This window comes from Silene latifolia, chromosome Y, assembly GCF_048544455.1.
Source record: "Silene latifolia isolate original U9 population chromosome Y, ASM4854445v1, whole genome shotgun sequence".
NCBI classification, from domain to species: domain Eukaryota; kingdom Viridiplantae; phylum Streptophyta; class Magnoliopsida; order Caryophyllales; family Caryophyllaceae; genus Silene; species Silene latifolia.
In genome coordinates, this window is record NC_133538.1 from 18,436,398 (window position 1) to 18,508,486 (window position 72,089).

The 72,089-nt window shown below is 39.9% G+C and overlaps 3 non-coding genes across 3 annotated transcripts; 2 read left to right on the top strand and 1 right to left on the bottom strand.

Annotated features, from left to right (window-relative positions):
- Positions 1 to 5,197: 5,197 nt before the first annotated feature.
- On the top strand, positions 5,198 to 5,304 carry LOC141635366 (small nucleolar RNA R71). Its single transcript, XR_012540060.1, has one exon. It is a non-coding gene; the product is annotated as a small nucleolar RNA R71 (small nucleolar RNA).
- Positions 5,305 to 17,064: 11,760 nt separating this feature from the next.
- LOC141635923 (small nucleolar RNA R71) lies at positions 17,065 to 17,171 on the top strand. Its single transcript, XR_012540576.1, has one exon. It is a non-coding gene; the product is annotated as a small nucleolar RNA R71 (small nucleolar RNA).
- A 29,301-nt stretch (positions 17,172 to 46,472) lies between these two features.
- LOC141635330 (small nucleolar RNA R71) lies at positions 46,473 to 46,579 on the bottom strand. The gene has a single exon (XR_012540027.1). It is a non-coding gene; the product is annotated as a small nucleolar RNA R71 (small nucleolar RNA).
- Positions 46,580 to 72,089: the final 25,510 nt, after the last annotated feature.

Sequence of the window (72,089 nt, forward strand, 5' to 3'; positions counted from 1 at the left end):
CATGCTTTGTCTAATTCAATTCCGTGCCTCTCGACTTATAGAACGAATGAACAAACTTAATCATTTGAATAAGGCCTTAAACAACGATTAAACGTGACGATGCAAGCATGTGATAGAAGCAATATGAACAATATTATTATTAACTTATTTTATCATGTTTATATATTAAATTTATGCATGGCTTCCCTAGCCCTTAGACTAGGAAATTTAGCTACTCATACTAAAGTGTAAATTGCAAACTAAATTGAGAGAAATGGTGAACATAATTGTATGATTTATATAAACTAATTGATTTAACATGTGGAAGAATTAAACTAAAGTAATCTAAACAAATTATTTAATTATAAACTATGTGTAAACTGAAATAGAAATATAGAGATATAAACTATAAGTAAAAATACCTTAAAAGTAGAGAACTTGTATGGAAGAACAATGAATAACCAAAAGCTTGAAATAACTTAGAACCAAATGTTTGAAGAACTACAAAATTAACTAATTTGTAAACTAATATGAAAACTATTGAGAGAATTATAATGCTTAAGGCTATTGTAAACTAAAACTTGGACGTAAAATTGGATGCCTAAGACCTTGGAACACCTCTCCTATTTATAGGAGAGGAAGAAGAAACCTAAACATTCAAGATGACTGCGGCCCCGATCGGGGTTGCATGGCCCCGATCGGGGTCGTGTGTTTCCGGGTGATTTCTCTAAATTCCTCACTTAATTTCTTGAGGAATCCTAAGTGCGTGATTAATGACCCTTAATGCACCCGGGTAAATGCTCCATCTATCATCTTTAGAGCTCCCAAAAAGCATCCTAAGCATGTTGGAATCTTATGCTTTCCACCTTGACTTGGGTTTGATCATTAGGCTTTGACTTTGGTTGTTGTCAACATTTGCATTATACATATTAATCCATCAATTTCTCCATGCAAAACCCAATCCAATGCTCCATGCTTAGTCCAACACTTGGTCTTGATTAGCTTAGTGAACTTGGTGTATAAAATGATAGGAATAAGCCTCTAAATGCTTAGATTCCTACAAAACCGTAACAAACACAACAATACACCTAGAACACAATATTAGCTCAAATATATACTAATTAAAGTATGACGAACAATAGAAACCGAGCTAAAATGAGGGGTAAAAGTATGTAAATTATGCACTTATCAAACTCCCCCAAGCTAAACCCTTGCTTGTCCTCAAGCAAGAAACCATATCCCATCAAATGCAATATCCCAAACAAGCTAAGCATAATGATTTAAAAATCCGAAACAACATGGGCAAGGGATAAAGCAAAACATGGATGAGATTTACATGACGGCGAAGCATAGAAAACTTTGAATGAACCTTTAAGCTCTTGCATGATCTTTTGACTTATGGACTCTCACGGGGCACTCAACTCCTTTTATGTGAAAGGACAATTTTGTGAATAAACACTCAACTATCCTCGACTTATAATAATGTGCCCGCAATCTAATATGGTAATCAATCAAAACTAGTAAGCCAAAACAATCAAATGCAAGCATGATAAAGAAGCCAAATGGGTAGGAAGAAGGTAATATGTAATGGGTAAGAAGGGGGAACAAATAAATTATGGATTGTGGAGCTAATGTCAAGCTAGCAACAACCAAATGTAAGGATGCTCAATCCCTAATTCTAACCCAATTTTGCAATTCAAATCATAAGAAAACTCTCCAAAATATATGAATAATGTATGAGAGTTTCTCACATCTTTTCTTCTTCTCTTTTTTCCTTTCAATTCATACTTCTTCTTTTATTTTCATGCTTTTTCACATTCATTCATTTTTTTCATTTTCATTTTTTTTTTCTTCACCATTTTTTTTCATCTTTTTCCATTTTTTTCTTTTATTTCTTTTTCAAGAGCATTAAGACCAAGCTCACATGATATTCAAACTTTGAAACAAATCCCAATTGAGCACCCAAACAAGACCAAACAAGCTACTAGCTCAACAAGGTAGGTAAGTTATAATGTAGCTAGGGAAAATTGTTTGTGAAGGGGTTAAGAAGGCAATTATATTTATGTGAATGGCTCCAAAAATGCTATAACAAATGAATGCATGCTTATCAAGAGATGACATGAGAACCATACTTGTGCGTTTTGATAAAACACACATCATAAGGAGACCTACACTCACCTAAGAGAGACCGGATATGGATGCATCGGTCAAAAAGAGGCTCTACCTTACCATTTTGTAGCTTGCCACAAGTCAAGATCAAGCCCATTCGGTTCATTCTTCATCTCCCACCTACTATGTCAAGACATCCCCATGTATCTAATATCCCAACATGAAAGAATAAATCATTAGCAACAAGCTACTATTAGGATAAGCAAAGAGGAAAGTAGGCTACAAGCAAGCACAAAGCAAAAATTTCTCTCAAAAATTTTCAAATTTTCTACACTATATGCAAACTACGCTATATGCAAATGCAATATCTCCCCCCAAGCTAAACATCACATTGTCCTCAATGTGCCAACTAATCAAATCACCCAATCAAACCATAAAAATGGCTCAAATCACAAAACAAGAAGGACTAGAGGTTATGTTTAATGGGATGCAAGATCTAAACTAAAATGCAAAGCAATTAAAACTTACTCGATTTGCCAATCGCCCCCAAGCTAGCATGAATTCGGGGGGATGTAGATGTTTCTTTGTGATCAAAGTGAAAAATAGTGAAGAAAAATGGTAGAGAAAGAGAAGAAGGTACCATCGGGTTTCTATAAGAATGATAAAAACGATTCACTCTTTACCCGCATAAGGAAGAAAGGCCAAAATTTCACAGAACCACGACCCCGATTGGGGCCACCAACCCTGATCGGGGTTGACCTCCTCTTCAGGTTTTGCCTTTTTTCCGCATTGATTAAATTCCCTTATTGTTTCTTAAAAACCACGTCCCCGAACGGGGTTATTGCATGGGGTTGCATGTCAAGTGCACTCCAATTTCTCCTTTCTTCATTTTCACCTAGAAATCACAAAAGAAATATCGTTAAGTCGAGTATTTTTATTACTAATCTACGAAAAACAATAAATTGCAGAAAATTAAAAAATAAAAATAAATAAAAGCAATAAAAAGCTTGGGTTGCCTCCCAAGAAGTGCTGGTTTAACGTCCCGCACGACGTAAGAAGCTATTTGATTCAAGTTTGGTACTTGAGCTTGCCACCAACCAAGCTCCAGTTCATAGCTATCTTTGCATTCCACAACCATTTGAAATTGTTCAAATAAAATTTCCTTTTCCTCTTGGCACTCCTAGCATTGGTGCCTTTAGCATCGTCACCTACAAAATAAACAACACCCATATCGTCCTCTAACGGATCCATTAGTAAGGAGCCAAGTGTAGTAGAGGCGAGAGAAGAGTCCACAGTGCTAAATAAATAACAAGACTCTTGTAACATTGGGCTTCTAATGGTGTTGTTTTTGCTAAAGGAGACCCGGTCATCGCCCACTTCCAACGTCAACCTTCCATTTTTCACATCGATTAACGCACCCGCGGTGCGTAAAAATGGCCTACCCAATATAATTGGGGTTTTTGAGTCCTCGGCCATATCAAGGATGAGAAAGTCAACGGGTATGAAAAACTTACCGACTTTGACGGGAACATCTTCTAAGACACCTAAAGGTCGCTTTAAAGAACGGTCCGCCATTTGCAATGTAATACTTGTGCATTTTTGAGCACCCATGTTAAGTTTTTCACAAAGGGAATAGGGCATGACACTTACACTAGCACTTAGGTCGCAAAGGGCCTTAACAATGGTATATTTGCCTATAGTGCAAGGAATAGAATAGCTACTGGGGTCCTTAAGTTTCAGGGGAGACTTGTTTTGTAAGAGTGCACTACACTCTTCGGTGAAATCAATGGTCTCAACCTCATCGAAGGATCGCTTCTTTGAGAGGATTTCCTTCATAAACTTTGAATAGGAAGGGACTTGGGTAATCAATTCCATAAACGGGACGGTGACTTGTAAATTCTTACAAACTTCCGAAAATTTAGCAAACTTACCTTCCTCCTTGTGCTTTGCTAGACGATGGGGAAATGGTACTTGAACAACTTCTTTTGGAGGAGCATCCTCCACATCTTTCTCACTCACATTGGGAATACTCACCTTCTTCGTAACGGCATCACTCTCCTTAGCATTAGGAGAGACTTTTTCAACAATCACCTTGTCATTATCTTCGGGCAATGGGGCATCTTTGGCATCAAGCTTGCTCTTCCTCTTTAGCATCAACAATCGATGAGGAAATGGCACACGATCCTTAACAAGAGGCTCTTCACTAGCCTTCTTTTTATCATTTCCCCCAAGCTTAGCCTTTTTAACAACCACCTCATCATCCAAAGTCATGGATGGCTCATCATAGTTTGTACCACTTCTCAAGGAAATAGAATTAACAGTTTCATGTGGTTGCTCACCTTGGGGAGGTAGTTGACCATTCTTCCTATGAGAGCTAGAAGCGGCTAGTTGAGCCACTTGTTGTTCCAACATCTTGACCGCGACACTATGAACTTGATCATTTTTTTGAATTTGAGCCAACAATTCCCTTTGCATTTGGATGATCATGCCCTCGAGCTTACCCACTACTTGATTGTTTTGTTGGTCATTTTGTGGTGGATTTTGTTGGTAATTGTTTTGTGGGGGCCTTTGTTGTTGAGGAACATAGGCATTTTGTTGTGGTGGAGGTTGGGGGTTAAGCACATTATTGCTAGTGTAAGACAAGTTTGGATGAAATTTTGAATTCGGGTTATATGTGTTGGAAAATGTACCCGGCGGATATGAACTTTGTCTTAGAGCTTGAAAAGCATTTACCTCTTCCATAGGAGCTCGGCAATGAGCGGCATAGTGGCCCGCACCTCCACATCCATCACAAACGATGATTTGGCTCGTTGAAGACACAACATTGAGTTGTTGAATGGAATCCTTAGCATATCTCTCCGCCAATTGTTGTTGGAGCAAGGCAATTTGAGTTAGCAAAACGGAGTTGTTAGAGGATTCTTCTTTACCTTTGGATGACACAACTCGAGAATTGACATATTGTGCATCATGGATCGCCATAGATTCGATCGTGGAATGAGCAAGATCGGTGTCAATTTGATCAAACCGCCCATTGTTGGCGGAATCAAGAATCCTTCGGGACTCGGCACAACATCCATTGTAGAATGTTATTGCTAGAAACCAATCATCTAGCCCATGATGTGGGCATTGCCTTTGAAGCTCTTTGTACCTCTACCAAGCTTCATATAAGCTCTTAAGAGCTTGTTGACGGAATCCGGTAATTTGGCTCCTCAAAGTTTGAGTTTTCTCCGGTGGAAAAAACTTTTGATAAAAATCAAGAGCCAATGTCTCCCAATTGGTGATTCCCAAGGTGGTGCGGTCAAAGCTATTGATCCAAAGCTTGGCCTTGTCCTTCAAAGAGAAAGGGAAAAGTATTTCCCTTATTTGGGCTTGGGTGACGCCTTGCTTCTTGGATCATGGAGCAATAGTCACAAAAGTTTTGCACATGCAAATTGGGATCCTCCAAAGGACTTCCTCCAAATTGCTTTCTCTCTACAAGGCTAATAAAAGCCGGTTTGATCTCGAAGTCCGGTGCGGTGATTTGAGTGGTTGTGATTCCGGCCGGAAGCATAGCCGCGGTGGGCTTTGAGTGATCGGAAAGTCTCACCATCTTTTTGGTAGTAGATGGTGGTGGTGGTGGTGGAGTTGATGAACAAGAAACCTCCTCCTCTTCGAGAACCTCTAGATCGTCTAAGTAAGACTTTCTAGCACTTTCAACTTGTATGGGAGAAGTGTCTTCTTTCACTTCCTTCCAAAATCGTCGTCTTCTCCTAAATGTTTTCTCGGGCTCGGAATCCGGTGAAAGCAATTCTCCACTACGAGAGGACCTGGGCATAAGACAATAATTTCTAGAGAAGTGATGAGTAACGGTCTTAAGGAACAAGTGTTCCCCAAGACAAAGCAAAACAAGATAAAAATCGAAAATTCAACAAGCAATAAAACCGTTTCCCCGGCAACGGCGCCAAAATTTGATAGGCTTATCGAGTACCTATGCAAAGATAATTACCCTAGACAACAAGTTAATGTAGCAATAGGGGTCGAACACAAGGAAACGGGAATTACTTCGTGAATTGCTATGGGCAGATTTTTATCAAGGTCGATTACGATTTGGTATTGGTTTGGTTGTTTGATGATTAATAGCAATAATGGTGTAAATTATATAATAAAAGAGAGACTAAGGGGTTCGGGTCACACATGCAAAAGTAAACATATGATTATGATAAATTCGGTACTAATAACATTGTCAATTGCTTAGGTTTAAGGATACCCACCTTGCGGCATTAGCATCAACCATCGACCGGGTCCTAGAGAAACTCTCGTCCATGACTAGGTCGTCCTACTATACATGCTTTGTCTAATTAAATTCCGTGCCTCTCGACTTATAGAACGAATGAACAAACTTAATCATTTGAATAAGGCCTTAAACAACGATTAAACGTGACGATGCAAGCATGTGATAGAAGTAGTATGAACAATATTATTATTAACTTATTTTATCATGTTTATATATTAAATTTATGCATGGCTCCCCTAGCCCTTAGACTAGGAAATTTAGCTACTCATACTAAAGTGTAAATTGCAAACTAAATTGAGAGAAATGGTGAACATAATTGTATGGTTTATATAAACTAATCGATTTAACATGTGGAAGAACTAAACTAAAGTAATCTAAACAAATTATTTAATTATAAACTATGTGTAAAATGAAATAGAAATGTAGAGATATAAACTATAAGTAAAAATACCTTAAAAGTAGAGAACTTGTGTGGAAGAACAATGTATAACCAAAAGCTTGAAATAACTTAGAACCAAATGTTTGAAGAACTACAAGATTAACTAATTTGTAAACTAATATGAAAACTATTGAGAGAATTATAATGCTTAAGGCTAATGTAAACTAAAACTTGGACGTAAAATTGGATGCCTAGGACCTTGGAACACCTCTCCTATTTATAGGAGAGGAAGAAGAAATGTAAACATTCAAGATGACTACGGCCCCGATCGGGGTTGCATGGCCCCGATCGGGGTCGTGTGTTTCTGGGTGATTTCTCTTAATTCCTCACTTAATTTCTTGAGGAATCCTAAGTGCGTGATTAATGACCCTTAATGCACCCGGGTAAATGCTCCATCTATCATCTTTAGAGCTCCCAAAAAGCATCCTAAGCATGTTGGAATCTTATGCTTTCCACCTTGACTTGGGTTTGATCATTGGGCTTTGACTTTGGTTGTTGTCAACATTTGCATTATACATATTAATCCATCAAGTTCTCCATGCAAAACCCAATCCAATGCTCCATGCTTAGTCCAACACTTGGTCTTGATTACCTTAGTGAACTTGGTGTATAAAATGATAGGAAAAAGCCTCTAAATGCTTAGATTCCTACAAAACCGTAACAAACACAACAATACACCTAGAACACAAGATTAGATCAAATATATACTAATTAAAGTACGACGAACAATAGAAACCGAGCTAAAATGAGGGGTAAAAGTATGTAAATTATGCACTTATCACTTGATTGATTGATTGATTTACCTTTTAATAGTTTTCAAAATATAACATACTTATATTATATTTGTGTATGTTAAATAATTAACATCTTCATACTAATTAATACCATAAGTGGGGCCTGTTTATTTTAAGGAAACTCATTATATTCCAGTGTTCTCTAAATTTATACTTCAGCCAAAACTGTATAATATTTACATTGAAATCCCTTGTTCAGGTCCATCACACAGTGTTATCGATGAAAAACATTATAGTATAATTAATTTGTATATATTTATTTAATTACATAGAAGTCCCTTGGTTTTTGGAATATATATATAGTATTGATATATATCCGTCCAAAGATGTAGACGGGTCAAATATGTCACCACTTTCATAATAAGAAAACTCCACCATCCCACTTGTTGTTTGTCTTATTATGAAAGTGGTGACATATTTGACTCGTCTACAACTTTAGACGGATAGTGTCCATCTAAAGTGAGATTTTGTGATATTACAAATGTACTCATTACCTTTTCTTTTGTAAGTAAATTTACAATCATCTAATCGGATAGTTTAAATCCAGACCATTAAAAAGTCATGGACCTCTATTTCTTTTTGAGAAATTGAGAGAATCCTTACTCAATTTTGTGATACTTGAACCAATACTTATTTTTAGAGCTGGCAAAAGCTAACCCGACCCGAGTAGCCCGACTTGAAACCCACCCACCCCCTCCCCCGGTGAAACCCGACCAGATAGAACCGACAAATAGGGTGAACCGAAACCGGCCATACCCAAACCCGACCAGAACCGATAACCGATAACATCATTATTTTTTCTAACCCGTGACTCGATATTGACTCAACCTGATGGATGACCCGATAATGAACTAGTTTAATGATGATGTAAATAAGATCAAATTGACATTCATCTTAATTGTTTTCACTTAGAACTACAATTAATGCACCTAAACATTGTTTAAATATAAAATTATCAATCAAAAACTAAATAAATAAGATAAAATATTGATACTGTCGTTTTAGTACTAAAAATAATACCTAAGACTACTAACATAAGTTAGTGGAAGTAGGGTCTGTAACACCCCCATTTATTCCGGAGCCTTTAGCTAGACATTCCCGAGTAAATGAGAGAGTTACCATCTCAGTTTCTCGAGGTAGTGAATAACAAAGTCCAACTCACCAAAGTACTTTAAATTAAAACTTAATGATTACATGTTTATTACAAATTAACCAACTAAACTTAATATAAAATAAATACAACTTGCAGCGGAAATAAAATGATATAATTGTTCTATATGATCTAGACTTCAACTATGGTCCAAATTGAGCTCTCATCCCAATGCTCCCGAGTCAGCTAATCTTTAGTACCTGTCAAATCTGCTCCCCATAAAACGGTTCACCGCAGGTGTTCACGAATACACAGTCAACCGCGAGGTTGAGTAGGAATAAACAAAACAACAATAATAATCCAACCAAAATAGACATCCTTCGTATTCTCATCACTTCATCCGTACAACTCACTTACGTCACTGGCAGTAGCACAACTCCCTTAACACCGTGCTATGCTCAACTGGCAGTAGTACTTGCGTACCATGCTCACCTGGCAGTAGTAATTACTTACTATGCACAACTATCTCTGCCAGTAGTAATTACTTACTCTGCTCATCTGGCAGTAACGATTGCACGCTATGCACAACTGACAGTAACACCCTCCGTGTTATGCTCAACTGAATAATCAACTTTCCAACAATCAAATACTCAATGACAATCCCATCTTACTGCTCAACCAACATCTTAGTGTACAATTACTCTATTACCATTAATAAATCACAATATTAACCTTAACCTCATAAATCGTCACAATTAAACATTCATTCACTGAACAATAAAACCCGAGTTGAGTAGGAAATTCCTACCTGATAAGCGATTCCAATTTAGTAGCTCAAGCAATCCAATAAATAAAGCAATCCGATCCGATTATAATTCTTCACAACCGTCACCTAATCAAAATATTATAATTCAATTCAATTCAATTATTTATTTATTTATTTATTTCCTTTTATTTAATTATTCAAACTAATTATTTGTTATAACTATTAAATATTTACGATATTAAGAACTCGATTACTAAAACCCGAGTCTCCCACAATAACCAATTCAAACCCTATTACAACACAAAACCACCCTTCCCATATACGGTTTAAAACCGTGTCCAAACAACCCCATAAACACCCCCCACAACGACACCACAAGCCACCACGACCACCACCCAGCCTTGACACCACCAGCCTGCAACCCAATGTCCTCCACGACGCCTTAACCACCAGATAAACCACCACCCATTACCCACAAACCCACGCCCTAACACACGACACCAACAGTATTCCCCCTCAACCCGTGTCCCAAAACAAGCCGACCCCGACAACCACACCCAACCTTACCACTTCCAGCTACCACCATTGTTACCTTTGAACCACGGTGGTTCCGGTGGTGGTACCCAATCCCCGGTACAGTCACAAACACGACCACTAAGCCTGTCTTAAAACAGCCACGACAAACTCCTCTACTCTCCCCTGTTTTCCGCCACCACCGACACAAACCGCCATAGAAACACCACCATTATGACCGACCACCTTCCCCCGTCACAACCCCTCTATACCCAGGTCAAGACGAGGGCGATTAAGGGTTCAATTACCCATTCCAATCCCCCACGACCAAACCCGCATTACCCTAAACCCGCCATCTTTAATCGCCCCAAACACCACCCTATCACGGTCAACGATGGTCAAATAAGGTCAGGTCTGAATCTCGGCAGTCCAAGGTTGCTCTAGGTCCAAATCTCGAGTCCTATGGTGGTCTACAGATGTCATACGGTCGTCTTAAAGATGCTTGCATAATTAAGTATAAAACCGATTTAGGATGAGTAATTACCTCGAGTCGATTAATTGGTTTTTGTTAATTCCTTCTTCTTTCGTCTCCTAAAGCTCCTCCTATTAATTTGTGATTTATTTTTCAGATGTAACACAGTATTTATAGTGTAAGATTAGAGAGAATGCGAGGTCAATTAGGAAACTATTATAATTTACCTTATTCTAATTAGTATAGGAATTACCGTTATTATATTGCCATTATATTATTATTATTATTATTATTATTATTATTATTATTATTATTATTATTATTATTATTATTATTATTATTATTATTATTATTATTATTATTATTATTATTATTATTATTATTATTATTATTATTATTATTATTATTATTATTATTATTATTATTATTATTATTATTATTATTACATGTATTAGTCTTACCATAAGTATGATTTTCTCATACAATATTTACTAATTTATTATTGCCATAACTTATTATTATTATTAATATAATTATTATTAACTTTATATATTATTATTTCCATATTATATTATTATTAATTACCGATACAATTCCCGATCACACCTGATACCCGTCGTTGTGAGTACCAAAAATAAGATTTATAATTTCCTATTAAGACTAACCTAGGCTAGTGGTAACAGGGTCGAACCACAAGGAGGCAGACGTAATTTCTAGCTGTCTAATTCTAGTCTAAGGTAACGAGTGTAGGGGTTGAGTTGAATTAGTCTATAACTAAGAGTAAATAAAGATAATAAACTAAAAAGACGGATTAAACAGATAAAGAAGGGGTACTAGGATGGTCGGTTCGTTATAGTTTCGGCGGCAGCATACTAAGTAGGTCTAAATCAATCACATGAGGCGGGAAAACAAGAGGTCCTCTCGGTCCACTCTTAACAGATATCATCTTTCGATCTCGCTATAAGTCCCTAATATCACTAATACTGACTCTCGTCCTGAAAAGTGACTAATAATCTAAACTTTACCTATCTTTCGATCTCAGCACAGTTTAGTCATTTTAATTGGCGATCTAACAACTTTTCCTATCTTTCGATCTAATGGGTCAGTCATAAATTAAGCACCTAACTGGTCGCATGCATTCGATTCGTTAAATACGACATTAAAATCAATTAAAACGAAAGGTAACCTCACGTGGTCAGTCGATCGACCAGGTATGGCGGTCGATCGACTGACACGCGATTTCAGTCCAAAATAATACTACGCCGCCTACGCTATAATTCCCTTACATCCTAGCACAATTAATTTAGCTACTCATGCTAAGGGTGATAACATCAATAAAACTAACAAAATAAACAGAAGAATTCATGCTTAAAGTAGTAGAACAAACAATTAACATAAAGCGGTAGATTGGTTTCGGGAAACTAACTAGCAATTCTCTCCTACGAATGATAATAAAGAGAACTAAATTAAGAGCAGAAGAATACCGAGATTGCAGAGGAAGAATCAGAAACCAAACGAAGATAAAATTGTATAAAACTGTGAACCCTAATTATCTAATGAACAAAACTGAATGTTACTTTGTAAAACTTAGACAAAAGTCGGATCAAAACTGGATGCCTTTATCTGATGTTCTAGGTTACGTTATATAGCAAACATACGTAACAACTTATTATCAAAAACTAAACATAATGGGCTTGCTTTCCTCGATCTTTTAATTCTCGTCTGAGTAGCGGGGTGGTCGATCGACTGAGATTACCGGTCGATCGACTGCTATGCAGTGTACAATAGTTTCTGGAACCCGCATGTTGGTCGATCGACTGAAGGTAGTGGTCGATCGACTGCTTTAGCTGCTACTTGACTTCTATAATCTCGTGGATTTATCTTTTAGGCTTTGAAATACGCACCAAGCTCATTCCTCGAGTCAATACTTCACGTCATATGCAATGCAGGATACTCGGGGATGGATTTAGCTTGATTTCCGTCGAATTCTTCACATTTCTGCAATAAAGCATCATATAAAAGACACGCATCAAACTTCCCCAAACCAAACCCTTGCTTGTCCCCAAGCAAGAATAAGACTCGATCTAATGGAACGAGTTCAATCTCAGAGCGAATTGCAAACTGTAAAGCCTAAACCATTTTAATGCAATAACCAACAATCAACTAGCAAATGAATCATGCAAACGAGTTATGTAGTCATTAAAAACTGCTGAACCGTTGACTATAGAGACTTATCAAAATGGACTCTCGCGGGTCGCTCATATCACTCAAATAAGCACAGGTGAATAATGTAAAGATAGAAAGAATTCATTTGTAGTGACACTCACCTAACTACGACCTATAAGAACATGCCTGCAATATAATATGAAAGCAATCTCTATGACCGTACATACGCATTCCAACCAACAAGAGACCATGACACATGCCGAGGTATATATGTGGATATGTGAGGTATGGGTAAGAAGAGGCAAAACATTTATGGAAAAGTGGAGGTACAAGTGATCAAGCTAGTACCGAAACGGAACCATATGGCAACATCCAACTTCTTGCTCAAAAACAAATGAAACGGTGCTATAGCAAGCACAAATCTCACAATCTCCAGGTATAAAGGTAATCAACTAACTCCCCATAAGATAAGAATAAAACATGGGAGCAAAAATCGCCAAAAGATAAGGATTTGAATTATGCGAATTTGATTTCTTTTTCTCGAACCTCAATCGATCGACCTATGATGCCAGTCGATCGACCGCTTCAACAGTACAAAACCTCTTTTTCTTTCTTTTTTTTTCGAATAATTTCTTTTTCACTTCTTTTCTTTTCTTTTCAACTTTGTTTCTTTCCTTCCTTTCTTTTCATTCTCCCAACTAAATCTCAATAAGAGCATTTACTACCAAAAACTAAGTAACAATCCCAAGGACTAGACTACTAGCTTGACAAAGGCAGGCTAAATGTAGGATGTAGTAAATAGGACAAAAAGGATATTTTTGGCAGTGTGGAGTTTATGGGTAAAACGAAAAAGGGAAACCTCTACCACATGTGTCAACAAACCGCGAACCGAATGCATACAGGTATTAAGTAGATCAAGTTCATATTTATGCACATTTATGTGACATGTCTCATAAGGAGTAACTACTCACAATCCTAGATAAACTGGTCATAGATGACACCAGTTATAGGCTCTAAATCTCAGAAATATGATGTAGTTTGCCAAAAATCAAAGTCAAGTCTAAAGTTCAGCAAGAAATTTAACGAAAACTCGTAGACTATGCATATATGACTCTACTAATAACATGTCAGTTAGCAAGGCTTAGGCAAAAACAGATGCAAATGCAATGTCATCCTTGAAATACTGCCGTTCCGACTCGACCTACATGCTAAAATGAACGTGCATTTTTTTGAATTTTTCTGAAATTTTTCAATTTTTTTTTTTTGATTTTGGTGTATATGAAATGAAATAAACAAATGCAAACAAAATGTAAACGTGAATGCAAGCAAATGATATGCGACGCAAAACCCTTCCCCAAACCAAATCGCACAATGTCCCCATTGTGCAAAATCATATAATGAAGAAAAATGGAAAACGGGAATTTGCGAGAAAATTAATTAAATAAGACATGAAGTAAAGACTTGGGAACTCACAAGACTTTAAGCGCAGCAAAGGAAACCTCCCCAAACCAGCGTGAGCTAGAAGGTTTCAGTAGCCAGCAGTGCTACCAATAAGTACCTGAAAGATAAACAAAGCCACGCATAAGACTGAGAAGAACAATTTTGAAGCAGTAAATATGTGCACAAATGAGAAAATTAGAAGAAATAAATAATTTGACGGAAAGTAAAGTGGAGTAGAAAACTCCCTTAAGTCCGCTTATCGACCAAACACAACAGGGGAGAGGTCGTGAACAGGTACAACAGCGTCCTCGGTCGATCGACTAAGAACGGCAGTCGATCGACCAATGTGTCAGGAACAGTAGCTCCTGGAAAGTGCAACTCAGTCGATCGACCAATGTAGCCAGTCGATCGACTGAAAATACTGCTGTACTCCTTATTTCTTCGTATTTGCTCAATAATTTGAGCTAATAAGGTTGAAAAACCTGCAAGTGCACAGTAATACGCGCCCAAAATTGCGCAAAACCCAAAATAAAGTCTAAAACGCATAAAATCCTAAGCAAGCAAAATAGAATGCGAAGTTTCGCGCACAGAAAAGCAATAAAAAGTGTTTAACAAAAGCAAATAAAAAGTTTTGGAAAACATGTGATCAACTAGTAGTTGATCAAGAACGGCCATGGAATGGCCCACTTTGTTGGCTTCTGGCTACTAGAGGTAGCCTCAACGGTGCTTATCTTCTCAGCTGCACCCTTCTTAGCTTCCACGTCCGTACGGCTCAACGGATCAACACTTTCATCATCTCCCTAGTTGATGACCTCTTCTTGCTCATCAAAGTCCAAGTCGGACTTCCGTGCCTTGACCGGTTCGTCATCAACTTCCTCATCAGTGGCATAGCTAAGGCAACCAAGACCTCCTCGTGAAATGATTGGCTTCTTTTCAGCTAGAGTGACTTGCAGCTCTTCCTTCCCCAAACCAGCTCCTGCAATATCAGAAATAGATAAATCTTCCTCCAATTTGCTCCCAATCTGGGGCGGAGGGGTTACAACAGGAATAGAGATAGGTAAATCAGGAAGCACAAAGTACGATTTCTTGTCAGAAACCGTGTTACAAGTCACATGCCACATGGGGTCCTTTTTCTTAGACGGCTGGGCAAAGACAATAGAATGCTTCCCCACTTTAAAAGTCAAGGTTCCTAGACCGACATCTATGACTGCACCAGTAGTGTGCAGAAATGACCTACCCAAAATAATGGGAATGTGGGCATCCTCAGGCATGTCAAGTACAACGAAGTCGACGGGGAAGAAAAACTTCCCTATTTGGACATGGATGTCCTCTAAGACTCCTATTGGCTGGACCGCAGAACGGTCAGCCATCTGTACTGTCATATCTGTCACTGCGAACCTAGTCAATTTGAGCTTCCTAGCTAGACTCAAAGGCATGACGCTTATACTAGCTCCTAAGTCACATAATGCCTTCTCAATAGAGAAGGTACCTATATTGCAAGGAACAGAAAAGCTACCCGGGTCCTCTAGCTTATGGGGTGCAGTATGAGACAAATAAGAGCACGACTCTTTGGTTAATGCGACGGTATGCACATTTTCAAGTGACTTTTTCTTAGACAAGAGTTGTTTCATGAATTTAGTGTAGGCAAGCACTTGATTGACCAACTCAAGAAAAGGAACTTGTACATTCAAACTACAAATAACCTTTTCAAATTTATTGAAAGATACCTGTTCCTTTGTCGGCACTAGTCTCTCTAGATATGGGGCTGAGAGAAGTACCTTAGCCCTCTCTTCTAAGTCTCGCATGCCGGCATCCGTGGACTTAGGCTGAAAGTCCACCACCTTCTCTCTATTGAAGCTTGAACCCTCCTCAGACCGTCTCAAATGTGAGCCATTGACCGACATTGGGTCGAACTTCGGAATCGGGACGGACCCATCAGCACTCGAGTCTTGCCCCAATACTTTCGGAGTTGTCGAACCCCGGAACAAATGGTCTCTTAAATTATCGGGCATTGAAGGACGAAATTTCTCAATATCGCCAGGGTCTCAGTCGATCGACCACCTTGCTCAGTCGATCGACTGAGATGTACAGTTCCAGAAGCTCCTGTAACCCGCATATCAGTCGATCGACCGGGTATGTCAGTCGATCGACTGATATACCTGGTAGACACCTTGTTCTTGTTATTTTTCATTAAAGCTTTCTTTTGACTCGGTTCCGCCTCATTCTTTTCAGGGGCATCCTCGACCATAGCAGCCCCTCTCCGGTAGACCCACTCCTCAAAGTAATGGCATTCGGGGTCTCTTTCTCGGTCGGTTTAAGTGGGTAAGTGTCCGGAGCTCGAGTGGTACTCTTACTAGCCAATTGAGCAATTTGGCTCTCTAGTAGCTTCATCCCGGCCTCTCTAGCTTGGGACTCCTTCAGCAAGAAAGTTCTTAAACTCGAAAATTAGAACCATGGGATTGTTGTTGTTGCTGCGGCACATAAGGAGGTTTTTGGTATTGTTGTTGCTTATGATGAGGGGGCACATAAGCTTGCTGCTCTTTCTTTGTTGAGGGTTGAGTCGGATTCAGGACATTGTGGCTACTCCACCTCAAGTTGGGGTGGACATTCGGCTCATAGTACGTGTTTGTCTGCCTATAGTGTTGAAAGGCAACACAAGACTCAAAGGGGACAGAATAATTTTCGAGACATGCCCCTCGGCTCCACATCTTCTACGGCACGAAAGGACCGTCTCAAACAGGCGTTAACATGGTACATCCCACCTTTAGAAGCTCCTCCCAATTCATATTTGTCAAACCTTACAGTGAGAGCTTCTAGTGCAGCAACAGAGGAAGATTCAGCAGCTCTCCTCTGGTTTCTTCTCGAATTCCCATATTCAGCCTTATGAGTGGCCAAATCATCGATGATCTTCCACCCCTTAGTCTCTCCCATGTTCTCACAAATCGGCCATTGGTCGACATCCAAAATAGCCCTCGATCGTCATACACCCATTATAGAACTGATTGCAAAGACTCCATTTTTCGAACCCATGGTGCGGTATGGTTCGCACCAGTTTCTTGAAACGGACCCATGCTTCATGGAAGTTCTCATCAGGCCCTTGTTTAAAGCTCGTGATCTGAGCTCTAATGGCATTCGTCTTTGAGGCAGAGAAGTATTTTTTGTAGAATGCCAGGGCTAAGGAATTCCAGTCGGTGATCCCATGGGCGGCTCGGTCCAGATCTCTATACCACTCTCTTGCAGCGTCACGAAGAGAGAAATGAACATGGTCTCCTTGATCGATCTTGGGTCACACCGGCCGGCGGGGTATAGAGCAAAGAATAATCAATAAAAATCTCCATGTGCTTGGCCGCATCTTCATTTGCAGCTCCCCGACTGTTTCTCTCAACCAAGTTAATATAGGAAGGCTTTGGCTCGAATTTTCTCGCCTCCCGGTAGTTCGAATCCTTTGTAGAGATTCGCACCGTAGGCTCGAGTGACTAGCAATGGTTGCTTCTTCACCATGACTGGGATTTCTGGAGAAGTAACTGTCTCAAATGAAGAAGTAGAGCGGGAGATGTAGGTGGATCTCCTTGAACAGGCGTTCTCGTAGTAGCTTGACAGAGTACTCAGCTCTTCCTCTGTCGGTAATACCCTTTGTGATCGTCTCAACTCGCGCAAGGATTTCTCGATCTCAGGATTTAATGGTACTAGTTCACCACCCTGTGACCTGCGCATAAGAAGAAACTACAAAAGGAAAATAAGAAAAGTTTAAGGAACGGAAGTCCCTTAAACTAAAGAAAGACTAAATAAAAACAACTAAAAATTTAACAATTGCCTCCCCGGCAACGGCGCCAAAATTTGATACCCGTCGTTGTGAGTACCAAAAATAAGATTTATAATTTCCTATTAAGACTAACCTAGGCTAGTGGTAACAGGATCGAACCACAAGGAGGCAGACGTAATTTCTAGCTGTCTAATTCTAGTCTAAGGTAACGAGTGTAGGGGTTGAGTTGAATTGGTCTATAGCTAAGAGTAAATAAAGACAATAAACTAAAAAGACGGATTAAACAGATAAAGAAGGGGTACTAGGATGGTCGGTTCGTTATAGTTTCGGCGGCAGCATACTAAGTAGGTCTAAATCAATCACATGAGGCGGGAAAACAAGAGGTCCTCTCGGTCCACTCTTAACAGATAGCATCTTTCGATCTCGCTATAAGTCCCTAATATCACTAATACTGACTCTCGTCCTGAAAAGTGACTAATAATCTAAACTTTACATATCTTTCGATCTCAGCACAGTTTAGTCATTTTAATTGGCGATCTAACAACTTTCCCTATCTTTCGATCTAATGGGTCAGTCATAAATTAAGCACCTAACTGGTCGCATGCATTCGATTCGTTAAATACGACATTAAAATCAATTAAAACGAAAGGTAACCTCACGTGGTCAGTCGATCGACCAGGTATGGCGGTCGATCGACTGACACGCGATTTCAGTCCAAAATAATACTACGCCGCCTACGCTATAATTCCCCTACATCCTAGAACAATTAATTTAGCTACTCATGCTAAGGGTGATAACATCAATAAAACTAACAAAATAAAAAGAAGAATTCATGCTTAAAGTAGTAGAACAAACAATTAACATAAAGCGGTAGATTGGTTTCGAGAAACTAACTAGCAATTCTCTCCTACGAATGATAATGAAGAGAACTAAATTAAGAGCAGAAGAATACCGAGATTGCAGAGGAAGAATCAGATACCAAATGAAGATAAAATTGTATAAAACTCCGAACCCTAATTATTTGATGAACAAAACTGAATGTTACTGTGTAAAACTTAGACAAAAGTCGGATCAAAACTGGATGCCTTTATCTGATGTTCTAGGTTACGTTATATAGCAAACATACGTAACAACTTATTATCAAAACCTAAACATAATGGGGTTGCTTTCCTCGATCTTTTAATTCTCGTCTGAGTAGCGGGGTGGTCGATCACTGAGATTATCGGTCGATCGACTGCTATGCAGTGTACAATAGTTTCTGGAACCCGCATGTTGGTCGATCGACTGAAGGTAGTGGTCGATCGACTGCTTTAGCTGCTACTTGACTTCTATAATCTCGTGGATTTGTCTTTTGGGCTTTGAAATGCGCCCCAAGCTCATTCCTCGAGTCAATACTTCACGTCATATGCAATGCAGGATACTCGGGGATGGATTTAGCTTGATTTCCGTCGAATTCTTCACATTTCTGCAATAAAGCACAAAAACACGAAAGTAGACGGAAATGGGGGAAAATGTAGCATAAACTAACAAATGAGCTCTGAAATGCGTGTAAAATGGGATGTAAAACATCATATAAAAGACACGCATCAACACCCATACTAAATTAATAAGTTTCGGTCCAATTAACAATGGCACACGGCCTAATGCTCAATTATTAGCTAATCTCAATTCCCGACTTCAATACTTAATTGATTATTTAATTAACGTCTTATTGTAATTATTATTAGAAATGTCTTTAATCAATTATTAATTTACATAAATTACTTTTATAAATTATTATCAAAATACGGAGTATTACAGTCTTCCCCCCTTAAAATGAACTTCGTCCCGAAATTCGCCACAAATATTATCACTACACTCATTGACATCCCCATAACTAAGCACCATCCAACACAATGTATCCGCTTACGATCATCAATCATACCAGTCTTATCACAAGGTATCACAATAATAACTTAAAACACTCGTAGTATCAGATTCCTTCCTCCTAAAAATAAACTTCGTCCTCGAAGTTCGAAAGAGCAAACAACAAGAACCACCAAATTATTGTTGTAATGTCACAAATAAAATAAAGAACACACATTGTAACACAAGTCAATTATTACTTCAAACACAACTCCATGTAATGATTAAATGAATAACAAAATTTTTGATTCTCTTCCAAATACCAAACCACATCATATTGGATATTTGAACTAATCATTACTTAAACTTAAACTTCTTACTTTAACTATCGACGAATACATTGTCAGACTAAATAATAATCTCTAAATAATAACTGTTTAGTTAATCTTTTCTTACTAATGATATCTAACTTAATCATGGATGCAATTATTGTAAACATATATACACACACACACACACACACACACACACACACACACACACACACACACACACAGTATATATATATATATATATATATATATGTATATATATATGTATATGTATATATATATGTATATATATATATGTATATATATGTATATATGTATATGTATATATATATGTATATATATATATGTATATATATGTATATATATATGTATGTATATATATATACATATATGTATATACATATATATGTATATACATATATATGTATATGTATACATATATATGTATATGTATACATATATATGTATATGTATACATATATATGTATATGTATACATATATATGTATATGTATACATATATATGTATATGTATATATATATATGTATATGTATACATATATATGTATATGTATATATATATATGTATATGTATACATATATATGTATATGTATACATATATATGTATATGTATACATATATATGTATATGTATATATATATATATATATATATATATATATATATATATATATATATAGGCTTAGGGCAACACATTCCGCATATCACTAGATATGGTAATCTACTTCACATAATTTACAACATCATACTATCAACGTGCAAAAGATAAGAAACAAAACTTATTTTTTTTTTCAAGGCTAGGAAAACATGCTATAACATCTAAAAATCATTAATTCATAATAACATAATTACTTATTGAGAACATATACTTTTTAGAAAATAAAGAGAGTTAGTAAACCATGAGAAAAATAATCAAGTTAAAAACTCATAAGGTCAATTTATAATGCATTTTACAAACTACTTGGTCGAAACAGAAATTTTACAGCAACTTGCCAGAAACTTAGGTCAAATTGTAAAATTCACTATAAATTGTCAAAATATTTTCTTGTAACGTGGCTTATCAATTTAGAAATATATACGAATATTTTAAACAGTGGAGTTAGAATCATGCCTAATCAATAAGTAGTTTTTAAATAACAAATTTTACAAAAACATGGCGCGGAAACATCACTGTACATGAATATTTTGACCACTGTCCACTTAAATATTTATTACTCCTAAACCGTATATTATTTGAACATGAGACTAGTGGCATATGAAAGCTAACTCACAAGGGTATCACATAAAAATCTCGTATAAGAATATTAAACAGACACTAAATGGCAATCAAATCAATCAAAGTTAAAAATCTTGTGAAATCAACCAAAATCGCATTCTTCACAATTCCAAACAACAATTAATACTTTACATGTTTAATCATATTCACACCTTCTACATACATGCCAACATACTTCCTCATATCAACATGCTTATAAAAATGTTTAAAAGAAATCATATCACATCCCTCCTCCGTAAAACAAGGTTACGCCTCCGTAACCGCAATCATCAACGAAATCAATATTCAAGCAAGGCAACCAAAAACTCCTAAGACAAAATAAACAACATTCATTTTAAATTTCCCCACACAGTAACATCTCTCAAGGTAACCGGTTCGAAACTAGAAGGGCTGGAAGTTTGGTGTGAGGGGGCCCCTAACTCATCCCAAGTCTTAAGTGGGCTCCTAACAATTTCTATCCGGGTTCATTTTATTAGACACATCCTATGTTCATTATTATGTTCATTGGTTAGGCCTGATGATCGTTTTGCTCTGATACCACTTTGTAACACCCCCATTTATTCGGGAGTCTTTAGCTAGACATTCCCAAGTAAATGAGAGAGTTACCATCTCGGTTTCCCGAGGTAGTGAATAACAAAGTCCAACTCACCAAAGTACTTTAAATTAAAACTTAATGATTACATGTTTATTAAAAATTAACCAACTAAACTTAATATAAAATAAATACAACTTGCAGCGGAAATAAAGTGATATAATTGTTCTATGTGATCCAGACTTCAACTATGGTCCAAGTCGAGCTCTCATCCCAATGCTCCCGAGTCAGCTAATCTTTAGTACCTATCAAATCTGCTCCCCATAAAACGGTTCACCGCAGGTGTTCACGAATACACAGTCAATCGCCAGGTTGAGTAGGAATAAACTAAACAACAATAATAATCCAACCAAAATAGACATCCTTCGTATTCTCATCACTTCATCCGTACAACTCACTTACGTCACTGGCAGTAGCACAACCCCCTTAACACCGTGCTATGCTCAACTGGCAGTAGTACTTGCGTACCATGCTCACCTGGCAGTAGTAATTACTTACTATGCACAACTATCTCTGGCAGAAGTAATTACTTACTATGCTCATCTGGCAGTAACGATTGCTCGCTATGCACAACTGGCAGTAACACCTTCCGTGTTATGCTCAACTGAATAATGAACTCTCCAACAATCAAATACTCAATGACAATCCCGTCTTACTGCTCAACCAACATCTTAGCATACAATTACTCTATTTCCATTAATAAATCGCAATATTAACCTTACCTCTTAAATCGTCACAATTAAACATTCATTCACTGAACAATAAAACCCGAGTTGAGTAGGAAATTCCTACCTGATAAGCGATTCCAATTAAGTAGCTCAACCAATCCAATAAATAAAGCAATCCGATCCGATTATAATTCTTCACAACCGTCACCTAATCAAAATATTATAATTCAATTCAATTCAATTATTTATTTATTTCCTTTTATTTAATTATTCAAAGTAACTATTTATTATAACTATTAAATATTTACAATATTAAGAACCCGATTACTAAAATCCGAGTCTCCCACACTAACCAATTAAAACCCGATTACAACATAAAACCACCCTTCCCATATACGGTTTAAAACCGTGTCCAAACAACCCCATAAACACCCCCCCCCACAACGACACGACAAGCCACCACGATCACGACCCAGCCTCGACACCACCAGCCTGCAATCCAATGTCCTCCACCACGCCTTAACCACCAGCTAAACCACCACCCATAACCCACAAACCCACGCCCTAACACACGACACCAACAGTATTCCCCCTCAACCCGTGTCCCAAAATAAGCCGACCCCGACAACCACACCCAACCTTACCACCTCCAGCCACCACCATTGTAACCTTTGACCCACGGTGGTTCCGGTGGTGGTAACCAATCCCCGGTACAGTCACAAACACGACCACAAAGCCTGTCTTAAAACAGCCGCGACAAACTCCTCTGCTCTCCCCTGTTTTCCGCCACCACCGACACAAACCGCCATAAAAACACCACCAACATGACCGACCACCTTCCCCCGTCATAACCCCTCTATACCCAGGTCAAGACGAGGTCGATTAAGGGTTCAATTACCCATTCCAATCCCCCATGACCAAACCCGCATAACCCTAAACCCGCCACCTTTAACCGCCCCAAACACCACCCTATCACGGTCAACAATGGTCAAATAAGGTCCGGTCAGAATCTCGACAGTCCAAGGTTGCTCTAGGTCCAAATCTCGAGTCCTAGGGTGGTCTATAGATGTCATACGGTCGTCTTAAAGATGCTTGCATAATTAAGTATAAAATCGATTTAGGATGAGTAATTACCTCCAGTCGATTAATTGGTTTTTGTTAATTCCTTCTTCTTCCGTCTCCTAAAGCTCCTCCTCTTAATTTGTGATTTTTTTTTCATATTTAACACGGTATTTATAGTGTAAGATTAGAGAGAATGCGAGGTCAATTAGGAAACTATTATAATTTACCTTATTCTAATTAGTATAGGAATTACCATTATTATAATTGCCATTATTATTATTATTATTATTATTATTATTATTATTATTATTATTATTATTATTATTATTATTATTATTATTATTATTATTATTATTATTATTATTATTATTATTATTATTATTATTATTATTATTATTATTATTATTATTATTATTATTATTATTATTATTATTATTATTATTATTATTATTATTATTATTATTATTATTATTATTATTATTATTATTATTATTATTATTATTATTATTATTATTATTATTACATGTATTAGTCTTACCATAAGTATGATTTTCTCATACAATATTTACTAATTTATTATTGCCCTAACTTATTATTATTATTATTATTATTATTATTATTATTATTATTAATATAATTATTATTAGTTTTATATATTATTATTTCCATATTATATTATTATTAATTCCCGATACAATTTCCGATCACACCCATACTAAATTAATAAGTTTCGGTCTAATTAACAATGGCACACGACCCAATGCTCAATTATTAGCTAAGCCCAATTCCCGACTTGAATACTTAATTTATTATTTAATTAACGTCTTATTGTAATTATTATTAGAAATGTCTTTAATCATTTATGAATTTACATAAATTACTTTTATAAATTATTATCAAAATACGGAGTATTACAGGGTCGATACATGTTTTAGGCTTGATTAGGCTTGATTATGCTCCTCTCTTCTTCATACCTGCAAATAATATAAGACAAACCAAAGTAGACTATTCGGAGGACATTTGTAGCTAAATACTACTAAATATGCATAGAAATGCGTGCAAATGAAGTACAAAATGCCTATACAAAATGCACACATCAAACTTCCCCAAACCAAACTTTTGCTTGTCCCCAAGCAAACTAAATGCAACTAACTAATGGAACAGAGTTAAGCTCATAGCTAGCTACAAATCGTCCACCTAAACCAATTTAGTGCAGCAAACTAACACTTATAGCAAAAACTGTCAAATGCAAACGAGTTGTAAGATGTTTATAATAAAGCTGAACCGTCGACCTTGCAAGACCTTTAATGATGGACTCTCACGGGTCACTCTTCTCTCGTGAAGCAAAGGGTAAGCATATATATATATATATATATATATATATATATATATATATATATATATATATATATATATATATATATATATATATATATATATATATATATATATATATATATATGTAAGAGAGAAAGAAATATAGTCGCTCACCTAAACTACGACCCACATAAACATGCTTGCATCTAAAATGATAGACAATTCTAGGTACCGTACACACATTCCAACCAAACAAGGTCCTGTCACAGCCGAGGGCTTACAAATGATATGGGATAGTGAGGTTACAGGTGAGAAAGGCAAAACAAATTATGGAAATGTGGAGGTAAAGCGTCAAGCTAGCTCTCAAACAGAACCAAATAAAACCATCCAAATCTCAGCTGACTAGAAACTAAAGCACAAGTGCCCTTCATTGGCACACATATCACTACCCAAAACACTATCTCCTCGAAAAGATATGAATAAAACAGAGGAGTGAGACCGTCACACGGTAGAAATAAGCACAGACGATCTTTATTTTTCAAAACAACTCAACTTTTTTCTATTTCTTTATTCTTCTTCTTCTTCTTCTTCTTCTTCTTCTTCTTCTTCTTCTTCTTCTTCTTCTTCTTCTTCTTCTTCTTCTTCTTCTTCTTTTTCACGTGATTTTTTCTTTTTTTTCAATCATTTTTTTTCTTTTTTCTTCTTTTCACGTCTCTTTTTTCTCTTTTCTTTTCCTTATTCTTTCCTTTTTCTACCAACTCCGCACAATGAAAATGAGCCAAACTCGCAATAATGACAAAAATACCACAAAAGTCACACTAAACTAGCTTGACTGGTAGACTAAATTTGGATGTAGCTAATGGCTCAAAAAAGCTATATTTGGCTAATAGTGGAGCTAAATGGGTGAAAATTAAAGAAAGAGAAATTGTAAGCACCTCCCTGCATGTGACAACGACCACAAACCCGAATGTATGTAGGCAAAAAGCAATTGAATTTCATAAACGTGCAAAATAATGAAAATGTTATGCAAGGAGTATACTACTCACAATCCTACATGAAATTGGTCATAAATGACACCAGTTTATACGGCTCTAAAACTTAGAATATATGAGTAGGTTGCCAAAATTTCAGGTCAAGTCTATTCGTTAAGCTAAATTAGAACAAAAACTCGTAGGTTATGCAAAAGACTATGCTAAAAGATGCTAATTATGCAAGGCTTAGGTAAATAGACAAAGTGTAGTGCAATTTCCTCATTGAAAACTACCGTTCAGACTTAACCTATATGCTAAAATAAACGTGAAATTTTTGAATTTTTTGAATGAATTTTCTATTTTTTATGGGATTTGCGTGTTTTTTGTTGAATTAAATAGCAGTGCATACCGAATATAAACGTGCAAACAGAAATACAATAAAAATAATATGCAGACACAGATATGGATGCATATACCCTCCCCAAACTGAACTATACAATGCCCTCATTGTACTGAACAGCTAATAGCAGCAACAAATACAGGAAAGGGAAAATGCAAACTGAAGGAGATAAGTAAAGAATAGGAGCTAAGAAACTCACAAGATAGCGCGAAATAGACAGACCTCCCCAAACCAGCCAGCAACAAGGGAGGTCATAACTAGCAGCATCGGATCAGCTAAATTCGCGGAAAGAATACAGATGTACCTGCAATTACGCTAATAACAACCAAAAATACCACCAAAACCAAGTCTAAAATTTTTCGCAGTCTAAAGTCGAGAAAGCTAATTATTAAGCACACAAGAAAAACTGAAATGTTCAAAAATCCAAACAAAAAGTTTTAAACTCCGGGTTTCCTCCCGGTCAGCGCTAGTTTCAGACAGGTTCCAGCTCGACCTTCCTTTCTTCATCCACCAACAAAAATTAATGGCCCACAACTAGGCTTCTAACTGGATGTAGTCGCTTCAACGTCCATCAGCTTTACTTTCGGCCTCCACAGCACATCAACGGAAAACAACGACTCTTTACATCATCATAGACGTCACTATTAGCTTTCTCTCGTGCCTTCTTCTTACGCGGGATAGATCCTTCAAATCCTCCTCCCGGGTCTTCTAACCTGTGAAGACCTGTATAAGAAGAAACACGATGACATTCCTCCAACTTGCTCCCAAACTGGGGCGGAGGCGTTAAATCAACAGCAGTAAATGATTTAACGGAAGGAATAGAAAGAATCTTATCGGAATCAACTAAAGGAATAGCAATACCTCCAGTCGGATAGGATTGGTGTTCATTTACCTTCTTAACGTCATACAAAATAGGCATAAATAACGAATCAACACTGTCCATAGCTAATAAATTCGATCGAAAGCTTTCTTCACCCAAACTGCTCGACCGAACAGCCCATGTGACTATTCTATCGAGGTCTTGTTCCTCACCTATGCTCGATCGAACAGTCTCTGTAACTGTTTGGTCCAGGTCCTCCTCGAATAAACTGTTCGATCGAACAAAAGAATATGTTCGATCGAGCTCTTCCTCAAATAAGTCATTCGATCGAATACTAAAGCTAGCTTGATCGAATTTTTCATACGGAAGAGCATTGAAGTCTTCGTTTGATGCTTCATTTTCGACACTATCATTAATTTCCGAGTCATACATATCAGCATCTTGCTCGACAGCTACTTGAGCCAATTGAGTCTCAAGTCTCTTGATAAAAGCATCTCTAGCTTGCGCAGTTTCTTGCACTTGTAGAGCAAGTGCCTTCACTAAAGACTTCAATTCAGCAATATCTTCCTTGTTGATAGTGGATGGAGGAACCTGCTGTGGCGGAAAAGAAAATGAAGGCCTTTGAAAGCCTTGCTGCTGAATCGGATGTGGCGGCACATAGTAATTTTGCGGCAGAAGTGGAGAATAGTTTCGGTAACTCCCACTTTGAGAACCATAACGACCTTGTCTATACTGCCGATAGGCATAGACTCGGTCATTCTCCGCATAACAAGTAACAGCATCGTGCCCCACAACACCACATCTCTCGCAAAATGCCACCTGCTGCGCCATGGGATGGAACATAGGTGGGAGATCAAAGGTACTCAAGCCTTCCCTTTGATGATCTTCTCCCAATAATCCTGTTTAGCTGGACCTGTAGGGCCTATCAAAACAGCACTAGAGGAAAAAGATAAGAACTGTCTCAAGGAATAAATTCCTTGAGTTTAATGACAGACAAAAATACAACAAGTAAATAAAATAGTTGCCTCCCCGGCAACGGCGCCAAAATTTGATACTGTCGTTTTAGTACGAAAAATAATACCTAAGACTACTAACAGAAGTTAATGGAAGTAGGGTCGATCTCCACAGGGAGGTGGTCACTATCTTCTTTTCAACTTGGTCTGTCTATGGTCACAGATGGGGGTTTTTAATTGTTTGAACTAAACTAAGGGAGATTAAAGTACGAGAAAGGAACAAGAGAGATTAACAATAAAGGAAGAGAACTAGGATTGTCGGGTCATCAATGAATATCGGTTAATTGTAACTAAGGTCACAGATGAGTCAATTGTATTGGTCTAAGGGCAACGAATATCTCCTTCCGGTCTCAATTCGCCCTAAAATACTATTAGCTTAGCTTCCGCCCTCACTAAAGCATCCTATTGTTCACTACGGGTCTCACCCCTTCCAACCTTCCGGTCTAGGTTAAGGTTTACCAAGATTAATTAAACTAAATGCATCGATTCAAGTAGCTAGTTACAGTTACTTGCAGTGATTAACAACATGGACATAATAACAACGAAAGATCTGTAAACTAATTAGCAACTAACAGTAATCATTGAATCTCCTAAATCCTAGTAGGAAATTTAGCTAGACATAACGATAAATAAAGCAAGAGCAAAAGGTAAAGGAATAATCAACATCATAAATTAAGGGGAGAGTAAAGAAAGAGAAAGAGTAAAAGGAGGAATTACAGATTAAGAGATCCAGAAAAGAGAGCAGAACAAAGCAACGTGATATGATTTTTTTGGTTGAATGATAAGGAAAAAGTGATGGAATAAGTCTCCCCTTATTCTAACCTAATTATCTCTTATATATTAGAAGAGATATTTATTATAAGATAAAACTAAATATAAGTTAGTCTCGATATAAAATAAGCTGCGTCCGACTCGATTAGCTCGATCGAACAACATAAAGTTGTTCGATTGAGAGGTTTCCTCAGCGAAAGTTCTCGATCGAATGATAAGGACCTTGATCGAACACATTAAGAGCTCAAGGTGGTCGATCCAAAAGAGTAGCTGGTCATTCAAAATATAAAGAGGTCGATCGAGATGTATATATTACAGAGCTCTCGATCGAGAGCTTCAGCGCGTAATTTCCTGCTTTGTGCACTGAATTTCAAACGGCCGCCATTTCTTCGTTACTTGTCCGAATCAAGCGATTTTCATGGCGTTGGAAAGCTAAGAGGATAAGATTTAACCTTCAATTAGAATCACCTAATTATCATTTGTATAACTTGAGATATGGCTCTTTAAATTATATATTAGTAGTTTGAAGCTCTTCCTTTGCTCGCCTAGCTTCTTTACTTAAATGTGCACCTCAAATTAGTAGTTTCCAAGCTCCAACTCAACCCATATCCTAAATGCATGCATAGTGACATGTTTTAGGCTTGATTATGCTCCTCTCTGGCTCATACCTGCAAATAATATAAGACAAACCAAAGTAGACTATTCGGGGGACATTTGTAGCAAAATACTACTAAATATGCATAGAAATACGTGCAAATGAAGTACAAAATGCCTATACAAAATGCACACATCAAATATATGTTGATTACCTGACTCGATATTGACTTGCTGATGAACCGGCGCGAAGATAACCTTACATGAACTGTAACCGACCCAAACCCCATCACTGACCCGACATAACCACAACCCGATATAATTCGACCCAAGTGTAACACCCTGATAAATCGGGACCCTTCCTTTAGGCAATTCCCAACATATGGAGGTATCACAAGACTTGGTTTCCCAAGTTTTGTAGTGCGAACAAGCGAGTAAAGAAGTTCCAACTCAACGACAAGCAATAGATAAGTTATAGTTAAATGTTTACAAGTGGTGGGATATAATTATCATCCCAATAGTTATACAACCATATCGAAAATAGGAGTTTAATAGTCAAAAACTAAGATAGACCCAAATGATGATAACAAGTGGAGACCGCTCCCAAGCCCTCGAACAAACCATGCTAACCTGTTAACACTGCTCCCCATATGGGCGGAAATTACCATATGGTTCATCACAGACATTCAAACCCAAGTGTTAGCTAATGATATGAATGTTCAATAATAACAAGAGATGCAACTAACTTACTAAGTCAATGAGGTATGTAAACAAAGCAAGTGTCCACCAACTCATCTACACCAACCGTGACCGGGATACGCCCACGACGTCACCAAACCACTAAGGTACTCGGAACACGTCCATGGTACCGGGCCCGAGTTCGACTCGAGTCCTCTGCCAGACAACATGCCTCACCACATGAGTCCCTTTATAACCCAAGTACTAATGTGCACATTCCCTTGGAGTGGGAAGCTCCAAGGGAGACTTGAGCGGAAGACGGTTTCCCAACCGCCTTCGGTCTCCAAAACCATCACCAACATCCTCCAACAATCTCCAATGTCAACAATTCACCAACACAAGAACAATTAACCAAACAAACAAGCCATTAAAATCATACAACAATCAATTTGTGCTCATAACTTCGTTAATTCATTTTCTCTTCTTTTAATTGCTTATTAACATGTTATAGTGCAAGATAATTAATGCTAAAGTCATTCACCATACTCATTCTTCCCAAAATCATTATGAGACCACAATATGTGCCAAACCCTAATTATTCAACATATTTTATAATGCAACTACTATGAGATAAATGCAATTAATGATATTACATGTACAATTAAACACTCATAACATCATAGCTAAGTAGGGAAACCCTACCTTGAGCTTATCTTCACAATTCCACAAGAAAATCCCTAGAAGTGCTCCTCAATGAAGCTTTGTACACATATTAATTACTATAATCAACACTACAATCTATTATAATAAACACACTAACTAAACCCTTTAATTATTCCTCTCAAATTCTTAACCCTAATTAATTATGGTGAAACAACTAAACTAAGTAAAGTTATTAAGACAAGATTAAGAGATTAAAGTCTATGTTAACTTACTACCAAAGGTGGATGAACAATTGGCAAAATTCTTCTCTTGAAAGACTAGCGTTTTGAGAGGATTGAAGGTGGATAATTTTAGAGAGATAATTTGGGATGTAGAGAGTGGTGAATACTTGTTTAGGATGAGGTTTTTGGTGGGGGAAATCTGAAAAGATAGGGTTATGAAAGCGACATCTCATCCAACATTTCCCGTGTAAAGCTTACTCAACCGGCACTCGGTCGAGTAGAAGCCAACTCGATCGAGTGGAGGCTCCACTCGGTTGAGTGGAAGGTCACTCGGTCGAGTGACCGACTTTCCAGGCTGTCCAGCCTACTATTTTGAATCACTCGGTCTCCCACTCGGTCTAGTGGAGCTGCACTCGGCCGAGTGGATTCTCTACTTGGTGTAGTCACACTTAAATAAATACGAGGTATTACACCGAGTGACCCGATTGCCACCTCTAGTCATTTTCCATATCCATGTAGATCATATTAAGAGTATTCGTGTAAGACTAGTAGAATGAGTATTATAATGGAGGTTTTTATTTAAGTTATTACGACTTTGTTTCTAAGAAATAAATAACTCCGTATCAGGGTTAATCTTTTTTTTTTTTTCTTTTTTTTTTTATAAAACGGTTTATGCAAAGATGATATATAACGACAGTTGGATATGTTTTCACGTGCTGGTGTAAAAACTATTCTTGGCCGCTTGACCTTGTTGCAAGCGTGGATTTATGAGATAACTTCTGCCACGCATCACTCCGCTCTTCGGAGGTCCTCGCCTCCAAAACTACTTGTAACACCCCTACTTACTCAGCTAAGGTAACCAAGGGTGTTACCCTCTCAGTTTCCCGAGGTAGTGCATCAAAACTCTAATAACGAAACATTTTATTACAATCAAAGTTTAAGGTCGTTACAAGACAAAGTACATAAAAGGAGATCTCATTACTACAACACCTATATCTCTAACGTAGTGATGTGAATACGAATCACCTGGATGAAATAATTCTCGAAACAAGCAACCAAGACAACCCGGTTCACCAAGCATGGATCGGTTCGAATAATAGTCGAGAAAAATGCATGATAAACCGCCAATGGGAGCAAGGAGAACCGTGTGGAGCAAGGTCCAACCTCGAAAATGGGCTAGTCCAAGGGCATTGAATAAAGCTCACCTAGTTTTTGTCATAGCCTAGTTTTTGCAAAAGTCTTTCCTAGTTTTTGGCTTAGTCTTACCTAGTTCTTCTAGATAGCCTAGAACTCACCACAAAGCATTAAAAGCTAGCCTTGGGCACCAAGGAATTTTGGCCTATATAAGGCTTGTAATCCTCATTTGTTTATCATCCAATTTTGAAGTAAAAACTTGAGAGTATTCTCTAAAACTTGTCTTGTCTTCTTGTGTTGTTACACGAGTGATTTGGCTTAAGAGGTCGAAACGCGATTTCGCACCTTGCTTGAACGAGGGACGTGATCCTAAGTTTAAGTCGGATTGTTTGACGAGTATCAAACAATTCACCCATTGGCGTAGCTATAGGTCTAGCTACGACAAATATCCCATTGTTTTCGAGGTCTTCATTGATCTTGAAACAAATATCCCCTTTATTTCAAAACACAAAAATAACCCTACAAAAATGTCTTCCGCTTCCGCCAAAATTCACATCAAATGTGGTATCAGAGCTTCGGCTCTTGATTTCCATTAATCGAGACGATCCAGGGGTCTTGATTTCTTCACAGAAAAAAAAAAAAAAAAAGGAGTTTCGAAATTTCAAGCAATCAACATCAAAAATGAATTTCGAGGATCCCAACTTTCTCAAGAATCTTCAAAGAGCTTTAAAGAATTTACAAGAAAACGATCCCAAGTGGATGCCGAGACGAGAACGAGCCGCTGAAGAGTTCAAGGTCAGTGAACTACCCGAGTTCACGGGAGGCACGGACCCCGAGGATTATCTCGATTGGGAGAGACAAATCGAACGAGTGTTTGATTTCAAAGGTCTGGATGACGCGAAATGCTGCAAGTACGCTATTCGAAGACTTAGTGGAGGGGCTTCACTATGGTACGAGAGTTTGAAAGCAAGGCGTGCTCGCTACTGGAAAAAGAAATTATCATCTTGGGATTCTCTTAAACACAAATTGCGCAAGAGATATGTTCCAGCAACTTATAGGCTCCCGACTTATCGTAAGATCGCCAATCTTAACCAAGGGAGGCTTCGTGTCTCTGAATACATCGACGAGTTTGATAATCTCACTCTGATGAGAGAATTGGAAAAGAGTGAAGAATTAAAGATGGTTGATGCACAAGGAAAAGCTAAATTGCCAACAATTTATGATGAGATGTTTGATGAGGAGGAACGGTTGGGTGATGTGTTCAATTTCGAAGAAAGAGAAAAGGACGAGATTATAGAGCCATTGAGTGACGATGATCAATTTAAAGATGTGATTGAAGATGACATATTTGCCAACTTGGATGAACCTCATATGGAAGTCGCTTCTTTATTTGATCCAAATCTACCAATTGTCTTTGATGAAGAATTGGAAGAAGCTTATGACAAAACTCTCATGGAAGAAAGTGATCATACAAGTTATGACGATGCAACTCAAGACAATCCTAATCTTGTGCCAATCTCGGACGAGGAATTCAATGATGTTTTCTTCGAGGAACCACCCGCTGGTTTACCACCTATTCGAGGGATTGAACACCAAATCGATCTCCTACCTATAGCTCCCTTACCAAACAAAGCCGCCTATAGATGCAATCCAATGGAGACAAAGGAATTGCAAATCGAGGAATTGATGGAACGAGGTTATGTGCGCGAGAGCATAAGTCCATGTGCTGTCCCTACTCTATTTGCTCCAAAGAAGGATGGGACGTGGCGAATGTGCGTTGATAGTCGAGCCGTGAACAATATAACTATCAAGTGTCGTTTTCCTGCCCCAAGGCTTGACGACATGCTTGATGAGTTACATGGATCCAAAACCTTTTCTAAAATCGACTTCAGGAGTGGTTATCACCAAATGCGAATGAGAGAAAGGGATAAGTGGAAAACCGCGTTCAAGACTAGACATGGGTTGTACGAGTGGACCGCCATGGCATTCGGATTGACCAATGCTCCGAGTACCTTTATGCGACTCATGAACGAGGTACTCAAACCATTCTTGGGAAAATTTGTGTTTGTTTATTTAGATGATATCTTGGTTTACAGTCAATGCAAAGGAGATCGCTTCAAACACCTTCGTAAAGTGTTCGAAACTCTCCGAGGACAAAAGCTATATGGAAAGAAGGAGAAATGTTCATTCTTGGTCGAGAGTGTCATATTTCTCGGCTATGTGGTTTCTAAAGATGGAGTGTCAGTGGACCAATCAAAGATCGAGGCCATTAAGTCATGGCCTACGCTTAAGTCCGTCACACAGGTTCGGTTTTTCCAAGGACTTGCTTCGTTCTATCGAAGATTCATAAAAGATTTCAGCACCACCACAAGTCCCATCACCGAGTGTTTAAAAAAGGGAACATTTGTATGGACCAAGGCTGCTCAAAAGGCTTTCGAGACGATTATTCAAAAACTTTGCAAGGCACTTTTATTGGCACTCCCAGATTTCACTCAACCATTCGAGATGGAATGTGACACAACCGCTGGAATTGGAACCATACTAATGCAAGGAAATCGATCCATCGCTTATTTCTCCGAGAAATTGAATGGAGCCAGGCTCAATTACTCGACGTACGACAAAGAATTTTATGCTATCGTGAGAGCTCTTCAACATTGGAGTCACTACCTTTGGCCGAGTCATTTCATCCTGCACTCGGACCACGAATCACTGAAGCACATCAATGGACAACAAAAGTTAAACCCACGGCATGCTAAGTGGGTGGAGTTCCTACAATCCTTTCACTTTTCATCAAAGTATAAACGTAGCAAGGGGAATGTGGTGGCCGATGCTCTCTCACGACGGTACTCATTATTGAACATGCTCGATGTACGGTTACTTGGATTTGAGGCATTGAAGGATTACTACGAGCATGATCCCGACTTTGGAGAAACCTTCGAGATTTGCAAGTCCGGAACTCATAATGAGTTCATTATTCCAGATGATTTCCTCTTCAAAGGTAATAAACTTTGTGTTCCAAAACTTCCAACTCGGGAACTCCTTATTCGAAAAGCTCATGGAGGTAGACTTGGAGTACATTTCGGGGTAAACAAAACTGTAGATATTCTCAAAGAGCATTTTCATTGGCCCCAACTGCAAAGAGACGTGCAGGATGTGATACGAAGGTGGGAACCGTATCAAGTCAAAGAACCGTATCAATCACCAATTGACAAATACATTGATAAGAAGCTACATGATGGGAACTCTAATTTCTTATTGAAGTCATTTCATGGGAGTTCATGATGATCTTGTTGCTTCGAGCAACCATTATTTGGATTTTGGTAGAATTGTGCATGGAAGGTGGTGGGAAGGAAATCACAAGAAAGTAAAGCACAAGCAAAGATGGCATAAAATAGTTGTGATTGACAATACTCATTTCAAATTCAAATCACCGGAGAGGGATAAGCATGAAGACTACATTGAAAATGATGAGCTGAAGAAGAGATCAACAGGGTGCGTAAACTGCTTCATATTCTTAATCAAGCTCGAATCTAACTTCCAGATTTGTTTTGATCCCGGTGGCATCAAAGATGATTCGACTACGTGTTCGGGCTTGTTCGGGTTTATAATATTCATCTTTGATCCCTAAGATATCGAGGCAAGAATTGAGGACAATTCTTTTCAAAGGGGGAGGAATTGATGTGAATACGAATCACCTGGATGAAATAATTCTCGAAACAAGCAACCAAGACAACCCGGTTCACCAAGCATGGATCGGTTCGAATAATAGTCGAGAAAAATGCATGATAAACCGCCAATGGGAGCAAGGAGAACCGTGTGGAGCAAGGTCCAACCTCGAAAATGGGCTAGTCCAAGGGCATTGAATAAAGCTCACCTAGTTTTTGTCATAGCCTAGTTTTTGCAAAAGTCTTTCCTAGTTTTTGGCTTAGTCTTACCTAGTTCTTCTACATAGCCTAGAACTCACCACAAAGCATTAAAAGCTAGCCTTGGGCACCAAGGAATTTCGGCCTATATAAGGCTTGTAATCCTCATTTGTTTATCATCCAATTTTGAAGTAAAAACTTGAGAGTATTCTCTAAAACTTGTCTTGTCTTCTTGTGTTGTTACACGAGTGATTTGGCTTAAGAGGTCGAAACGCGATTTCGCACCTTGCTTGAACGAGGGACGTGATCCTAAGTTTAAGTCGGATTGTTTGACGAGTATCAAAAAATTCACCCATTGGCGTAGCTATAGGTCTAGCTACGACAAATATCCCATTGTTTTCGAGGTCTTCATTGATCTTGAAACAAATATCCCCTTTATTTCAAAACACAAAAATAACCCTACAAAAATGTCTTCCGCTTCCGCCAAAATTCACATCACGTAGTCTATGCCACCTCGATGGAGATGACTCACCACTCTCAAGTAAGTCCAATGCGCGCTACCATGTCCCACTCACAATCAAAGCCAGACCTGGAATCTAACTACTCCCCATATGATCGGAAATATCATATGGATCAACACACCCAGAAAATAGGGGACAATTTACACAGACACACAAACGTCAGTCTATAATCACCACTGACCACAAGTCTATGACTACACATATGACACACAAAACCCAATGTATCCATCTCCGTCTTATCACAAATCTCGGTGACGGTATCACAACACCGCCACCACCCCTGCCGGACCACGGTCCGAGGTAGCCGCATCGCAACACGGTTTACCTGAGTCTGCATCGCAACACGAACCCGGTATCCTGAACCATTAATGTGCACATCCTCCTTGGGGGTGGGTCCCTCCAAGAAGCGATCTCAGGCGCAAGGTCGGTGTCCCACAAACACCTCTTCACTAACAACACCACTCTACCACCGCCAACAATACAAAAGCAACACTACTAACACGAAACCAACATAACCAATAGAAGATCGACACAAGATACAATAATTATATGTAATTAATGAAAACCGAGTAGGGAAACCCTACCTCATAGCAAGACTTCATGAGTAATATGAAAAACCGCATCCGACTCACTAGTTCGTCATCCCCTACATAAAGACATAATACTACCATAAAGCACTCTATTAATTATGTTAAACCCCTTTCTATCATTCCCTTAATTACCCACAACTAGATTATAAATCTAAATAAACAAAATCCCCAAATCCCCCAAAATATAGGGTTAGATAAACAAGAAAGAGGAAAGGAGTGAAGGTTTGACTTACCATGGAAGTAAATGAAAGGTCGGGGAGGAGGTAGTCGCTCCAAATCTTCAAGCTTGGGTACGGTGCCATGGGAGGGTTAGGAAGGGTTTTGAGAGAAAGGAGAGAGTTTTTTGGTTTTTAGAGAGAAAGAATGAATTAGGGTTTAGGAAAAAGGGAATCTCAATTTATATAACACAAGATCTGACACGCCACACTCGGCCGAGTGACACTTACTCGGCCGAGTATGGTGTGTATTCGGTCGAGTGGGACCTACCAAGTCCACTACAGCTTTCGCTGGTCCACTATATCCTTACTAGGTCTAGCATATATTGTAATACCTTAGATAATTGAGGTGTTGGGTACTCTATCGAGTAGGACTTACTCTGTCGAGTAAGTCACTGACGGATTCTGGAGTATATTCTGCTTTGAATGTACTCGATTGAGTAGAGGCAACTCGATCGAGTAGGCGATACTCGATCGAGTACGTTAGTTACTCGATCGAGTAAGTCAGGTTTTACGGACTTTCCCGCCGGGTTTGATAGTAAAACGTGGAGAGGTATTTAAAGTTTCTATCGACAGTTTTGTCACTTTTACCTTTATTTTCTAAACTTTTCACAAGAAAACAAAATGACGTTCAATTCTATCCTCTTTTTGCTATCAAATCAAGGCTAGGGTTGTCGGATTTCTGAGATCGTTATACCCTTGTGATCGTCATCTTTTGGCTAAGATTTCCTTGTTGTCTTTATATCAGTTTGTTAATTTTGGTTAAACCCTAATTGGGTGATTTGGGGGGTTTTTGGGAGTAATTGTTGTAGTAGATTATAATTATATGATTATTGTTATAAGAGGTGGTTTCGTAGAGGAGGCTTTTTGATCTGCTGCTATTGTTGATTGGTGATTCCATTTCAGGTAGGGTTTCCCTACTCGGTTACTGTATAATTGATTTAAGTGCTGTGGTGGTTGAATCATATGATTATCTCTATGGTTAATTGTATTTCTTGGTATTGGCATGATTATCCATATTGTGGTTTCTGGTTGTAATTGTATATGGTTCGTGAGGTGCGCCCTCGACTGAGTGGAGTCATTTGCAGGAATGGTTTCACGCCCTTGATTCGCCCCTTGTGGTTCCCGTCACAAGGGGGATGTGCACATTAATGGTCATAGGGTTTTTCGCTATGGGAGTTGAGCGGGATTTAGGTGGCAAGGCTGCGGTCCCCACTGGTGGAGTGGAATACCTGTTGCGATGGGTTTTCTGGCAGGTCTACACACTTTAGTGTGTAGATAGGTGATTGGTGTTGAACTGGAGTTGGAGTAATGTGCTTTTATATTTGGATGTTGTTGTTTGCTTATTTTGATTATTTAGTAACTAACCCCGTTTAAATGTTTTGAAAACTGTGGTGATCTATGCGGGGATGGTGAGCAGTTGAGTATCAGGTATTTCAATGGAGTACGCGCGGGATCTATATGGGGATGGAGTCATCACTATTTCTAGTCTTTTAGTCTTCTGCTGATAGTTTATGATAGTTTCATTTCAGTTTTGAACTTTAGTTTTAAACAGTTGTATTTTTATTCTCGGTTTGGTTTTTAAGTTGTACGCACTTTAAACATTTAAACTTGAAGTATGTTTCTTTTTGGTCTCCTTTGATTATTATACCTCAGGCAACCGAGATGGTAACATCTCCATGTGCTGAGGTGGTCTTGGTAAGGCACCTTGGTATATGGGGGATGTTACAAAGTGGTATTAGAGCAACGATTTTGGAACCTGTAACCAATGAACCCAATGAATGTAGGGAGTCAAATTAAAATGAACCCGGGTAGGAGTTGTTAGGAGCTAATGCAAAGGCCTGGAAGACGTCCTAAAGTCGCGATCTTGCCATTGCAACTTTGAACCCGTCACTATGGGGTGCCATGAGAGCGCCATTTGTTTATTGTTGTTATGTAATGCTTGCATTGGATGAAGTGTGTAGTCAAAGTACATGACTTGGTTGAAAAGTGTGAAGTATGTGTTGGCATAAGAATATGAAATTCATGTTAAGAGTATGGTTAAGTGATGGAAGGTGAATTTTATAATGTTTGGCTATATTAGTAACATGTGAATAGGAGAATGTGATGTTGTATATACATATATGTTGAATTATTGCGCTAAAAGTTATAGTAGGTAAATATTTGGGTAGTGTAATTCGTGAGCATGACTCGATCGATTAGGGGGAACTCGACCGAGTAGGGTGGACTCGATCGAGTTGGCTGCACTCGATCGAGTGGGTATTTTGTGTGTTGGGCAGTAGATTCTGGAGTCGAGTTACTCGATCGAGTTACTCGATCGAGTTGGGGGAGTACTCGATCGAGTGTCGTGTACCCGACCGAGTACGTTTTAGTCCTCGATCGAGTATGTTTTATGGTAGTTCTAGTCAGCTTCTGGAGTTGGGGTACTCGATTGAGTGTGTAGGTTACTCGATCTTGTGACTCCTACTCGATCGAGTAGGTGTGAGTACTCGATAGAGTATGTCTTTGTGCGGGTCGTAATTGCTTTGAGCCGTAGGCTATGTGCTTACGTTTATCTCCCTTTTTATAGCTCAAAGATATGCCGCCAAAAAGATCAGCCGCGTATGTTAAGGCTCAAGAGATGAGCATTGAGGATATCGCCAAAATGATTGAGCACCAAGATGCGCTCACTGAGACCCTCAAGAGGTTGGGGAAAGAAAAGGAGACTAGGGTAGATTTCCCCAAGATGAGTACTACCATATCTCGCTTCAACCCCACTACCTATGTGGGCACAGGCGCGCCGATTCTACTTGAAAACTGACATCGTGAGATGGAGAATATCCTTGGGGTGGTGCATGGTCCAGAGGAGTTTAAGGTAGAACAGGCCGCGTTCTACCTAATGGACTCAGCTGGAGAGTGGTGGGATGAGGTGAAAGATCTATCTGAAGCAGGGTAAGACCACAACTCCGTGGTCCGAGTTCAAAAGAGCTATGAGAAATGAGTTTGTTCCGGAGCATGTTCGCAGCAATATGGAGGATGAGTTCGATTATTTTAAGATGACTGAGGACATAACCATGACAGAGTACTACCATAAGTTCAATGAGAAGTCGAGGTATGCTGAGGATATGGGACTAACTCTGGCGAACTTAGCATTTCGATTTGAGAAAGGGCTAACTTACCAGATCATGGAAAAGCTACTGACGGGGACTCTTATCGATGTGAAAGAGGTCTATGAGAAAGCTAGATGGGCTGAAAGGTTGGTATAAATGGCCAAGGAAACTAGGGAGAAGAGCTCAGCGAAGAGGAAGGCCGAGAGTGAGGGCGGTAATCAATCTGGTTACAAGCATGGTAACCACAATCAGTCGAAGGCTTATTCGTTTGGATCGGGGTTCAGTGAAGGATCTTCTTTCGGTTGTGGTGGTCGCAGTGGTAGCGGTAACTGGAGTATTGCATGTTTTAATTATGGTGGTGTTGGCCACAAGAGGCATGAGTGTGCCAGTGCTGCTGGGAGAGACTTTAAGAGACAGTCTCAGGGGAACTTTTCTCAAGGACCGACGCAGAGTTATGCAAGTAATCGGCCAGCTGGGTCGTGGAACAACCAAGGTGCGCAGAGTAATAATAATGGCGGTTCCAACCGCAATGGTGGTAATTCCTATCAGCGTCCGGCAGTTAATACCAATTAGGCATCAGCCACCAAGTCTACTGCATCAGCTAGTATGGTACAGGGAGGAGGGCAGAAGAACAGCGGTAAAATTTTCATGATGGGCAAGCAGGAAGCTAAGAAGGATACTCATGTGGTTACTGGTACTTTCCTTGTTCATAACACACCGTCTTTTGTACTGTTTGATTCAGGGGCAACCCACTCTTTTGTGTCTAGGAGTCATGCCTTAGCTATGGGTTTGGGAGAGTATGAACTGGTAAAAGATAACGTGTTTATACCTTCGGGAGAGTCAGTGTCATGTTTTAAGCTATATGAGGGGTGTCTTTGATAGTGGGATAAGTGGACTTCCCGGTCAACCTGTTAGAGTTTCCTATGGATGGGGTTGAGGTTATCGTTGGGATTGTATGGTTGGGTAAGTATGAGGCTAAGATATATTGTCGGTAAAAGAGGGTGTCTTTAAAAGGGCCTAAGGGAGCCAAAGTGTCACAAATGGGGTTCATTGTAAAACCTAAGATGATGTTGATCGCGGTAATGACTTTAAAGTCATGTTTGATAAAGAAGTGTCCTTTAATCCTTTGTCATGTAAGGGATATACGAGTAGAGGAGCCATCGACATCTGATGTACCGGTGATTGGGGAATTTGGTGACGTTTTTCCAGATGAGATATCGGGGTTACGTCCTAAGAGGGACATCGACTTCAGTGTTGAACACAAACCGGGGACATGACCGATATCTAAAGCACCGTACCGGATAGGGCCTAAAGAGCTGGAGGAGTTGAAGAAGCAGCTGGATGAGTTGCTAGACAAGGGGTACATTCGACATAGTGTATCCCCTTGGGGTGCACCAGTTTTGTTTGTGAAAAACAAAGACGGGAGTATGAAGTTATACATCGACTAAAGGGAGTTGAACCATGTTACATTGAAGAATAAGTATCCTTTACCGAGGATAGACGATCTTTTTGACCAGTTGAGTGGAGCTGGTGTCTTTTCGAAGATTGATCTAAGGTCGGGGTACTATCAGTTGAGGATTTGGGATGAAGACATACCAAAGACAGCTTTTCGGTTGCGGTATGGTCACTATGAATATGTGGCGATGCCGTTTGGGTTGACTAATTCACTAGCGGTATTTATGGATTTGATGAACCGGGTTTTCAGCCAGTACTTAGATCAGTTCATGGGGGTGTTTATAGATGACATCTTAGTATATTCCATGACTAAGGAGGAGCATGAGGAGCACTTACGATTGGTGCTGCAAACTCTACGCGACATCTAGTTGTATGCCAAGTTATCTAAGTGTGAGTTCTATTTGGAGAGGGTGGCTTTTCTGGGCCATGTGATCTTGAAAGAGGGTGTGTTAGTGGATCCTAGCAAGGTTGAGGCAGTGGCAAACTGGGAAACACCGAAGAATGTTGCTGAGATCCGGAGTTTCTTGGGTTTAGCTAGCTACTACAGGAGCTTTGTGAAAGACTTTTCTAAGATCGCTAGAAATATGACAACTTTGATGAGGAAAGAGACCAGATTTCGTTGGGATGAGAGTTGTGAAACGGCGTTCCAAAAATTAAAGAAGCGTTTGACTACAGCTCCAGTATTGGCTTTATCGGAGGGGAGTTGGAACTTTGAGGTTTATACCGATGCTTCAAAGAATAGGTTAGGTAGTGTTTTAATGCAGAATGGGAAAGTTATCGCCTATGCTTTGAGGTAGCTGAAACCACATGAGGAGAACTATCCTACTCACGACTTGGATCTTGGTGCAGTGGTTTTTTCTCTAAATATTTGGAGACACTATCTATATGGGGAGACCTTTAAGGTGTTTTCTGATCACAAGAATTTGAAGTACATCTATACTCAGAAGGAGTTGAATATGGGACAGAGGACGTGGATGAAGCTCATTGGTCACTATGACATGGATATTATCTACCATGAAGGGAAGACGAATGTTGTGGTAGATGCGTTGAGTATGAAGAGTGCGCATTCCCTATGCACAACTATGTCACTGATGAGGTTGAAAGATAAGGTGACCAAGATGGGGATACATGTGATCCAGAAAGGGGGGGGGGGGGTGTTATGGGAGATTTGACAGTTGAACCAGAGCTTTATGATGATATTCAGAGGAAAAATACTCTTGATCCTAAGATTCAGGAGTGGAGGGCTGGAGTAGAGAAGGGGACAGTGTCTCGGTTCTCTATTCATTGTGATGGGAGTGTTCGATTTGATGGGAGATGGTGTGTACCTAAGGATGAGGAGCTGAGAAAAATAATCATGACTGAGGCTCACTGCACTCCGTATTCAGTGCATCCAAGTGGTGACAAGCTTTATAAGGATCTTAAGCAGACGTTTTGGTGGCCTGGGATGAAAAGGGAGACAGCTGAGTTTGTGGCTCGATGTTTGACTTGCCAGAGAGTCAAAGGGGAGCAGCGAAGACCACAAGGTAAGATTCAGTCTCTTGAGGTACCTGAGTGGAAGTGGGTGATTGTTGATCGATTGACCAAGTCAGCTCATTTTATTCCCATAAAAGATACGTTGAGTAAGGTTCAGTTAGCGAGCGGCTACAAGAATAATGTGGTGAGATTGCATGGGGTGCCGATGGATATTGTGTCAGATCGAGATACGAGATTCATTTCTTGATTTTGGCAAGAGTTTTAGGAATGGATGGGGATTACATTGAAGATGAGTACCGCATTTCATCATGCGATGGATGGGCAGACAAAGAGAACAATCAAGACTTTGGAGCACATGTTAAAGGCCTGCTTGATGGAACTTGGTGGTAGTTGGGAAGATAGATTGGATCCGATTGAGTTCTCTTACAATAAAAGCTACCATATGAGTATTGGGATGGCTCCATTCAAGGCGTTGTATAGGAGGAGGTGTAGGAGTCCGATTTGTTGGGATGATAGCACATAAGCAGTGGTTTTAGGACCATAGATGGTGCAACATATGGTTGAGCAAGTGAGGTTGATTCGGCAAAAGATTAAGGTGGCCCAGGATCGACAAAAGAGATACGGATTTGCATCGTCGGGACATTGAGTTCCAAATTGGGGATAAGGTTCTTTTGAAGGTGTTACCTATGCGTGGGTGATAGGTGATTATTTTAGACCGTTTCCCCTATTTATTTTCATGCTTTTTAACCCCATTTGGCACGGTTTTAGCTCCGACTCACTTGCATTTTACCCTTCTATACCATGTGATCCTATACTATGAATTCCCGTCTCACCTTGTAGGGAATAGGCCAAGAAAGAGGCAAGACGGAATAAGGAGCCAGCACGGACTAAGCATTGTGCTAGCATGAGAAGAAGAAGAGGGAGAGTTGCTGAAGAAGTGTTCTCTGCCGGCAAGCCGGCACACCGGCACACCGACACGAAACCCCTCCCAATAACTTAGGCATTTTTAAGAAGAAAATTTGAGACAAATTACAAAGAACTCGCTGCCGGTTGGGGGCCCGGCAGCCAGTCAGCCGGCACACAGCACGTCATCATTGAAGAATTGAAGAAAAACCGAGGAAGAAGTGTTCTCTGCCGGCAGGCCGGTCCACCGGCAGAGAACAACCCAAGTCAATTCTATATATTTGGAAAAAAGAACTCGCTGCCGGCAGGGAGGCCGGCAGCCGGTTGACCGGCACAGGAGTCAAAATTCGTGAATTGGGCTTCCTTCTTTTCTCTCAAACCTAATCCAAGGGGATAGTATAAATACTCCGTCATTAATTCCCCTTGGACACACAACCCTAGATTTCAGAAATTCTCTAAGTTTATGCAAAATTATTAAACCAAGTATTAATCTTTCTTTAATTAGACCTTAATTACTTACTTAATTAATATAGATCTACTTAGTTTCAATTGTTTACATTTGGTTATTGGGTTATATTTTGGAGATATTGAAGACTTCCTTCCTTAATTCAATCAAAGTAGCAATCTTTCCTAATTGTTGGTATAATTCTCTTCTTTATTTACTTTGTTTATTCAATAGTTTACATTTCCTTTAATTACTTAACAATTGTTCATCTTTATAAAAGGTTTGTTGCCATGTTTGTTTGCTTTTGTTCAATTGTTTACATTTGCTTGGTAAGCATGTGTGAGTAGTCACCCCCTAGGGTTTAGGGGGAACCTAAGTGGAGGCTTAAGTTAATAAAATGGGTTGTTAGTACATGTTTTTGGGTGATAATGTTAGTGTTCATAATCATGCATATAAGGTGCTTGTTGAAATGTGTCTATGAGAGTTTATGGTTTTCTACCAAGTTTGCTTAGCTTCCTTATGAATGAAAGTTTGTGTGGTTGCTTGATAGCATGTTTATGATTAGATAGTGTGCTTAATGAAAGGTTTGTGTCCGTATTAAGACGAGTTTAAGAAATTGACTCACTTCTTCACTAACAATTACCCGGAAACTATTTTACACCCGTTGTTAACTTACCTTGCTTAGGGGAACCCTACTACCCTAGTTCTTAAATCAATTGTTTACACATCTTATTTATTGCTTGTTTTAGTTTAAAGATTAGTTGCTAGTATTCAATCAATCCCCCTCTTTATTTGGCTAAACTAAGACCCAATCAAATTATAGTGTAATCCCCGCCATCCTTGAGACCGACACCCTAATTATACTACTTAATTTGGGTACTTTATAAATTGTTTTTGATAGTAGGAATGACGACTAAAATCTCTACTCATCAAATGGCGCCGTTGCCGGGGATGGCGTTAGCTTACATTTAGTTGTTAAAGGTCTTAGCTTTAGTTTTAACTCACTTGCTTGTTTGCTTTAGTAGTTGTGTGCTTCATTGTAGAGTGAGTGGTTTTTGCCTCTTCCTAGTGTGTAAAAACACTAGGAGACTAACGGTTTATTGAGTGCATGCCTAGGAGGAACCATCAAGCCTTGCTCTTTAACGCCGACCCAGGCTCTTTCGAACCTTAAAGACAAGGACTCTTGCAAGAGTTAGGAATTCTCCTCAAGCAACCATACACCAACCAAACTCACCCACTCTACCAATCATTGAAACCACAACCCAACATCAACCAAACAACACAGTTGAGACTCCAATTGAAAATCCTTCTCACGACCTCCAAATCCCAACTCCACCTCAATCACTACCTCATATACCCAATCCACCACCTCCAATGGCTTTACGTGACCATAACCGGCCAAACCATAATGATGCTTGTAACCCTATCAACTTTGGCACCTTGGCTCCCAACAATTTTGAGATGCACCCCGCACAAGTTGGGTTGATTGAAAAAGACTTGTTTGGGGGACACATTAAAGAAGATGCTCATGCTCATCTAAGAAAGTTAAAAAACAAAGTCGCTATAATGAAAAAGAACGGGGTATCCGAAGATACACTTAGGATGATGTTGTTCCCATTCTCCTTGACGGGCAAGGCGGACCGGTGGTTGAATGTTCACCCTCCGGACACATTCACAACATGGGACGCCCTAGCCAAGGCATTCATGGCTAAGTACTATCCATCATCCTAGACCGCCATGCTTCAAAATGAAATCCACACTTTCTAACAAGAGGATGGGGAATCCTTGGGTGAAGCATGGGATAGATATCAAGACCATATCGCTAGTTGTCCTCACCACGGGATTCCGGAGTGGTATGTCACCCAAACCTTCTTCCAAACCTTGTTGCCTAAAACTAAATAAATGGCGAATGCCTCCGCAGGAGAGGGATTTGACCATTTGGGTTATGAGGAAGGGACGACATTAATCAAGAAGATGGTGGACTCGGATGCCAACTATGGATCAACGGGAAATATGCTTAGGAGGAATGGGCGATACCCTAAGGAGAACTCTTCTAGTTCAAATGCGGAGACAAATGCCAAGCTTGATCTTCTCACCAAGCAACTTGAACAATTGCAAAGAAACCAAGTCCATCAAGCTAGTGGATCCCATGGTCCACTAATGGAGGAAATGATCCAAAGTGTTCCTTGTGAGCTATATGGGGGACATGGGCACACCTTTGATTTGTGTGGTAACAACTCCTATAATGTGGGGGTATGGAGACAACATGCAAGATGTTAATGCTTTCCAAAACTATAACAACAATGTAAGATCACCACGACCACCCTACAACAATCCCAATGTCTATAACCCAAACACAAACTACTATCATCCGGGTTTGAAGAACCACCGAAACTTTAGCTACAAGAGCAACAATGTTCAAAACTCACAACACCTTCAACCAGAAGCACCCAATACCAATCCACCTAGGTTTTCTCAACCTAGAGGTGGATATCCTAATCAAAGAAACACCGGAAACCAAAACCAAAACTTTGGAAACCAAGATTATGGAGGCAATCAAAACACCCATGGATTCTATCAAGGGAACCAAATGAACCAAGCTAATCAAGGATTTGGGCAAGGGTTTGATCAAGGCTTTCAAGATCAAGGTAAAGGACGAAACTTCAACAACAATGGCTCAAGAGGGAATTATCAAGAGGGACAAATCCCAACAACAATCAAGGTCCCAACACCTGGAACGACTATGGGTTCCCCTTACCCATATCCAACCAACCTTATCAAGAACCCCTAGGTGACACCTCCCAAAATGACCTTATGAGGGTGGTGAAGAACATGCAAATGCAACATAGCCAAGACATGACTAATTTCATGAAGGCTACTCAACAAGAAAATTCTAACCAAAGACTTGCTCAACAAAAGGAAATGAGGGAAATGGAGGCCCGGTTGGCCGCTCATGCTCTTGCAAACTCCCATAGGCCACCGAGTGGCTTGTTAGCTCAAGGGCAAAGCTCCAAGGATGCTTCTACTAGCCACCAAGCACATGCGGTGGTCTTGAGAAGTGGAATAGAGCTTGAAGACTCCTACAAGCATCTTGAGGTAGAGGTTGATGTAGATCCCAAAAGAAAGAGGATGGAATTGAATGGTGGAAGGGAAAGCCCACCGATAACACCATCGGCTCGGATGAGTGAAGCCAAGAAAGGGAAGAAAGCGTGTGAAGAACCTTCAAGTGAGAAAATACAAGTGGAAAGGGAAGTTGACGGTTTGGTTGAGGATTTACCTTATGAGGAAGAAAGAGGTGAAGATGCTACCGAGGAGGTGCTCCTACAACCCACTACTAAGGTAACAAAGAATTAAATCCCCCAAAGGTACTTTCCGATTCTCAACTTGTTTCTCATCTTCCTTACCCCTCAAGAGCAATATAGAGTAGGAAAAAATTCAAGTATGCCAACTTTTGTGACATGCTTGAGAAACTTGAAGTAACCCTACCCTTTACCGAGGTAATCTTGAGCATGCCAACTTACACTAAATTTTTAAAGGACATCTTGACTAAGAATAGAGTCTTGGGTGACCAAGAAATAGTGGCAATGGAAGAGGAATATAGTGCTCATATCCTTAACAAAATGCCCACTAAGCTTGGTGACCCGGGAAGCTTTTCCATTCCTTGTGTGGTGGGCGGTGTTCCCATTTCAAGAGCTCTTTGTGACTTGGGAGCAAGTGTGAGTGTCATACCTCTAAAGGTTACAAGGAAAATTGGCATTCATAGTCTTGCTCCTACTACCATGACCCTCCAATTGGCGGATAGGTCCGTCAAGCGCCCTTTGGGGGTGCTTGAAGACGCGCCCATCAAGGTTGGAAAATATTTAGTCCCGGCCGATTTTGTTTTCCTTGACATCCCGGAGGATAGCCATACCCCTATTATCCTAGGTAGGCCATTCTTGGATACCGGAGGAGTACTTATTGATGTGAGAAATGGGCGTCTAACCTTCCGGATTGAGGGTGACAAAGTCGAATTTAATCTTTCAAATTTGATGAAAGGCCCCAAAGTTGAAAGAGCATGTACCCTTGAAGTGATCGATGAAGTAGTTGAATCGGTGGCTTGGGAAGAGTCGGAGATGGAAGAAGCCTTGCAAATCTCCCTACATGATGAGGAAATGAAAGAAGACCATGAGGTGGATGATGAACTCTTGAAGAAGGTGGAGGGCCTTCTCCCTCCAAAGGTACAACTCAAACCTCTACCTCCCTCACTCAAGTATGCCTTTCTTGGTGAGGGAGAGTCTTATCCCGTGATAATCAGTGCCAACCTTAGTGAGGCTCAAGAACAAAAACTTTTGAAAGTCTTGAAAGCTCACAAAAGCTCACTAGGGTATAACATTGATGACATCAAGGGATTAAGCCCAAATTTGTGCATGCATAGGATTGTGTTAGAGGAGGGAAGTCAACCTAAGTTTGATGGTCTAAGGCGAATAAACCCCAAGATGGCCGAGGTTGTGAAAAATGAGGTCTTAAAATTGCTTGAAGCGGGGATTCTTTACCAAATCACTGATAGTAAGTGGGTGAGACCCGTCCACATAGTACCCAAGAAAAGTGGGGTGACTATGGTGGAACAAGAAGATGGGACTCACATAACTACTCGTCCGGTGACCGGGTGGCGGATGTGCATTGATTATAGAAAACTAAATGCCGCCACCCTTAAAGACCACTTCCCCATCCCCTTCATCGATGAAATGCTGGAAAGGCTAGCGGGGCATGCTTACTATTGTTTTCTTGATGGATACTCCAAATTTTTCCAAATTCCAATCCATTCGGAGGACCAAGAGAAAACAACATTTACATGCCCCATTGGAGTTTATGCTTACCGGAGAATGCCATTTGGGTTGTGTAATACACCCGGCACCTTTCAAAGGTGTATGATGGCTATTTTCTCGGATTTTCTTGAAAAGAGCATGGAAGTCTTCCTGGATGACTTTAGTGTCCATGGAGACTCCTTTGATCATGGACTTATTAATTTGACTAATGTTTTGAGGAGGTGTGAAGAGCATAATCTTGTTTTACATTGGGAAAAATACCATTTTATGGTTGAAGAAGGGATTGTGCTCGGTCACATTATCTCCAAGAGGGGCATTGAGGTTGATGGAGCCAAAGTGGTGGTCATAGAAAATTTATCACCTCCCTCAAATGTGAAGGGGGTGAGGAGTTTTCTTGGCCACGCCGGATTTTATAGGCGATTCATTAAAGACTTTCAAAGATTGTAAAGCCATTAACCTCACTTCTCCTCAAGGATGTGCCTTTTGTGTTTGATGAAGTTTGTCTTGAGTCATTTAATAGGTTGAAGCAAGCTTTGGTCTCGGCTCCTATAATTTGGGCTCCGGATTGGAATCTTCCATTCGAGATTATATGTGATGGGTCGGTTTTTGCGGTGGGCGCAGTTTTAGGCCAAGTAGTTGACAAAAGACACAATGTCATCTACTACACTAGCAAAACTCTTAACCAAGCCCAATGCAACTACTCAACCACGGAGAAGGAGATGTTAGCCATAGTTCATGCTATCAAAAAGTTCCGACAATATTTGGTTGGCTCTAAAGTGGTGGTGAAAAAGGATGCCAAGCCAAGGCTCTTGAGGTGGGTTTTATTACTTCAAGAGTTTGACTTGGAACTCAAGAACAAGGCGGGAACCGAGAATGTTGTAGCCGATAACCTATCTCGGTTGACTATTGAAGATCATGGAATTCAAGATGAAAGCGGGCCGATTAATGAATGGCTAAGAGAAGATTCATGGGAGTTAGCACCACAACTCCATGGTTCGCGGACCTTGCTAACTACTTGGTAAATGGGTTTATACCGGATGAGTTTGAACCAAGAGAGAGGAGGAAATTGCGGCATGATGCCAAGCAATATTTTTGGAATGATCCCCACTTATTCCGTAGATGTGGGGATGGGATGTTCCGGAGGTACGTGTCTAGAGAGGAGGGCATGGAAATTGTTTACCGAGTACATAATTCGGCCTATGGCGGACACTTGGCCAATTCAAGAACCATTGCCAAGATCATCCAAGGAAGATTCTATTTGCCCTATACGTTCAAGGATATCCATTACTTGCCAAAATCATGTAATGCGTGTCAACGCACCGGCAACATCGGGAAAAGGAATGAGATGCCCCTCACAAATATATTGGAGATTGAGCTCTTTGATTATTGGGGCATAGACTTTATGGGACCATTTTCCAACTCTTGTGGAAACGAGTACATATTGGTGGCGGTAGACTACGTGTCTAAGTGGATTAAAGCGGTAGCCTCCCCTACCAATGATAGTAAGGTCGTCATGAAACTCTTCAAGGGAACAATCTTTCCAAGATTCGGGACCCCGAGAGTGGTTATAAGTGATGGTGGATCCCACTTCCGAGTCACACGGAGTGCGGCATAAAACCGCCCTTGCCTACCACCCTCAAACAAGTGGCCAAGTGGAGGTTTCTAACCGCAAAATCAAAGCTATCTTGTAGAAGGTGACTAGCAAGAGCCGGAAGAATTGGTCCCAAAAGCTCCTGGATGTGTTATGGTCATTGAGAGGCGTACAAAATACCTCTTGGCACCACTCCCTACAAGCTTATCTATGGGAAGGCTTGCCACTTGCCGGTCGAGCTTGAATACAAAGCTTGGTGGGCCTTGAAAGAGATGAACTTTGACATTAATGCGTCCGGAGAAATGCGCTTTCTACAAATGAATGAGCTGGAGGAGCTAAGATTGGAGGCTTATGAAAGCTCAAAAATTTATAAGGATCAAACGAAAAACGGGCATGATGCCAAGATAGTGAAAAAGGATGTGAGTGTAGGATACCTCGTGCTCCTTTTCAATTCTAAAGTCAAAGTATTTATGGGGAAGCTCCGATCACGGTGGTCGGGGCATTTCAAAGTGATGGACATTGATGCGTGTATTTTATATAAGTATTTTGTACTTTATTTGCACGCATTTCTATGCATTTTGTGTAGTGTTTAGCTACAAATGTCCCCCGAATTGTCTACTTTGGTTTCTCTTGTATTATTTACAGGTATGAACCGGAAAGGACCATAATCAAGCCTAAAACATGTCCTATGCATGCATTTAGGAGATGAGTTGAGTCAGAGCTTGGAAACTACTAATTGTGATGCACAAAGAAGTAAGATAGCTAGGCGAGCAAAGGAAGAATTTCAAATTACTAGTGCCCACTTTGAAGAACCATATCTCGAGTTCTACAACTCATTTTCAGGTGATTCCATTTGGAGATGAAATCTTGTCCTCTTAGCTTTCCAACGCCACTGGAAACGCCCTGTTTGCCAAGTAACGAAGAAATGGTAGCCGTTTGAAGTTCAGTGCGTAATGTAGGAATTGTGCGCTGGAAAGTACTCGATCGAGTACAATTCTGTTCGATCGACCCCTTTTTCTACTCGATCGAGTAGCGCCTATTTAATAAGTGTTCGATCGAGTACCTAAAGTACTCGATCGAGAGGTTTTAGCTTGGATTTTCTTGATCGAGTGATATAAAAGTCCTCGATCGAGTATTTAGCTATTATACTCATGATTTTTAATCCGTGTTTAGGTTATCTTTTGTTTATTTTCACTTCCCTATATAAGGAAGTCATCATTAGGTTAATAATCATCACTTATCACATCTCATATACTCTTAATCACTGTTTTTACTCTTAATCACTGCTGCTACCTTGTTCTTTTTCTGGATTCTAAACTTCTGTAACCTTTCTTCTCTTTTTTATATTAATTCTCTTTTGCTTATTCCTTCATTATGCTTGTTCTTGCTTCTTCCTTTTCTTTTGCTTTATTCATTATTATGTTTAGCTAATTCTTCTGCTAGGATTTAGGGGATTCAATGAATTGATGTTAGTTACTAATTAGGTTTGCAGATCTGTTGCTTAAATCTTGTCTTTGTTGTTAATCGCTGCATATAATTGTTCTTGTCTACTTGAGTCGACACAATTGGATAATTAATCTTGGTAAGCCTTGACCTAGACCAGAAGGTTGGAAGGGGTGAGACGAGCAGTGAACATTAGGATGCTTTAGTAAGGGCGGAAGCTAAGCTAATAGTATTTTAGGGCGAATTGAGACCGGAAGGAGATATTCGTTGCCCCTTAGACCGATACAAGCGACCGATTTGTGACCTTAGTTGCAATTATCTGACATTCATTAATGACCCGACAATCCTAGTTCTGTCTCTTTATTTTTAATCCCTTTATTTTTATCGCTCAATTTCTCTTGTCTCTTCTCTTAGTTTAGAAATCGTACTCAAACCCCCGTTACTCTTAGACTAACTTAAAACAGATAAATATCATTTTTGCCTCCCTGTGGAGATCGACCCGACTTCCCTAGCTTTATTAGTTATAGCCAGTTGGTTATTTTTGATAGGTATAAGACTGCCCTGTCAAATTTGGCGCCGTTGCCGGGGAGACAGCGTAGTTTTATCTGTTTTTATTTAGTCTATTTCTTGTCTCAAGGAACCTCGGTTCCTTGAGACCATTCTCATGTCTTTCGTTCTTGACTTGCCGCAGCGAGAGAACGAAAGTTTTGGTTCTTATATTGACAGGTGGGAGGAGTGGCTCGAACCAAGACGAGGAATGCTTTCGGGACTCCAAATATGCCAGTCTATCATCCGGGGAATTAATGCCCCTACGCGAGCATACCTCGAGGCTAATGGTAAGTGGGATTTCGAAGGAATCCCCGTAAAAGAGGTATTAGAATTTTTTGAATGGTTTGCTACTGAAACTCTTAAACCTAATTTCTCTCTTCATGTTGACTCATATGAGGGGGTGAGTGAGACCTTAGAAACCATTTTAGGAAATACTGACGGAAAAATAGAGGAGACCATTAGCGTGGTTGATAATCCCTTTTATAAGGATAATTTAGAACCCCTCTATGATTCTTGCACAGATAGTGAGGACGACTGTGAAGGTCTCTTTGAGAACTTCTCTACTGACGAGTCCGGCCCTAAGGAGAGTGAGGAGAAAATTTTTGACAGTCTTGAGGTTAAATGGGATAGTTATGATGATATTATGGATGAACCTATTGTTGAGGACCCAATTGACCCAATTGACTTTACTGTCCCTTGCATTTGGGATGAATACCCACCTTCTCCTTTAGAAGACCAGATTCCTCCACCTCACAATATAAACCCGTCAGTGCATCTGGATTATACTCGCGTTATTTTTGAGTCAAATGCTCATGAACTCTCTTATTTTCCACTCGCGGTTAATTTAAGCTTCTATATTCCGCCCTTAGCTGGAGGGAGGAATAATTTTGTGGATGTTTTTAGGAGCTGTCATAGGAAATTTGTTAGACTTAAATGCTATTTCATTTTAATTTCTTATGCCATTGCTATTTTATGGTGCTACTTACATTTTTGTGTAGCACATGCGCAGTTATTTGATCGATTGCTGCGTGCTTTGAGCTGTTTTGACTGGGCTCAATCAGAGTAGCTGACTGAAAGAAAAGAAGGTCGAGCTGGGACCTGTTTGAAACTAGCGTTGTCCGGGAGGCAACCCGGAGTATAAATTTTTAGTTGATTTGCTTTAAGTTTATGTTGTGTGTGTAATAATTGGTTTTTAAACCATAGACTGGAACATTTAGCTTGTTTTGTTAGTTTCGCGGGCTGTTTATTGCATCTTTGCAAGAATCTAACGTGGATGGCTCGATCGAGTGTTTTTTTTTATACTCGATCGTACCCTTTTGCTGCTGATTTCACTCGATCGAACATACCTTCTCCTCAATCGAGTGCCTGCAAAAGAAGGTGTTTCGATCGAGAGCCCTATTTCCTCGACCGAATTGCTTAGACGCCCAGTTCACTCGATCGATCATTGTGTCCTTTCGATCGAGTACTTCCGTTTTGATTCGCTTCCTGTGACGCCAATGTGAAGCTGTTCGTGACCTCCCATGTTGCTGACTGGTTTGGGGAGGTCCCTTCTTCGCGTATTCTTGTGAGTTTTCCGCATCTCCACTCTCTCCTTTTTAGTTTGCATTTCCTTTCCTTATTTTTGGGTACAATGAGGGCATCGTACGATTTGGTTTGGGGAGGTTATGCATCCATATCTGTGTCTGCATTTATGTTTTTATTGCATTTCTGTTATCACGTTTAATTTCTGTATGCATTGTTGTTCATTTTCATAAAATTCAAAAATCTCATAAAAAACAATAAATTCGAAAAAAAAAAATTCACGTTTATTTTAGCATATGGTTGAGTCGGAACAGTAGATTTCAATGATGAAATTGCACTGCAATTGTCTTTTTGCTTAAGCCTTGTATTAAACTAATTATCTTTTTAGCTTTGTCATTTTGCATATCTACGAGTTAATGTTAAAATTAAGCTGAACGAATAGACTTGACCTGAAAATTTTGGCAAGCTACTTATAATTTCTAAGATTTAGAGCCGTATAAACTGGTGACATTCATGACCAGTTTACATAGGAATTGAGAGTAGTACTCCTTGCATAACATGTTTATCCGTTTTGCACATTTATGAAATTCGATTTCTTGTCAATTGCATACATTCGGGTTTGTGGTCGGTGTCACGTGCAGGGAGGTGCTTACAATTTCCCTTTCTTTCATTTTCAACCATTTAGCTCCACTATAGCCAAATATAGCCTTTTTGACCCATTTTCTACACCCAAAAATTAGCTTGCCAGTCAAGATAGTTTAGTGTGACTATTGTGGTATATTATTCATCGTTGCGAGTTTGGCTCATTTTCATTGTGCGGAGTTGGTAGAAAAAGAAAGAATGAGGAAAAGAAGAGACGTGAAAAAGAAAAAAAAATTTGAAAAAAAAAGAAAGAAAACGTGAACATGGGAAAGAAAAGAAAAAAAAATGAAAAAATGAAAAAAAAGATGTTGAGTTAGTTTGAGAAATAGAAGATCGTATGCGCTTATTACTATCTTGTGGCGGTGTTAATCCTCTGTTTTATTCATATCTTTTTGTATTGGGTACTGAGATGAGTGCCAATGAAGGGCACTTGAGCTTTGTTTTCTAGACAGTTGAGATTCATATGATTTTATATGGTCCTGTTTAGGTGCTAGCTTGACGCTTTACCTCCACATTTCCATAATTTATTTTGCCTATTTTCGCCTGTAGCCTCACTTTCCCATATCTTTTGTAAGCCCTCGGCTGTGACAGACATTGTTGGTTGGAATGTATGTATGGTACTAGAATCGTCTATCATTTTTGTTGCATGCATGTTATGTAGGTCGCAGTTTAGGTGAGTGACTGTTTTTCTCTTCTTCTCTTACACATATACTTTCTCCCTTTTCTTCATGAGAGAAGAGTGACCCGTGAGAGTCCTATTTTGATTGTCTTGCAAGGTCGATAGTTCAGCTTTATTATAAACATCCTACAACTCGTTTGCATTTATTTTTGCTATAAGTATTAGTTTGTTGCATTAAATTGGTTTAAGTGGACAATTTGTAGCTTGCTCTGAGTTTTCTTTTCTGTTCCATTAGTTTTGCATATAGTTTGCTTGGGGACAAGCAAAGGTTTGGTTTGGGGAGATTTGATGCGTGTATTTTATATAAGTATTTTGTACTTTATTTGCACGCATTTCTATGCATTTTGTGTAGTGTTTAGCTACAAATGTCCCCCGAATTGTCTACTTTGGTTTCTCTTGTATTATTTACAGGTATGAACCGGAAAGGACCATAATCAAGCCTAAAACATGTCCCTATGCATGCATTTAGGAGATGAGTTGAGTCGGAGCTTGGAAACTACAAATTGTGATGCGCAAAGAAGTAAGATAGCTAGGCGAGCAAAGGAAGAACTTTAAATTACTAGTGTCTACTTTGATGATCCATATCTGGAGTTCTACAACATATTTTCAGGTGACTCCATTTGGGGATGAAAGCTTGTCCTCTTAGCTTTCTAACGACACTGGAAACGCCCTGTTTGCCCAAGTAATGAAGAAATGGCAGCCGTTTGAAGTTCAGTGCGCGAAGCAGGAATTGTGCGCTAGAAAGTACTCGATCGAGTACAATTGTGTTCGATCGACCCCTTTTCCTACTCGATCGAGTAGCGCCTATTTAATAAGTGTTCGATCGAGTACCTAAAGTACTTGATCAAGAGGTTTTAGCTTGGATTTGATCGATCGAGTGATATAAAAGTCCTCGATCGAGTATTTAGCTATTATACTCGTGATTTTTAATCCGTATTAGGTTATCTTTTGTTTATTTTCACTTCCCTATATTAGGAAGTCGTCAGTAGGTTAATAATCATCACTTATCACATCTCATATACTCTTAATCATTGTTTTTACTCTTAATCACTGCTGCTACCTTGTTCTTTTGCCGGATTCTAAACTTCTGTAACCTTTCTTCTCTTTTTTATATTAATTCTCTTTTGCTTATTCCTTCATTATGTTTGTTCTTGCTTCTTCCTTTTCTTTTGCTTTATTCATTATTATGTTTAGCTAATTCTTCTGCTAGGATTTAGGGGATTCAATGAATTGATGTTAGTTCCTAATTAGGTTTGCAGATTTGTTGCTTAAATCATGTCTTTGTTGTTAATCATTGCATATAATTGTTCTTGTCTACTTGAGTCGACACAACTGGATAATTAATCTTGGTAAGCCTTGACCTAGACTGGAAGGTTGGAAGGGGTGAGACCAGCAGTGAACATTAGGATGCTTTAGTGAGGGGGGAAGCTAAGCTAATAGTATTTTAGGGCAAATTGAGAACGGAAGGAGATATTCGTTGCCCCTTAGACCGATACAAGTGACCGATTTGTGACCTTAGCTGCAATTATCTGACATTCATTGATGACCCGACAATCCTAGTTCTCTCTCTTTATTGTTAATCCCTTTATTTTTATCGCTCAATTTCTTTTGTCTCCTCTCTTAGTTTAGAAATCGTACTCAAACCCCCGTTACTCTTAGACTAACTTAAAACAGATAAATCTCATTTTTGCCTCCCAATGGAGATCGACCCGACTTCCCTAGTTATATTAGTTAGAGCCAGTTGGTTATTTTTAATAGGTATACGACTTCCCTGTCAGACATCTCCCCTTGTGGTGCATTTGAACTTTGGAGTGAAGAAGGTGGAACCTTCAAAGTAAATGGCCGAAGGGTGAAGCGATACTATGATGGTGATGAGAAAGGCACTATCGAAGTGCTCTACCTCAGGGACCCACTTCCCGAGGAGGAAATTATTTGAATCTCTAACATTGAAGCGGTTTGGTGGAGTCCCGCAACAACCACCACTTGTATACAGCATGCATATAGTTAGACAATGAGAGAATTCGGAAACATCGTGCTTGGCACAAATTAGATTGTGTCACGGGGCCCTTCATTAGGCCCAATTCCCAACATGATGCGTCGGTTTGAAAGTGAAAAACACGAGAAAATGAGCAAGTGAAGGAGTCGGGTTTATTTGAACAAGGAGAAAGTGAAAAGAAAGAAGAGAAAAAGGGAAGAAATAGGATGAATATTATGTATTGTGCTCCCTTGCCGGTGTACCGGCAGCCGGTGCACCCACCGGCAGCGAGCGTATTTCCTGTTGATGAAGAATTAAAGAATTGAGAAGAAGAGTGATTCTCTGCCAGTAGGCCGGCAGGGAATCCAGCTAAGAGAAAAAAATGACGCAAAACTGAAGTACCATGATTCTCTGCCGGCAGGCCGGCCCACCGGCAGAGAATCCCACAACTGAGGAAAATACGAAGAAATGGAGGAGGGAGTGTTCTCTGCCGGCATGCCAGCAGCCGGCTCACCGGCAGGGAACCTAGAATTGCTGAACAAAGGACTGAAAAGGAGAAGGGAAGGAGTCCCCTGCCGGTGCCCCCACCGGTAGCGAGACTTCTAATATCTGAAAAAATTCGAAAAATTGTGAATTAAATGAAAGGACTCCCAACCGGTGGACCGGCAGCCGGTGCCCCCACCGGCACATATCCCCGAAAAGGCCCTAATATACACGAAAATCACCCAATCTCAATCTCAAACACAATTTCTTAATTTTTTTCACTCTCTAAACTCCCCTTTCCCTCTCCTAATTCCCCTATCTCCTCCCTACCTCAAAAACCACCCAACCAACCACCCTACTTCACCACCTACACTCCTAATCCTTCATCTATGGCGGGAAAGAGAACACGGGGCGACCTCAGAAGGGCACAACAACAACTAGTCGAGGCGGCGGCTAATGATACAAACCTGGATCCCGACTTTCCGGAGGTTGAGTTTGTAACAAAAACTCAAAAAGGTAAATTTATTCTCTTCAAGCAACGCCCCTAACCCCGACTTGGTTTATTTGTCGCGCCACTATGCGAACCTAGGTTTAGACAAAGAGACGAAAGCTTTGTTTAGGGGAGTCGGTATGAAAGGAATGTATAATATGCATGAGAGGACTTACCCCCGTATTACTTGGGAATTTTTGAGTAGTTTACATCTTTATAAGGATAGAGGAACCATGATGGTGGCCCAATTGCATTTCCGTCTCATGAATCGAGACCACACGATTTCCCTTGCCCGACTTGCAAATATTTTCGGGTTGGAAAATGCCCCTTCCAACAAGGCACCCGACACCCTCCACTTTTCACGGGTGTGGAAAGCTATCTCAGGGTTAGATGACAGGAATGGTGTGAAAAGACCGGCTACTTCTTGCCAGAATGCACCTATGAGGATATGGCACCGATTTATGGGGTGTACCATTTTTACCGTCGATGAACCTTGAGTATTTAGGGTTATCGAGCTTGAAATTTTAGGCATGTATTTGATGACGAAACCTAAGCCCTACAAAATCGATGTGGCTCATCACATGGCCCTCCACTTAGCCAAATTGGCTAACTCTCCGGGGCAAAAGGTTCCTCTTCATATGGGTGGCATCATCACCCGCATAGCCAAGAACCTTAACCAAACAGTGAACTTGTCCGGGATGAATTGGCTACTCAGGGAGACTTATATCACAAAGAACTACATGATAAAATCTCTTGAGTGGATCAAGACAAACCCCTTTGACGGCCTTGAGTATTGGAAAATTCAAAAACGGAATTCCATCGCGCTCCCAAATGCAACCAAAATGAAAATCAAGCCCGACCAAAACACATACCTCCTTGAAATTGAAGCGGAAGAGGACCCGTCCTAACCTCCCCAAGAGTAACCAATCACCCATGGGAGGGACAACCCGACGCAAACCGCGTCTACTCTCCGGTTCATGATGCCGACTCCTTCCATTTTCCAACCCAATCCTTGGAACCCTCAATTTGGCGAAGGATGCTCTTCAAGCCAAGCTCCTCAACCAACCCCCCTCCACTCCGACTTGGTCACTTTTATGAACGATATGAGGTTGGGTTTGCAAACGGCCGCTAGTGAGAGGCTCGATTTGCAACAACGTTTGGATAGAATTTACTCCGACCAATCGGTGGGGCAATTCCCCATTTATGATGATTATCGGAGGAGTAAATATAACCATCCCTCCGGCCTTTACCCCTCTTTATACCTTGAGGTGGATGGTGGATACCCCAAGGATGGGAGCTTCGCCTACGCCGACATGAACATTCGGCCGGACTACTTTAGCGCCCCGGTTTTCCCCACCCCGGCCTCTACTCAAGGGGAGGGGCATTATACTCAGTGGTTTGGAGGGACCCCCTACATTTTTGGTGAAGCCGGTTTTACTAGTGGCTCGGGAGGGAACAAGGAGTTATACATTGACATGACCACGGGAGCGGGTGACTCAACAATGGGCATGAACACGGATGACTTCATCCGGGGACCCGAGTTTCGGACCGGAAATGATGATGATGATGATGATGAGGACGACGAGTCCTAGATGGGTTTGCTTTTTGGCCTACCTTTGCTCCCTGTCCAATCCAAAGCCGAGTATGACTCCCTTAATCCAGACTCTCTCATTCATATTTCCTTTCGTATGCATTTAGATTACTTGTAATATATTTAACCTAGTACATCATTTAGTTGCATTCATTTAGGCTTGCATTAGATTTAAATTTTGCAAAATATTGTTACATAAAGGAATTGCATTCATTTAGCATAGTTTGCATCGTAATTTCAATATTGCATATAGGATAGTTAATGCATTGCATCCCCTTTTCAAAATACAAAAAAAATTGAAAAATCAAAAACCCAAAAATATGTTGATTTTATTTTCCTAAACTTGCCTCCTCACCACACTTGCCTAAAAAAAAAAATCAAAAACATGTTATTTACTTTCGAAAAAATCACACAAATACCAAAAACACGTTCTTTATTTTGAAAATTTCAAAAATACAAAAATATGTTCTTGTTTTTGCTATTCTCTCCCTATACTTTGTTCCATTGAGGATAATGTAAATTTCAAGTGTGGAGAGGGAAATATCCACTTTGTGTATATTTGTTTATATTTGTATATACTTGTAAATATGAAATTTCAAAAAATGCCTAAAAATTTTAAAAATTTCAAAAATTCAAAAAATTATTGCAGTTTCTATATATGTATTTGGCTAACAAGTGGCATAGGTGCATCGACCATCCAAGGCAAAAAGGAGACTAGAAGACCGCTCGGAATAGACGTTCCTATCTCTTTCTTCTTTTTCCGTTCTTTCTCTTTTTATATTTTTTGTATAATATGGAGGAGGATGGGCTTTTGTGCCGTGGATGTTCCTTTGGGGAATTTTTGGACTGTTGGTGTTGATATGCTGCTAGAAATAGTCAATTGTGTTGCACGTTTCCATTTATGTTATTTCCGTTTCTCGGATGCATCCGTTCACATGTATATATGTGTTGTGGTTCATTCTTGTTGCATTGAGTTTGTATATAAATTTTTTTTGGAACAAAATGTGGTCTAGGAAGGGAGCATGATACCCTCTATGATGATATTGTCTAGGCCGTGTCTTTCCCCTCTTAGTGGCTTGTGCCTTGTGACCTCCTTGTTAGGTTATTTTCTTGCAAATACCCGGGAAATGAGGCTTGACCGGAAAGTATTGACCACCCCGTGAGACCAAAGATCGTAGTCTAGACCTAGACTTCGACTTAGCTACTCAAATGTGAGGATTAGAGCCTCCTAGGGTCGGTGCATTCATACCCGACCCCCGTTTAGGATTGTGAGTAGGCCTCCTCGCGAGACGTGTCATGTCTAAATGCATACGTGTGTCATTCCGCCCTTAGACCGTGAGTTGCTTTCTTTTTAATACACATTTTATGAAACAAAATTGTTTACATATACTTGAACCTCACATAGCCTAAATAAGCCTCGTTTTGACCCTTACATTAGTTCCCCTTTTGCCTCACCCCCTTGAGCCTTAACCTATTCCATTTGGCAACCACAATTCAAGCTACATTCCATAAATGACCTTCCTTAATCAAGAATGAGTCATGCTTGTAGTAGTGGGCTAGGAGGTGTCGGGTCCTAGCTAGTGGATGACTCGTAAATCCACTTGGGTCGGAATTTGGTTTCTATTTAGCGTTTGCATATAAATAAGAGGTTTGAAAAAGAAATGAAAAATGAAATAGAAAACTAGAAAAGTTTTGAAAAATGCGAAAAAAGGAGAAGTTGTGATTGTAAACACTTGTTTTAGAAATAGAGAAAGAGCAAGCAACACCCCTACTCATCATTTAAGGGGTACAAAAAGCCGTCGCTAGAATAAAGGGCTTTTTGATGTTTTTCCAAAGTGAGCCGGGTTTACACAAGTTTTGCTTGATTTGGGGAAACTGAGCTCTTGTTAGGGTGTAGACGTTACCATTTGTTGAAATAAGGGGAGTATTTTCATGTTTTTCCAGTTTGAGTTGGGTTTATGCAATTTTTGCATAGTTTTGGCAATCAATTATATGTTACGGCATATACGTATCTCATGTGTTTCAATAAGAAGTGGGAAACGTGGTATGTTGACTATTCTTGATTTGAACCTCACATATCCAAACGTTGGTTTCAACGATCCCATTTCGTCCTTTTCCCTAGCCCCGTTACCACCCTTGTTTCATATCATGTGCATTGTTCCATTTTTTGCATCTCACTTGGTCATAGGATGATCTTACATATTAGATTGCGGACACGTTCTTACGAGTCATAGTAGAAGAGTGTTTTGGCTTCCTTTTTGTACACAAAAGCACTCGTTCTTTAAATGAGCGACTAGTGAAAAACGTGAGGAGTCGGTAGTCTAGGTCCTTTTAGTTATGGGTCAATTCGGTTGAATCTTGAGTTGCCATGTAAATCTTGAAGGTTAGGCTTTGCTTCCCTCTTTCCTGCCTTTGAATTTGTTTCCTAGGCATTTGGTTGTCATTTAAGGTTGCTTGAGCCGTCACTAGGGGATTGACTGTAATACCCGTCCTTTTAGGGACCCGTTGATCGACATTGACTGACCTTAGACACCGTTCTGGACCTTCTGAAACCTTACGAGTAATGTCTTATGACGATGTGAGCTTTGGAAAGCGTGATACTCGATCTAGCTGAGGCTACTCGATCGAGTAGCTTGGGAGCTCGATTGAGTAGAGGTCACTCGATCGAGTAAGTTGGTCACTCGATCGAGTAACGAGTTTGCAGCGGGGAATTATAAATCATAAATCGCGAAACCCTAAATCATTTCTATACTTCCTTCCTAAACCTAAATCCCGTCATTCCACTTCTCCTAAACCTTAGTCCCTTTCCTTAAGACCTTTGAGGATGCTTACACCATGGGGATGGGATGCTTGAGTCGGGTAGCGGTCTTTACGCCGGATTGCTTTGTATAGGTATGTTGTCATCATCATCATCGTTTCCTTTGTTTTCAGTTATAGCTATGGTAGTAGTAATAGATGGTTGTAATGGTTGCTATTGGTGGTATTGATGGTTGATTGTTATCTTGTGGTCGGACGCGGAATCGCTGCGGTTGCTAAAGGTAGGTTTGCCTACTCAGTACTGTTGATTGTCTAGAGTGTCGGTTGTTGTATAGTTTGATTGTGGTATGTCGGTTGTTGTTGTATTGGAAATAGGTGTTGGTGATTGTTGATTGTACAGTTGGTTATGATTGTTTGTCTGTGGTTCTCGAGGTGCATCCTCGGCTGAGTGGAGTCACTTACGGGAGTGGCTTCACGCCCTTGATTCGCCTTTTGTGGAACCCGCCACAGAAGGGATGTGCACATTAAGGAACATTGATTATCGCTCGGGTGAGATGAGCGGGGCTTAGGTGGGAACGGCTGCGGTCCCCCACTGGCGGTGTGGATTACTGGTTGCAATTGGTAATCCGGCAGGACTGGACATTCGGGCGGTCAGAGGTGTGTGGATGGTTGGAGGAGGTGTTGTGTGTGTGTTACTTTAGTTGTGTTGTGTCTGCTTGTACTTGTTACCTCAGTTACTGACCTTGTGTGGTTTTGTTGTTTTGTCTGTTTGTGTTGTGTCTGCCATGATCCATTATGGTGAGCAGTCAGGCTTAGCAAGTTGATGTTGGATCTTAGCTGGGTGTCTGGAGGGACGAGTCTACCACGAGTCATGGCAGAGATAGTTCCACATAGCTGATAGTAGTCTTGAGTTGTATCATTTATATCGCCTGTTGGTTTTAAGACACTTGTAAAATAACATTAACGTTCTTTTATCGACATTTGATCATTACTTTCCTCGGGCAACCGAGATGGTAATGCCCTTATCTACAAGGGAAGGTCTTATTAAGGCTCCTAGGTAGATGGGGGTGTTACATTGACACTCCGCTTTGATTATGAGACGGTATCTCCCGACCGAAACCTTTAATTGTTCAAAATAAAACCCTCCGCTTAGAGGAGGAAAGAGGTTGACTTTTTTATTGTTGCATCCTATACATGACTACGTTCTTAAATGTTGGATGTGTCTAAATTTTTCGCAAGCCCCCACTTGCCTTGCAATAGAATGCATACCTCATTGCATTTCATTGCGAGTTGAAGGGACGTAGGAGGCCCGTTAATTGCCTACCATCGGATATTATTAGCCTAGATTAGTATTAGTTGAATAATGGTATCGCTTTTGCTCACTTGCTTACTCGGGGATGAGTAATGTTTAAGTGTGGGGAGGTTTGATAGGTGATTATTTTAGACCGTTTCCCCTCTTTATTCTCGTCTTTTTGACCCATTTGGCACGGTTTTAGCTCCGACTTGCTTGCATTTTACCCTTCTATTCCATGTGATCCTATACTATGAATTCCCGTCTCACCTTGTAGGGAATAGGCCAAGAAAGAGGCAAGACAGAATAAGGAGCAAGCACGGACTAAGGATTGTGCTAGCATGAGAAGAAGCAGAAGAGGGAGAGTTGCTGAAGAAGTGTTCTTTACCAGCAAGCCGACAACTGTTACACCGGCAGGGAACCCCTTCCAATACCTTAGGCATTTTGAAGAAGAAAAGTTGTGGCAAATTACAAAGAACTCGCTGCCGGTTGGAGGCTCAGCAGCTGGTCAGCCGGCACACAACACGTCATCATTGAAGAATTGAAGAAAACCAAGGAAGAAGTGTTCTCTGCCAGCAGGCCGGCAGCCGGTCGACCGGCAGAGAACAACCCAAGTCAATTCTATACATTTGGAAAAAGGAACTCGCTGCTGGCAGGGAGGCCGGCTGCCGGTTGACCGGCACAGGAGTCAAAAATCGTGAATTGGGCTCCCTTCTTTTCTCTCAAGTCATAATCCAAGGGGATAGTATAAATACTCCGTCATTAATTCCCCTTGGACACACAACCCTAGATTTCAGAAATTCTCCAAGTTTATGCAAAATTATTAAAGCAAGTATTAATCTTTCCTTAATTAGACCTTAATTACTTACTGAATTAATATAGATCTACTTAGTTTCAATTGTTTACATTTGGTTATTGGGTTTATTTTGGAGATATTGAAGAATTCCTTCCTTAATTCAATCAAAGTAGCAATCTTTCCTAATTGTTGGTATAATTCTCTTCTTTATTTGCTTTCTTTATTAAATAGTTTATATTTCCTTTAATTACTTAACAATTGTTCATCTTTATAAAATGTTTGTTGCCATGTTTGTTTGCTTTTGTTCAATTGTTTACATTTGCTGTATAAGCATGTGTGAGTAGTCACCCCCTAGGGTTTAGGGAAAACCTAAGTGAAGGCTTAAGTTAATAAAATAGGGGGTTAGTACATGTTTTTGGGTAATAATGTTAGTGCTCATAGTCATGCATATAAGGTGCTTGTTGAAATGTGTCTATGAAAGTTTATGATTTTCTACCAAGTTTGCTTAGCTTCCTTATGAATGAAAGTTTGTGTGGTTGCTTGATAGAATCTTTATGATGAGATAGGATGCTTAATGAAGGTTTTATATCCGTCTTAAGACGAGTTTAAGAAATTAACTTACTTCTTCACTAACAATTACCCGGAAACTATTTGACACCCATTGTTAACTTACCTTGCTTAGGGGAACCCGACTACCCTAGTTCCTAAATCAATTGTTTACACATCTTATTTATTGCTTGTTTTAGTTTAAAGATTAGTTGCTAGTATTCAATCAATCCCCTTCTTTACTTGTCTAAACTAAGACCCAATCAAATTATAATGTAAGCCCCCGCCATCCTTGAGACCGACACCCTAATTATACTACTTAATTTGGGTACTTTATAAATTATTTTTGATAGTAGGAATGACGACTAAAATCTCTACTCATCAGTGGGGTGATGTGATTTGTAAGAAAGGGAAGTTAAGTCAGAAGTTCATTGGCCCTTATGAGATTTTGGATCGTGTTAGCGAGGTTCCTTATCGGTTAGCTTGGCCACCAACTTTTGATCGAGTACACAATGTGTTTCATGTGTCTCAACTCCGGAGGTACATGAGCGACCCTTCTCATGTGCTAGAGGCTAAGAACATTGAGCTGGATGAATCCTTGTCTTATCTTGAAGTGCCAAAGGAGATTCTAGATAGCAAGGTTCGCAAGACTAGAAATGGGGAGACTATTTTACTAAAGGTGTTGTGGACCAATCATAACGTCGAGGAAGCAACTTGGGAGGCGGAAGAAGCTATGAAGGAGCGCTATCCGTTTCTTTTTTATCAGGTATGTGTGGTTATGGGGACGTAACCATGTTTCTTTTAGAGGGTAGGAGATGATCGCATAAGCTTTTGGTGCGATTTTTGGTCACTTTTGGTCAAGTTTAGTGTATGTTTTGGGTTGTTAAGTTGTGGTTCAAGTTTTGCCTTGAGTTGTAGTTGTGTCATTGCGTTATAGTTGAGTATAGTGAGTTTTGTTTTTAGTATGGATTTGAACTTCGGGGACGAAGTTTAGTTTTAAGGAGGGATGACTGTAATACCTCATATAATTGAGCTGTTGGATACTCTACCGAGTACGACTTACTCTGTTGAATAAGTCATTGACGGATTCTAGAGTACATTCTGTTTTGAATGTACTCGATCGAGTAGAGGCAACTCGATCGAGTACGCGACTCAATCGAGTACGTTAGTTACTCGATCGAGTAAGTCTGGTTTTACGGACTTTTCCGCCGGATTTGATAGTAAAACGTGGAGAGGTATTTAAAGTTTCTATCGATAGTTTTATCAGTTTTACCTTTATTTTCTAAACTTTTCACAAGAACACAAAACGACGTTTGATTCTATCCGCTTTTTGCTATCAAATCAAGGCTAGGGTTGTCGGATTTCTGAGATCGTTATACCCTTGTGATCATCATCGTTTGGGTAAGATTTTTATGTTGTCTTTATGTCAGTTTGTTAATCACGGTTAAACCCTAATTGGGTGGTTTGGGGGTTTTGGGGAGTAATTATTGTAGTAGATTATAATTATATGATTATTGTTATAGGAGGTGGTTTCGTATAGGAGGTTTTTTTATCAGCTGCTATTGTTGATTGGTGATTCCATTTCAGGTAGGGTTTCCCTACTCGGTTACTGTATAATTGATTTATGTGCTGTGGTGGTTGAATCATATGATTATATCTATGGTTAATTGTATTTCTTGGTATTGACATGATTATCCATATTGTGGTTTCTGGTTGTAATTGTATGTGGTTTGCGAGGTGCGCCCTCGGCTGAGTGGAGTCATTTACGGGAATGGATTCACGCCCTTAATTCGCCCCTTGTGGTTCCCGTCACAAGGGGGATGTGCACATTAATGGTCATAAGGTTTTTTCCTCTGGGAGTTGAGCGGGGTTTAGGTAGCAAGGCTGCAGTCCCCACTGGTGGAGTGGAATACCTATTGCGATGGGTATTTTGGCAGGTCTACACACTTTAGTGTATAGATAGGTGATTTGTGTTGAACTGGAGTTGGAGGAATGGGCTTTTGTATTTGGATGTTGCTGTTTGCTTACTTTGATTATTCAGTAACTGACCACGTTTAAATATTTTGGAAACTGTGGTGATCCATTCGGAGATGGTGAGCAGTTGACTAGCAGGTATTTCTATGGAGTACGCGCGAGATCTAGCTAGGGATGGAGTCATCACTATTTCGAGTCTTTTAGTCTTCCGCTGATAGTGTATGACAGTTTCATTTTAGTTTTGGACTTCAGTTTGAGACAATTGTATTTTTATACTCGGTTTGGTTTATAAGTTGTACGCACTTTAAACATTTAAACTTAAAGTATGTTTCATTATGGTCTCCTTTGATTACTATATCTCAGGCAACTGAGATGGTAGCATCTTCATGTGCTGTGGTGGTCTTGGTAAGGCACTTTGGTATATGGGGGTGTTACATATATAGCTCTCACTAGGTCCACTGTCCAGCTATGTCTCACTCACTAGTAGCTTCTTGTCAAGCCTAAGGGTCCTCTCACGCATCCCAAAGTTCCTTTATCAGTTTCTAAATATCTGGGTATTACACTGCTCCAAACAACTAGGTAGTAACATGCTTTGCCCAATTAACATCATTTGTGATGTGAAGTGATTTTTTCTAGACGGCCAAATATATATGCCTGTGGACATGGCCCACCTGCAAGCCCACCTCGATCTGCGGACATACAACGGTCTTTTTTTGAAAGCCACGCTCGGCGGCGTAAAAATGCTTTCGACCGGATCGTTTTAGATCGGTCGGTTTCGTCTCGGTAAGGGTCTCGAAACGATTAGAGATGTTCGGAGTCGCCACCAAGCATTTGTGGGATGCCTGGAACCCGTTCGAATTCCACTTTATACCTCTGTCAAATCGAAGCACAAAGCAGCGTTTGACATAAGTACTAAAGATAAGGAAATCGTCCCTCTTTAGCATCCTATCTCTAGAATGACTCTCGTACGCCCTGGATAAGGTCGTCCACTATCCAAAGTTTCTAAGTAAGAGGTGAAGGTACATATTGGGAAGCCCTTTAATCAGACACCTAATCCCGCCCGTGTTTAGCGGCCTCTACTGATCGATCTTGGTTGGTTGAATGCAAAAGTTGATAAAAGGGTTTAAATGCATGAATGCGCATCCAATGATTTAAACCTAACATGTGAGAGCTTTCTTAGTCGGTTGATTTAATCCAAGTATCAAGTATAAGATGTCGAGTTGGATTAATGATTGATTTGCATGCAAGACGGAAATTAAACATCCATTTACCGTATTAGGTTTAGGGTGCATAACATGATCCATTTGTCTTAGTAAGGCATTTTGCAAATATGGTTTGAACTATCATCTGATCCGTCCTACATCCGGTTTAGCCGGAGTCGGGATCGTCCTAGACTAATGCTGGAGGGGAACAAGCCCTGTATCAGACATCTACATGAGGCGCGAGCCAGCTGGCGATACAAAGGGCTTCCCTCTGGTTTGAAAATGAGAAATGGAGAGCCTGTTTAGGTGCGGGTTAGCCCACGATTTATGTACCGTGTTCTGACCTTTTGGAAAACGTTGTAAAATGTGTTGAAAATGGGTGTTTGAACCCGGTTTGATTTGAAAGGGTCGTTTAGACCGCATTTGTTAATTTGAAGAACTAGACTCGAATAATCATCATTATTTGATGATATTCGGTGTCGGGTTCGGTTTGACAAACTTGACACGAATAGTTTTGAAAATGATTATGGGCTAATTGTTTTAAGTCCATTTGAATGTAATTAGTCGGTACTCATCATCGTACCCGGGTTAAAATCCGGCATGGTATGTAGAACCAAGGTTGACTTTGTGTTGGTGACTAATATGTTTGTTTGAAAATTTAAAGAAATGAAATAAAAGGCTTTAAAATACCTTTTAAATGTCATTAACCAAATATTATCATCGAAACACGAATTTAACCGTCATGGTATGAAGAACCAAGGGTGAAAAATGCTTTATGGTTAAAACATGTGAAATAAAACAACAAAGGTTCGAAAATACTTGAAATGGTGAAAACCGATTACAAATATGAAAAATGGATTAAGGGAAATGACGAGAACAAACACGGTTGATTTCTGATCTGAATACCCCATTTAGGCGCGAGCTAGTTGGCGACCTAAGGGGCTTCTGCCTCAGACCAAAAATCAGTTTTGGCTCGTTTATTCCATGTTTTGGTTCGTGTTATGCATGTTTTAGCATGTTAGAGTCATGAAACAAATGAAAACATAATAAAAGAGGATTTTTACACCCTCATACTTACATATTTGGTTATGGCGAGTGACCGACGTAAGTGTAACAACTCGTTTGATCGGAAAAAACTCGGTTTAAAACCGTTTTGGTAAGTAAAAAAGTGTTTTTAAAAGTTTAGTGATGGTGTAGTGGTCGAAGTGGTCGGTCAACTGGTTTAATGAACGATGACGGTACCAAACAATGTGTAAGGCTCGTGTTTACGATCGGTAGGTCGTAAATACGAGTCGGGTTGTGACTTAAGAAGTCGAGTCTAGAATTTTAAGGGAGAAAAGAGGGGGCGGACACTCGCGTGAGTCTCAAATGGGTGGCATTTGGGTGGTATTTATAGGAGAATGAGTGGTTGTGTGAGTTTTGAGCGACGTGGCCACTTGGGCTGCTCAAAGAGGCGCGAGCCATGTCGCGGGTCTTTGAGCTGTGTTGTCACTTTCACAACAAACGCAATCATGATTTGTTCTATCCTAAGTTTTGTAGTCACATGTTTTGTACTTGACCAACATGAATCCGGGAAAACTTAAGGTAGAAGGTTTGAAATGTTTTGTTTTTTGTGGTTGACTCGGTTTGACTCGTTGTTGGAGTTGGGATTTGAATTTTTGAATCGGTTTTTGGTCCGGTGTCGGTTTTGACTCTAGTTAATGTCAATGCGACCCCGTCGTCGTGCATTAAACACTCTAGGTATTTTTGATATGTTTTGAGATGTTTTATTTTCGAAATCGTTTTAAGTTTTCCGACGTAAACTTGTACACAAACTGTCGATCAAACGCCGCGATTCTAAAACATGTTGTAGTCCGATATTCATCGGGTGTTTGTTGGAGTCTTAGCAGATACTGGGTATCTACAGAGCCCCCACTTTGACTGAGGCTTGGACAGGGCGAAATTCAAAGTAGAGCCCTCAGGTCAATCGAAGATTACAACCTGGAGACCCAAGCGACGTCGAGGCGGCTCGAAAGGATTCGGGCCAAGGACCTGCCGTCGCGAAGGGCGACGCCAAGGCGACTCGAGGGTACGTGTCAAGGACCTGTCGTCGGGAACAGTTTAGAGTCTGTCGATTATCCGTGTGGGTCGTTTAAAGTCCGTTAGACTACGTACAAAGGCTCGCAAGCCATAAGAAGGAGTCATACCTGAGGCATCTTCGGATATGTCCTTGCACGTCTGCGGACAAAGGCTCGCTAGCCATGATAAGGAAATGTACCCGAGGCATCTTCGAGATGTGTCCTTGAAAGGTTGCGGACAAAGGCTCGCCAGCCATGGTAAGGAAATGTACCCGAGGCATCTTCGGGATCCATCCTTGAAAGGTTGCGGACAAAGGCTCGCCAGCCATGGTAAGGAAATGTACCCGAGGAATCTTCGGGATGTGTCCTTGAAGGGTTGCGGACAAAGGCTCGACAGCCATTGTAAAGAAATGTACCCGAGGAATCTTCGGGATGTGTCCTTGAAGGGTTGCGGACAAAGGCTCGCCAGCCATGGTAAGGAAATGTACCCGACGCATCTTCAGGATGTGTCCTTGAAGGGTTGCGGACAAAGGCTCGCCAGCCATTGTACGGTCGGTTAATGGACCATGGGAGTAGCCGCGTCGAATGAGCTTGTTTTGAAAGTAGCGAACTAGTGATGTCGCTGGGGAAATAGTGAGTATGGATTCTCACTACCACTGTTTTTCGAATGAGCGGGTTCCGCGAGGAAGCCCCCTGCTGGTATTTGAAAGAATAGTGAATTTGGCAACTTCACCATTCGTCGTTCTTCTTTGAACTTGAAGTGGTGGTTTTGATCGCCGTTTGTTCGAATTTTGAAGGAAAATAGCATATTTTAAATCTGCTATTACATTTGAAATGACGGTTTATATGCCGCCGTTGATATTTGAAAGAAATAGTGAATTTGGATTCTTCACTATTGATTGAAGTGACGGTTTATATGCCGCCGTTGACATATGATGGAAATAGTGAATTTGGAATCTTCA